The sequence below is a fragment of the Coenobita brevimanus genome, chromosome 110 (assembly GCF_032717465.1).
Source record: "Coenobita brevimanus isolate Jiangsu-jjx chromosome 110, ASM3271746v2, whole genome shotgun sequence".
Classification (NCBI taxonomy): Eukaryota; Metazoa; Arthropoda; class Malacostraca; order Decapoda; family Coenobitidae; genus Coenobita; species Coenobita brevimanus.
In genome coordinates this window covers 47,213,739-47,285,827 of record NC_137063.1, presented here as the reverse complement: position 1 = coordinate 47,285,827, position 72,089 = coordinate 47,213,739, and positions in this window count along the sequence as shown.

Below are 72,089 nucleotides of genomic sequence, written 5' to 3'. Positions count from 1 at the left end.
CTGCATTCATCATTGCTGTTGCTAGTAATGACGACGGCGTACGGTATGTATGTAAATACAGGTATGTAATATTAAGGTAACACTCATAAATGCCTAATCAGATCTATATCAGAAGTAACACACACACTGAGCCAGGGTCAGGGAGAAATTTATTTCATTTGGATTCAGATGCTGCTGCTGATGATGATAATGATAATTAGCAACACTGGGTACCACCTGTCAAGCGTGTCAGGTAGCGTGTCAGACCAGCATTGATTAGACAAGGCAGTGCCGTCCTGAATCCATTAGTGCCGCCCGCAAAGTTTACCACGGGCAGGCACAAGGAGAGATTGCCCTGACTGCTGCGTGGAGGTAGAGTGGGAGGGAGAATGAGGAGACCCAGACCGAGAAGGAAGGATATAGTAGCGGAGTACATGAGAGAGGATGGCTTGTAATGGCAATGAGCTATGACTGGGGAGATTTGGTGAAAGGTGTTTTTGTCAATCATCACGTTCTTAGTTAACTTTCTTTTTTCCTCTCCCAGGCACTCCAGCGCACACACTTTCTCTCACATTTTCTCCTCCATCGTTTTTAATCAACCTCTTCTAACCTCTCTCTCTCTCCCACACCGTCTCATCCAGCCCTCCTGTCTCGTTATTTATCTCCATCTTCTTCCATCACCCAATTCACTAACATCCTCCCTCAAATGCCACACCTCAACCCTGCGTCTCTATCATAAGTCTCCCTCTTCCTTTCTCCAAACCAAATTTTCCCCTCATTCATCGTCCCTCAAATACAACAAAATATTTTTCTCCATCTTCTTCTTTAGTCTCTCTTTTCCTCTTCAAAGTTCCCTTCTCTCCTGCATCCTCCCTCAGATATTCTCCCACATCGTTCTTGTTTTCCATCTCTTCCCACCCACCTCCCTCCCTACATCCTCCCAATCAATCGCCCACTCACTCCCTACCCCCCCAACCACCTAATTGTATTTATTTCTCTATATATTGCCTCCCAATGTAATTAACAGGGACCGTAAGCCTACAAGCCGATTAGTACAAACGCTTACTTTGTGTATTATTAATAACACATACAAATAACGACACTACGCACTTGTATCAACACACTACTAATATCACTTCATCATTCCCCCCCCCCTCCTTTTTCACTTTTTCACTTCATCATTCTCTCATTGATATGTCTCATAAATTTATTTTGTAACAAACCCCTCACTGTGAAGGGGTTAACAGAATCCAGACTGAACACATCCAGTTTGGAACGTCTCCCATATACAGAATACAATCATCTAGTGAGAGCAAGAATATAAGCAGTCATTATAAATACTATTATATAAACTGTAACTAAAAACCTATACGACCCCAATTTTCGTGACTATACGCAGACGCAATTAAGCTTCTTTCACCACAACACGACGGTACAAAAATTCTTCACTATCAATTCACAAAACTAATAAGCTTTCTTTTGCTACACCGACACGTGGCCCACATTTTTAACAACCATAATTACGCGAGAAATCAACTCCTCTGCCACGATATTTAAATTTTCTTTTTCTCTACATAGAAATATGATGAACTTTGTGTCGGGAGTACGAAATGGTACTTTTAATATTTACCGCTAGGACATTATTCAGATCAGTTTTCTTCGCTGCCAGGAGACGAAACCATTTATCTGCTTCTTTTCTTACAAAGATATTATTTAACTTTTGCCGTGACTGACATTTACTTATTCCAAACGGCTACTAAGACACTCGCTAACTCAACTTTTCTCGTTACTGAAAAAAAAAAAAAAAAAATCTATTCCAGTTCATGGCATCCCCATGTTTTTTCCCCAGTCAATCCCGTGTACTCGTACCCCATGACGTCCTTTTAAATACAGAGTCGACTTCTTCAGCTCAGGGGATATTTTTCATAATGAATACTACGTCTAACCACCCCAAAGTAAAATAAGACACAAAAAAAAGGACAATAAAAATCGTCTGAAGGTACCAAGACAATAAGGTAAACTAAGTCACCGAACTGAATACGTTACGACGCAAAATTAGGGTAGCTATTCAATTATTCCACTATCAATTAAAGGAACAATTCAACATTTCCCCCACTTATGACACGCAGCCATCACCATTTCCTCTTTTTGTACGGCCTGGAGGACATCAGGAACTGGGCTGATGATTGGAGGAAGTGAAAACCTTAATTGAGTTGTGAGGCGCAGCGGAGGAAGGACAGGTGGGAAGGAAGTAGGAGGGAATGGGATGGAGAGGGAAAGAGGATAGGGAGGGAGGGAAGAAGAGAGAGGGAGACGGAGGAAGAACTAGAGTGAGAAGAAATGGAGAGAGATGGGGGTGGGAGAGGGAGTTCGATGGAGAAAAAAAAAAAAAAAAAAAAAAAAGCAGGGTATGGAGAAGGAAAGAGGGTAGTGAGCGAGGGAGTGGGATGGTGAGGGATGTTGGATGGTGAGGGATGTTGTGAAAATGGGGAGATGGAGAGAGCAGAAGGATGAAGGAAAAAATGGCAGGAAGTGTGTGTGTGTGTGTGTGTGTGTGTGTGTGTGTGTGTGTGTGTGTGTGTGAGAGAGAGAGAGAGAGAGAGAGAGAGAGAGAGAGAGAGAGAGAGAGAGAGAGTTTTCAGAAAACATTTCATCTAACTCTGACAAAATCACAAAACAATAAAGAGCCGTCGTTCTCCCTCTCTCTCTCTCTCACACACACACACACACACACACACACACACACAAAACCTCCTCGTCCTTCTCTTCCTCTTTCCTCCCCCCTTCCCTCGCTTCCTCCCTCCTCCCCCCCTTCTCTCTCATAAAGCCAGGCCTCCATTGGCTTACGTCGTTATTCTGGGATTACTGAGGGTGGAGTGGGTGTGGAAGTCAGTGGGTGAGTGGGTGGAGCAGGTGGATGGAGTGGGTGGAAAACAATAGTGTAGTGCGTGGATTGAGTAGGTGAGTGGCTAGGCTAGGTGAGTGTGGGTAGCCTATGTGTGGGTTTAGTTATTGCAGCTGGTTACCGAAGAAGGTATATGACTGTAGGCAGGTGTAGATGGCAGCAGGAGGGTGTAGACGGGAGTATTCAGGTGTACATGGCAGCAGGAGGGTGTAGACGGGAGTATTCAGGTGTAGATGGCAGCAGGCGGGTGTAGACGGGAGTATTCAGGTGTAGATGGGAGTAGGCAGGTGTACATGGGAGTATTCAGGTGCAGATGAGAGTGCGCGGGTGTAGATGGAATAGCGAGGTGTGAAATGCTGACAACAATTTAGTTCGTTTCAGAAGGAAAGTCACAGAGGGCGATTTTACCCCATTTTCTAAAGCCGTTCGGAAACTATTATATTTCGCCTTTATTTTCGGACACTGATGGTGATAATCGTGGATGGTGTCAGAGGCGTGGTGGTGGTGGTGGTGGTGAGGATGATGGTGGCATGGTGCTGGTGGTGGTATGAAATTATAACACCAATAATACTAAGAATAATAATAATTTCTGAAGCCATGTTCTTCCTTTGTGTATTAGTATGTCCTGTTTGTTTTTTTTCCTCTGCTGTGTCCTGCCAACTAATCCCTTCTCTAAGTTTCATCCATCCTTCTTCCCTCCCCTCTTCTTTCCATCCATCCTTCTCCCTCCCCTCTTCTTTCCATCAACCCTTCTCCCCTCCCCTCTTCTTTCCATCCACCATTCTCCCCTCCCCTCTTCTATCCATCCACCCTTCTCCTTCTTTCCTCCCTTCTAAATTTCAGTTCTTCACTTTGCTATTGTCACTCCCACACGAACACATTTCATTCTCATTCTGACTTGCTCTCTCTCTCTCTCTCTCTCTCTCTCTCTCTCTCTCTCACACACACACACACACAAACAAACTCTCTCCCTCACCCCTCTCTCATTTCTGCAGCTTTTCTCTTCCCTTCTTTTAAAATTCATTCTTTTTACTCTTTCCCTGTCACATGCTTGTTTTCTACTTCACACACACACACACACACACACACACACACACACACACACACACAACACCTCTCTCTCTCTCAATCCGTGCCTGCCTGCCTTCCTGCCTAAGCCACTCTGTCCTGGCGGATGTGATCGAGAGTGAGTTGTGAGCTCCCAGATGCCCGCAGGGAGAGGCAGGCAGGCAGGGTGAGGCACAGGAAGAAAGGGAGAGGCGGACGAAGAAAGGAAGAAGAGAATGGGAGAGGAGGAGGAAGAAAGGAAGAGGAGAATGGAAGAGATGAGAAGAAAGGGAGAGAATGGGAGAGGAAGAGGAAGAAAGCGAGAGGAGAATGGGAGACAAGGAGGAAGAAAGGGTGAGGAAAATGGGAGAGGTAGAGGAAGAAAGGCAGAGGAGAATGGGAGATTCAGAGGAAGAAAGGGAGAGGCGGAGGAAAAAAGAGAGGGGCAGAGGACGAAGGGGAGAGAAGACTGGAAGAGGAAGAGGAAGGAAGGGAGAGGCTGACGAAGAAATGAATTGAAGAATGGAAGAGGAGAAGGGAGAAGGCGAGAGATGAATGGGAGAGGCAGAGGAAGAAGGCAGTGCGAAAAAGGGTTAAAAAAAAATAGGAAAGAGGGAGAGAATGGGTTGAGGTAGAGTGAAGCAAAAGATATACAGATATAGGCTATATAGATAGATCGATACAGAGAGAGAGAGAGAGAGAGAGAGAGAGAGAATACCTCCTATATCCACACACAGATGCAGTTGTCCAATCGTGACACGTTTGCCACTGCACCGCGCTGTTATGATTTACCGGTGGGGTGGGGGTGGGGGGGGGCAAGAACTCAGGTTAAGATGGCAAGGTCAGTCTACAGCAATTTTCATTTATAAATTCATTTAAGTACAGCCAGCGCCTTTACCCTCGCCACACAAAGATCCACAACTCCATTCAGCTCAGTTTATGGCCAAGTGCAGTCATATTTGAAGGACTCATTTAACTAGCAACCAAGGAGACTCATTCCTGTCTCATAACTACAGGTCATCGAATTTTACGTAAGCACGATTTGGTACTTTAGTTGTCCCACCAGGTGAAAAAAAAAAAAAAAAATTGACTTAAGAATCTCCCGTAACTCTTGTAATCCGAGGAATACTTTTTACAACCAATCTTATTCTTGCTGACAACACCTGGTTTAAATATTATTATTATTATTATTGGTTAGTGTGAGGTGACTGCCATTAAAGGTGGTTAATTAAAACTCACATAATCCCGAATGAAACTGTCTAGCCGTGCAAACAAAGCAATTAGGGAGACGTCATCGTACTGAAGGGGTTAACAATATCAGGTACTAATCAATACAGGATTCCAGACTGACTCCATGGGCTCAAATCACGACATTAAACAAATGTTTGAACGTTTCCAGTTACCAGCTCAGATGACAAAGACCCACCATTAGCCATCTCTCTCTCTCTCTTGCATGCTAAAATGAATCACAATTAGCCATGACTCCCCCTCCCTCTGTCTGTCTCTCTCCCTCTGAAACTTGTAGGTTAATCTGAAAATCAATATCGATACATAAATTCAACCTTCGTTCGTTAATTGCAAACAAATAAATGTATAATCGTTACATAACTCTATACAGATGTGCAATACTGACTCAGACTTAATCCGGACAATTCCATATTTTTCTAGCTGTAAAATAATACAAAAACAATTAATCTCACTTAAGTCACTATAATTTGCATAACTAAAAATTTAAGTATAGCATAAATCTCACATATAATGATTTCTATGCACAGTATATTACAAACAGACTAAGTACAATATGTAAGAAAGTTTTATATTTCAATATTGACCGATAAACACCTGGTCAACATAACCTACAATTTTTTCTCCTCTCACACAGTACCGTACATGACTGGACAAGAAATTAATATCATATGACTACGGAATTGCACAGTGGCGTATGGATATAATTTTACTTCCCTAATTGAGATCTTTAGACGACTTTACTGAATCTGGGTCTAAATCTCCAGAATTTCTCCTGTTTGTTCCCTTTTTGACAGTTTGGTTAAGGGGAACCAGATAGTGTTGGTGGGAAATGGCATATCCTAAATTTTCACACATCCCAACCCTCCACATCCTCCCCAACGTCCCCTCCATATCTCCCCTTCCCCTAACACCCTCACAACTTGGCCCCCCCTCCCCCATTTATACACAGAGCTTCCATATTCAACTTTTTTCAGAGACTTTGGTGGAGTTCCATTTCAATTTTTGCAGGATTAGTAGAGATTTGGCTCCTACCGTGATGGAGTCCATGGGGGGGGATAACAGGGGAGGGGAGAGACGATGATGGAAGGGGAAGTGAAAGCATAAAATGGGAACGGCGGGGAGTGCCAAGGCGAATAAATGATGGGAGAAGGGAAGGGGAAGGAGGGCAGCAAGAGAAAAGGAATGATGGAAGAGAAAAATGGGAGAGTAATGGATGGGAAGGGTGGGGATGAGAAGAGGAAAGAAAAGAGAGGATGGGATGGGATGGGGTGGAATGGAGATGGAAGGGGATGGGAGGAAGAGTAGGGAAAGGCAGGGAGAATGGAGTAAGAAAAAGACGAGAGAGGGGGCGAAGAGATAGAAGGAAAAGTGAAAGAGAGAGAGAGAGAGAGAGAGAGAGAGAGAGAGAGAGAGAGAGAGAGAGAGAGAGGAACGTTAGATAAAAAGTGAGATAATGAAGATAAGCCACCATGCAAAAGACACAAAAAGATAAAATGTGACTATAAAAATAAATACCGGTATAACTAAAGGAGGACAGAAAGAGGAGGAAGGTCATACGGGAGGTGAAAAAGGTAAAGACACAAAAGAAGGACGTACTACAAGTTGGTAAACCACCGCGGGAAGGTAACAAAGATCAAATAAATAAAGACAGCAACAGTACCATGAGAAACAGCCAGGGGAAGAGAGGAACTGGAAGAGGAATGTCAGATAAGGGTCGATAAATCACTTCCCCCATGACCCCATCCCATAAATCCAAACCACCACCACCACCACTACCACCACCTACTCCTCCACCCCCACCAGCCTGACAACAATAAAAATGGAGAGGGAGAGGTAAAATGGACCGAGACAGTGGGAAAAACAGAATGGGTGAAAGTGATTGTGTGTGTGTGTGTGTGTGTGTGTGTGTGTGTGTGTGTGTGTGTGTGTGTGTGTGTGTGAGAGAGAGAGAGAGAGAGAGAGAGAGAGAGAGAGAGAGAGAGAGAGAGGGATGAATCATAGCCACAATATACTCCAGATCTATTAATCCAGCCATCAAAAGAGAATATTGGACAAAAACCTGGGCTTTTACTGTGGCTTACAAGCATAGGAAAATAAATTGATGTGTTAAATAAATCCATCCTATCTTATTTTTACACACACACACACACACACACACACACACACAGTCACACACACACAAATGGATTAAATAGGAAAGTGATTCTCTCTCTCTCTCTCTCTCTCTCTCTAACAAAATGGAAAGCGTATGGCAACCCGTCTGGCTTCAATACAATAACACTAAACCCGAGCAAATATATTAACTAAATCACCCACTACTGTATCTGCAGCCCAGTGGATTTGGAAAGCTTTATTCTGAATTTATTAAAGTCTACAAATTGCACAGACTAAATGGTAGACAAACTGGCACGTTAACTTTAATAGAGAACAGAGTATGAACACAATATCTTAAATTTTACTTCTTTATACTCAAGACGCAACGTAAATGTGAGAGGAGGATGCACATTTTAATTTTCCTGATCTCCTTTGATGAGAGAATTTTGGTTTATACTTTCACCACGCCCATAACGGCTAACCTACAACGGCAAACTCAGCAGGATGTACCGCCTCCACCCTGCCCTCTGTGATGTATTGGTTGGAGGTAGGTAGGTACAGTAGGTAGGTACGAAACTCCAAGGCTGAGGGGGAGTGGATAATGGAAGGAATGCAAGATAGGCAAGCGTGAGGGCAGATGGTAAGCAGAAAGAGTGCTGGCAGGCAAACAGACAAGCAGGCAGGCAGGACACTAAGAGAACACGCAGGAAAGCAGGATGGAAGACAGACAGGCAGGTAGGAAAAGGGAATGGCAGGCAGGACAGCAGGAAAGCACGATGGCAGGCAGACAAAAAGACGGAGAGGCACGCAGGTAGGATGGCTAGTAAAAAAAAAAAAAAGGCATGAAACCAAGCAGACAGGAAGACAACAAACTTTTGACACGAAAACAAAACAAGAGACCAGCAGGCAGGCAGGAGCAGAGTATACCAAGAGTCAGGTAGGAATGATAAGCAGGTAAGCAGACAAGGATGCAGGTAGAGGCAAGTATGACGTAACCTGGTAGGCAGAGACATGCAGGCACTGAGAGAGACAGGTAGACAGGACGGCTGGAAGTATCAGAGCAATTAAGAAGTCAAACACCTAAACTCTCTCTCTGTAGCAAATTCCTACTCATTCTTTCCCAAATTAATGGATTCAATCTGACTTAAAACAGATGTACCTTAACTGACCTGATGGACTCCAGTCGACCTGAAATAAGCTAACTGAACCTTATCTGACCTAATTAGACCAGAAAACGCCTTAACTAACCTAATTAAGCCTGAGTCTCAATGAATGTCGTGCTATAAACCTGATGTGACCTAAGGCGTAGTGGAGGTCAATGTCCTCAACATTATACTTTAAACAGATCACGGAACATTTTACTGATAATTACGTCAGGCACAATGTTATAGGTCCATTTTGACTACTGTTCTTCGAGCAGTTCCATTTTACCCAAACAATTTAGGATATTGTTTCCAATTTGGACACCGTTAAAGAAAAAAAAAAATGAGGGGAGCCTGGAGAAACTGGAAAGACGCGGGAAACTAAAACAATACAGCATCTACTCTGCAAAACATAACCAAGAGAAACATTAAGTGAAAGTGAACCTGTTTAGCTTATGTGTCAATTACATAGGTAGATACAACATTCAAAGGACATAACAATATATCGATTGGTAACCTTTTTTGCATCAAACTGTGTTGTTTGTTCTTTGTACTTGTTCTCCTCTTCCTCTCTTCCCCCTCTTACTCACTCCCTTTCCCCTCTCCGTTCTGCCCCTTCTTCCTCCATCCCTCCGTATCTCTCTTTTCCTCTCCTCCTAGTATCTCCTCGACCCCTCCCTCCCTCGGCTACCGGTCCCCCCCCCCTTCCAATAACAAGGTGCAATAGACTGCCACCCACTAACTCAACTGCCTGACACTATACACAACTGCCCTGCTTCAGTGTGTGTGTGTGTGTGTGTGTGTGTGTGTGTGTGTCTCCTGTATATAGTCTCCTAGTGACCCCTTCAGACCAAGGACGTCTTTTACTCTACCATCGCTACCTGCAGACGAGATCCTTGGAGACATCGCTATATCACTCACCAGAAATATGCTACCTTGGTACGGGCTCAAACTGCCAACCCTACGGTCGTGAAGCACGAGCGCCACCACTGAGCTATTCTGGCCCCAGAGGAAGACCAAGAATGAGGTGGAATGACTGCATACATTTTCCATGTCACTTTTCAGTCTATCTACTGTCTGACTACCGATGACGTTTTTCTCAATCTCGCTAGCAGTACCGACAGACATGGAAGTGGGTAGGCAGGTACAAACCCTTCCCCTCCTCTCGCTCTCTCTCTCTCTCTCTTTCAATAGTCACAACACCTACACAACACCCCATGGCAGCAATCAGGTAGAGTGTTCTGGCAGTGGTCTGATGGGCTATGGCCTATAAACTCCTATGTACTAAGCCTGGTTCCCTGGTTTTGTTGACTGTCATGCCGCTGAATAATAATAATATTAATAATAACTGATAACTGCAGTAGTAGCAGTGGCTGTAGTAGTTAATTCTTTTTACATATTGTGAGATGCAGCAGGGAGAAATAGCCGGAAGCGGGTGCGGGAGAGGGAGAGAGGAAAAAGGGGGGGGGAGGCGGGTGGGGGGGGGCAGTGAAAAAGTTCCAATGGAAGAAGGATGGCTATTGAAGAAATAAATACACATAAATACAAGGGTACAAAATCATCCACTACATATAATACAGAAACTTCAATATAACAGCTCCCTTTCCTGCAAAACAGATTCAACTATGCTCTGATCACTAACTTGATTCCCTAAGTTCATACATTTGCAGCTTAGGTCCGTCAGGCGAGCAGGAAAAAAAAAAAAAACAATAATATACCTCGACACTCTTTCCACAGTACTTCTTCGTGACTAGCATCATATCCTTGTGATAATTTTTTGCAGCTCAGTAGTCAAGATGAAGAAAGAGTAATTTGAGGCTAAGTTAAAATGAGTCTTACCTTGACGCCATGACACCTTCCTTCTCACGCCCAGCCTCATCCCTCCGATTCTGAACTTCCACCACCGTCAGGTTTATCGCTGTTCCCCGTTTTTCCAGCGATTCTGAATATTCGAAGTCAAATGCACTCGTCCATGTATATTAAGGTTTGTTTTGGGGCGGAAAACATCAAGGTAACTTATTATTGCGTAATTAATCCCTGAAAACACTCGCACAACCACCCACTCCGAAGTCGTGTTGTGCACTGACCATGTTTTGAATGATGACGGTAGTATATTGTGGCTCATGATACGGCAACATTTTAAATTTCCGGATAAATATGTTCCTTACACGTTTATTTATTAGTTCTTGCTATTTGTTACATGGAGTACATAAATTCCTATGACACTCATTCATTCAAAGTAACAAAGACGATCGAAATGCCGCAAAATATAATAAATACTGACAAGATTAGGCACGCGACATTCATCCCTTTGTCAGCCTACGTTCCAATGTTTTCCCACGTGTTGAATGACACTTCCTTTTCAAGTCTTGGGAGTAGGTTAAAAGGTTCAAAGAAGAATATTGAGAGAGAGAGAGAGAGAGAGAGAGAGAGAGTTTGCCTTCCGTTTCAAACATCACCGGTCACACATTTTCAAACGTTCAAACTGTGGACGTCTTTTTTCACATCACTCTTTACCATATGATTTCGTTCAGGATAATAGAAGTAGTATCCTGGCAGTGAAGGAGTTAATGAAGCATCTGATAACGGAAATAAGTCATCGGAGTGAAGTAGTTAAGGGCTAAGGAGCATTTTCAAACAAGTAAACAATAAAACATTCTTTCTCTGGTACCGGTATTCCTGGGTGTACCGTCCGTAATAATAATAACGCTACATCGAAAATTACGCAAAATATATCCTTACGCAAAATATAACCTTGCGTAAGAGGTAAAATTAAGTAAATAATACACTTTACGCAAAATTCTCCCTGAAATTTTAGTAACCTCGTGGATAAAAATGTTGGATTATACTGTTACACCTCCGTTTTCGTTACTCTCTCTCTCTCTCTCTCTCTCTCTCTCTCTCTCTCTCTCCAGTAGCTTCATCCCCAGTAACGTTACGCAATAACTCCCACGAGAGAGAGAGGGGGGGGGGAGAAAAGTCAGTACTGCAGATTTTCTAATGTTAATGGTGAAGTGTGAGCACCTGGAGGGAAGGGAGGAGGGAAAATAAGAGAGGGATGGAGGAGAGTAGGAAAGGGAGAGCAGAGGGGACCGGAGGAAGAGGGGTGAATGAGAATACAGCTCTCTCTCTCTCTCTCTCTCTCTCTCTCTGACACACACACACACACACACACACACACACACCATATTCCTTTTTTAATACACAGGCTAAAACAGAACAAATCCTCCCTTCCATTAACCAACCTGTTATATGGCAAGGATTACCGGAGTCAATCTATCCATCTATCTATCGGTCTATCTTTTATCTATTTATCTTTTTAAAAATTATGAATCTGCATCTACTTGCCTGCGAGTTACATGGGGAGCTTAGCAGAGAAGTTTATCTATCTATCTACTTATCTACTTGTATGGCTGCCCTTTTATCTATCTATCTATCTATCTGCTGTCGATTACAATACACGATGTAACATGGAAAATATCTACTTTCACTAAACCAAGATACGCCTGGTGAATACGATATATCTATGGGAGTACCAGTTTATCTATCCATTTATCTATCTATCCATCTATCTATCTGTTAAAACACACACTACAAGGAACGTGTGCACTTCCATTCACCTACAATACACCTGGGGAATTAGTATGGAATCTATCTATCTATCTATCTATCTATCTATCAAAACACGGTAAATAAATATCACTTTAATTAACCCAAGACAGAATATAGCTTAGAAGTCTATGTATATGAATCTATGTATCTATCCATCTATCTATCCATCCATCTATCTATCAAACTTATCAGCCACTTCTCTAACCTACCAGAGTACTGCAGCGGGGAACTTTATCTATCAGCGTCTATCTATCGGCCTATCTATCAGCCTCGCCTCTTAAAACACGCACTAAAACCCCGCGTATATCTCCCCTTCCAATAACCTACAGGCAACGGAGTCTATCTGTGTGTCTATCGAGCCGTCTATCTATCTATCAGTCTGGTCTCTTACAACACACTATTATCCAGCCAATATTTCAAAAACCTACAAAGCACATGGGTAGTACAGTAACATATCAGTCTATCGATGTATCTATCCAACTATCTATCAATCTTTATGTAATTATCCCTCTATTTATCTATGTAATTATCCGCCTCTCTCTCTCTCTCTCTCTCAGCCCATCTAACACGGTGAATAACTATATTAAAGAGCAACAGAAAAGTCTATCTATCTATCTAACTATCTATCCATCCATCTATCTAACACGACGAATAATTAGACTAAAAAACATGATGACGATGATGATGATGATAATGATGATGGTTTATAGCGAATAATCCTTAGCGCCTTTTACCAGTTAAATAAAAGCGTAATTTCCCGTTTCCACAAAATAATTAATATATACACGTCCTTTTTTTTTTTCATATTTAAATAACTGCTTCTGTAAACGTGATATGGGTTTAGAAATAATCCTGGCTATATCCCTTCACGTCCACTTTACCACTACACCCTTTACATTTATACACTATTACTTCTGCAACTACACCTACACCCACACATATCTTTGACACTTACACCCATTTGTGTTACATTTACACTTACACCCATTTGTGTTACATTTACACTTACACCCATTTGTGTTACATTTACACTCACACCCATTACTCGCACTTACCTCTAATACACTTAAACCTACACCCAAAAACCAACTCCTACACCCAGACACCCACACCTACATCCAAAAACCTACTTCTACGCCCAAAAATTCACTCCTACACCCAGAGACCTACATCTAAACCCAGACACCCACACCTACACCCTCACACATACACCCAGACACCCACACACTCACACCTACACCCAGACACCCACACCTACACCGACACCCAAACCTACACCCAGACACCCACACATACACCCAGACACCCACACCTACACACTCCCACCTACACCCAGACACCCACACCTACACCCACACACCCACACCTACACTCAGACACCCACACCTATCATAACATCCATCCATCCAACATCATCCAATCCTACGTTGCTCCAGGAGGAGTAGGAGCCCGGGGCTAGGCAAGTTGGTCCTGACATTTAAGATGAGTGACCAGCCTCACTCATCCCTGAGTGGCATTACGTGAGCAATAACCCCAACCAGCCCTTGGATATAAACCTTCACCGGCTCAATCCGATTGGAGCGCCGCAATTATCCACTAAACCACCAGGCGCCATAATTTGGTTATATGGTTACCACCCAGCGTAGTAAATGGTTTCCTGGTGTACAGCAAACCATTTAGCTTGTCACTCAGTGTAGAGTCACCCACAGGCAGAAGGAACTGGAAAGAATGAAAGACAAAAGAGGGAATGTAAAGTTACCCGTAGGCAGAAGGACGAGGAAAGAATGAGGTAAAGAATGACAGAAGAGGAAGGAAGGAAAGGAGGGAGGAGAGGAAAGGGCAAACATCCGAGAGCAGCACTATATCGAGTGAGTGGATGGTAAGCGTCCCCACCTACCATATAACACTAACCTATTTTACACCTTCCTTCCATCCACATCCACACCCATTACAATACTAACCGCCTTTACACCTTCCCTCCACCCACACCTCCCTCCACCACTATATCACCTACCCAATGAACCACAGGCTATAACTACAATATTAATCCACATACATATCTATTAAACTGTTATCAACACTCAGTAACCACACACACACACACACACACACACACACACACACACACACACACACACACACACACACACACACACACACACACACACAGCCACCAGCATTCAGTAAGCACACACACTTGCTTACATTTATTTCCATCCCATCCACTTCAATGTCCGTAAAACACACACACACACACACACACACACACACACACACACACACACACACACACACACACACACACTTTTATATCCACCAAAACTCAGCTTCACACACACTGACACCCACTCTTACAACACACCCACATTTACACCCCCCACACACACATCACCAACACTCATCTTCATCTTCACCTTCACACCCACACCGAGAAGCGAGGTCATTACAGGTGAGATAACAAGAGGTGTAGTGAGGGTGTTGGTGTTGATGCTCTAGGAATGACGCTCCTTACGCCCGTAGTCTTGAAACTGAGGGCAGGGGTTACCCTTCCCGCACCCCGCTGGAAGTGGCAGCTCACACCTTCAACTTAAGTGGTAATCTTGACAGCGTGAGAGCGCACCCCTTCGTGTGGGTAGGCGCCGCAAACAGTTGGTAGTCCTGATTAATTTAAAAATTTAAAATCTAATAAAAAAAGACATGTATGACAGTTTCTAAAATTCACATACAGTATAATCTCGTATTGTTAGTAGTTCTTACCTCATTTATCATTAAAGACTATACCCTGTTTGACTGACCTGTGCAGCTGAGATGTATGGGGCGAGTAAGGCGTGTTTGTTTCGCGGCTGCTGATTGGCCGCCGATGATGTCAATCCACAGCTCTTCTTATTTTAACACATAGATATTTAAATTGCTTGCAATATAAACTGCCTCTTTAAATGTGGAATAATTCCCGAAGCTAAAAGGGTTAAAATTAGCTTGAAATTTTACCGTTATAAAAAAAAAATAAAGTTGATTATAAAGTTTTATAAAGCGTCGTTTGAGGTAAATTATCCACCCACGATGTACACCCACGTCCGCATGTTGCCACTACATCCACCCACGATGTACACCCACGTCCGCATATTGCACTACATCCACCCACGATGTACACCCACGTCCGCATGTTGCACTACATCCACCCACGATGTACACCCACGTCCGCATGTTGCACTACATCCACCCACGGTGTACACCCACGTCCGCATGTTGCACTACATCCACCCACGATGTACACCCACGTCCGCATATTGCACTGCATCCACCCACGGTGTACACCCACGTCCGCATGTTGCACTACATCCACCCACGATGTACACCCACGTCCGCATGTTGCACTACATCCTCTCAGTGTACACCTACGTCCGCATGTTGCACTACATCCATCCACGGTGTACACCTACGTCCGCATGTTGCACTATAATATCCACCCACGGTGTACACCCACGTCCGCATGTTGCACTACATCCACCCACGGTGTACACCCACGTCCGCATGTTGCACTACATCCTCTCAGTGTACACCCACGTCCGCATGTTGCACTACATCCACCCACGGTGTACACCTACGTCCGCATGTTGCACTATAATATCCACCCACGGTGTACACCTACGTCCGCATGTTGCACTACATCCACCCACGGTGTACACCCACGTCCGCATGTTGCACTACATCCACCCACGGTGTACACCTACGTCCGCATGTTGCACTACATCCACCCACGGTGTACACCCACGTCCGCATGTTGCACTATAATATCCACCCACGGTGTACACCCACGTCCGCATGTTGCAGTACAATACATGCCAGCATTTACTTCATTGACATCATCGGCGGCCAATCAGCAGCCACGAAACAAACACACCCTACTTGCCCCATACGTCTCAAGTGCACAGGTCAATCAAATAGACTTTATATCCACCCACGGTGTACACCCACGTCCGCATGTTGCACAACATCCACCCATGGTGTACACCTACGTCCGCATGTTGCACTACGTCCACCCATGGTGTACACCTACGTCCGCATGTTGCACTGCATCCTCTCACGGTGTACACCTACGTCCGCATGTTGCACTACATCCACCCATGGTGTACACCCACGTCCGCATGTTGCACTACATCCACTCACGGTGTACACCTACGTCCGCATGTTGCACTACATCCACCCACTGTGTACACCTACGTCCGCATGTTGCACTACATCCTCTCACGGTGTACACCCACGTCCGCATGTTGCACTACATTCATCCACGGTGTACACCCACGTCCGCATGTTGCACTACATCCTCTCACGGTGTACACCCACGTCCGCATGTTGCACTACATTCATCCACGGTGTACACCCACGTCCGCATGTTGCACTACATCCTCTCACGGTATACACCCACGTCCGCATGTTGCACTACATTCATCCACGGTGTACACCCACGTCCGCATGTTGCACTACATTCATCCACGGTGTACACCTACGTCCGCATGTTGCACTACATCCACCCATGGTGTACACCTACGTCCGCATGTTGCACTACATCCACCCATGGTGTACACCTACGTCCGCATGTTGCACTACATCCTCTCACGGTGTACACCTACGTCCGCATGTTGCACTACAAACATCCACGGTGTACATCTACGTCCGCATGTTGCACTACATCCACCCACGGTGTACACTTACGTCCGCATGTTGCACTACAAACATCCACGGTGTACACCTACGTCCGCATGTCGCCTGCATTTACTTTTCACCTTTGTTTTCGTCTCGGTGCAAATTAACCATCTCTGGAGAAGTCTTTTAAAACGATAAAAATAGTAAATGCATTTTTTTTTTTACACGATGTTTTTATGAAATTAAACTTCTCATCACACACACCATACGGTCCTACAAATTCTACATAGTTTTCTTTGCATAAGGCTACTATATTGTGACGAAGGGGCATGCGAAGGGGTGCTATGAGACTCCCCGTGGATTCCAGTACTTTGCTGTGGTAATCCTTTCCCGTTCGCAGGGGAACGCTCTCCCTTTCGTGCGTTAAGATTACCCAATGATACGGGCAGTGCAAGGTGAACGCCTGCCCACAGTTTAAGACTACGGCCCTTAGTCTCACTGCCTCACTTACCCTTACACTGCCCTAGCGCAGGCAAGGGGTAGGGAGACTGGGGGAAATGGGGGAGGGGGATTGCGGGAAGTGGGGGGAAAGGGACTGAGGGGAATAGGGGAGGAAATGGGGGAGAGGACAGACAGATAGACAGACATATACCGTAGAGAGAGAAGTTACCAGAGAGAGAGAGAGAGAGGAGGGTAATTGGATCAGTGCCGCTGACTGCTGCTGGTTATGGTCTCATCACTCTCATCTTTGATCCTTAACTACACTACTACTACAACTATTACTACAATTACAACTATTACTACTACATCTACAACCACTACAACTATTACTACTGCATCTAAAACCACTACAACTATTACTACTACATCTACAACCACTACAACTATTACTACTACATCTCCAACCACTACAACTATTACTACTACATCTACAACCACTACAACTATTACTACTACATCTACAACCACTACAACTATTACAACTACATCTACAACCACTACAACTATTACTACTACATCTACAACCACTACAACTATTACTACTACATCTACAACCACTACAACTATTACTACTACATCTACAACCACTACAACTATTACTACTACATCTATCACCACTACAACTATTACTACTACATCTACCACCACTACAACTATTACTACTACATCTACAACCACTACAACTATTACTACTACATCTACAACCACTACAACTATTACTACTACATCTACAACCACTACAACTATTACTACTACATCTACAACCACTACGTCTATTACTATTATATCTACAACCACTACAACTATTATTACTACATCTATCACCACTACAACTATTACAACTACAACCACTACAACTATTACAACTACATCTATCACCACTACAACTATTACTACTACATCTACAACCACTACAACTATTACTACTACATCTACAACCACTACAACTATTACAACTACATCTATCACCACTACAACTATTACTACTACATCTACAACCACTACAACTATTACTACTACATCTACAACCACTACAACTATTACTACTACATCTACAACCACTACAACTATTACTACTACATCTACAACCACTACAACTATTACTACTACATCTACAACCACTACAACTATTACTACTACATCTACAACCACTACAACTATTACTACTACATCTACAACCACTACAACTATTACTACTACATCTACAACCACTACAACTATTACTACTACATCTATCACCACTACAACTATTACTACTACATCTATCACCACTACAACTATTACTACTACATCTACAACCACTACAACTATTACTACTACATCTATCACCACTACAACTATTACTACTACATCTATCACCACTACAACTATTACTACTACATCTATCACCACTACAACTATTACTACTACATCTATCACTACTACAACTATTACTATTACATCTACCACCACTACAACTATTACTACTACATCTACAACCACTACAACTATTACTACTACATCTATCACCACTACAACTATTACTACTACATCTACAACCACTACAACTATTACTACTGCACCAACAACCACTACAACTATTACTACAACAACCACTACAACCATTACTTTCGCCTACCATAACTACAACCTGCTCTAACAACTCAGATATAACCATCATCATCACCATCCACCACCACCATCACTATCATCATCAATTTCACCACCATTACAAATAACTACCACCATCGCCAAAAGAATAGGTAATGAAATGCTCCAGCGTGGGACGTCCACCATGGCTACACTTATTACGCTGAGAGAGAGAGAGAGAGAGAGTCTAAAAACAGGCCGGCATCTTAAGCTTGGCCAACCATTATCACGTATACAACGAGACCCTTTCCCTAGCTCTTTTTTCTTTATTTACCTCTCTCTCTCTCTCTCTCTCTCACACACACACACACACACACACACACGCACACACACCTATATTCTTGTTCGTCTTTCCCCCCCTCTTTTCTCCCTCTCTTTCTGTCTCAATCTTTCCCCTCCTTCTCCTCTTTTTCTCCTCCATAATATCCCTCCCTCCTCCCTCTTCCTACATCGCCCTCCTTTCTTTCCCTCCACTCCCCCTTCACTTCTCTCTTTCTCTTTCCCTCTTCTTTCTTCAGTTCCTCTCTCCCTACTCTCCTCTTTCATCTTATATCCCCCCCCCTCTGTTTTCCTCCGGCTTATCTCTCCCTCCCCTTTGCCCCCACTTATCTCTCCAGCTTAACCTCCCCTCCCTCTCTTTTAATGTCACTCGTCGTTTCTTTCCCTCCCCTCCTTCCCCCTTTCCTTCCACTTCTCCCTTTTCCTTCTCCTCCCCTCCATCCCCTCGCCTTCCTTTCTCCTCCCTCCTCTCCCCTCCCCTCTCCTTTCCCTCCTTCCTCTCCCCCTTCCCCTTCTCCCTCTTCTCCCTCTCATCCCCTCCCTTCCCCTCTCCCCTCCCCTCCCCTTCCCCTCCCAATCTCCCCTTTCCCTCCTTCCTCTCCCCGCCCCTTACGCCTCCCCACTCTGCTTTCCTCCCCCCTTCCCTTCTTCCATCACCCACTCCCTTCTCTTTTCCTCCCCATCTTCATTTTTCCCTTCCTCACCTCCTCCTCTTCTCTCCATACTCTCTCTCCTCTCCTTCCCTCTCCCTCTTCTCCCTTCCCTTCCCTCTTCCCTTTTTCTCCTCTCCCTCTTCTCCCTTCCCTCTACTTCCCTCCCTCCTCAGCAGTGACTAAGAATTCTTCCTGACTCTTCCTCCCTTATCTCCATGGCTGCCCTCCCTTCCTCATTCCACTCTCTCTCTCTCTCTCCTTTATCAGCTCTTCCCCACCTCTGATAACTTTCTTTTAATTAATGTCTCGTTTCCTCTTTCTCTTTCCTACTCTCTCCTTCCGCATTTGCTCTCTCTCTCTCTCTCTCTCCTCTCATATTTATCATCCTCTCTATTCATTTCCTTTTTTCCGTCTTCACTGTATCACTTCCTTTATCATTCCTTCCCTTCTTGCATTCACTTCCTCTTTCCTTATTTCCTCCTTTCCTCTTGACTTCCTCCTCCTCCTCGCCTCTTTCCTCCACCAACTTTCTCTCCATCAAATCACATCTCTTCCTCCACATCCTTCTCTCTCACCAACCATGTCACTTTAAAATCAACCTCTTTACCTGCCAATTTGTCTACTTTTTTTCATTTTTCATGTCGGGTAACATGAATCAATTTTACAAACCTCATGTGGACTGTAGGACACACACACACACACACACACACACACACACACACACACACACACACATGCTTAAAACTCTCACTCTTAATAATTTGGCCATGAAATTAAAAAAAAAAAAATCGCCTCAGTTCCCCACCCAGACACTTATATTTAAACTCACTGCTTCTCCATATTTCTGTCTATCTGGTTATACTTTTGCCGTCGATCTATCCATTCTATCGACGTCTCTTCTCTCATTTATCTATCCTATGTATCTATCCACCTCCCCTCTACTCCCACTCCATTCCCTTTCCCTCCAACCCCTCGCATTACCCGCATCCCCACCTCCACCCCTACCTACGCATACCCCTATTTCCCCCTCCACCCCCCTTACCTCTCCCCCTCCCCCTCCACACGCATTCCCCCATTTCCCCTTCCATCCCCTCTCCCTCTGCTCCTCCCCCTTCCCCCTCCCCCTCCCCCTCACCCCCTGATAGCCCCACCACACCACCTCATCACAGCAACCTTTGAAGTGGCTCCACCTGAACACACCTCCAGACGTACACACACGAAGACGCACACAGACCAATACGTACAAAGAAACACACACCGCTCGCTGGTGCAGTGGTAACGCTCTCGCTTGCCAACTGGTGGACGGGAGTTCGCGCCTCGCTCAGGTTGCGAAAAGTTTCACTGACGAAGTGGGTGGTTACTGTCCCCCTTGAGCAAGGGGACGGGTGTGTGCGTGTGTGAAGGTCACAGCCTTGCCCTTAGATCGGACTATATGAGCACTCAGCTCCCTTCCGGGAGGGTAAAAGCTGACGATCACGACCATCAAGTGATCCTGACCGACCCGGTGAATTACATACAGCTAAATACGCACATAAGAAACACCTCCAGTCGTATACACGCCAACACGCACACAGACCAATACATACACAGAAATACATATACAACAAATTACGCATCTAAGTAATACCTCCAGACGTACACACACACCAACACGCACACAGACTAATGCATATACAGAAATACACATACAACTCAATACACACATAAATACATACACACAAACATCCGGTACTCAACGACGATACATACATAGACGCACACAAGCATATCAATACACAGGACTACACAGAAACACATACAAACGAAAAAATACACACACACACACACACACACACACAGTCAGTATGTACTAAAGGCAACACTTACACAGAAAACATGTACACTTATAAATATACACAGAATAATTTAGGACACAGAAATACCTAACCCATTTAATCCGATGACCTTCTTTCGCTACATTCATGCTAGTTCCAAGAGATTTTTCGCTATTTCAATGCGTTTTTCTGCTATTTCCAGGCGATTTTTTTTTTTTTCTATTTCCGAGCGATTTTTGTCATATCCATGCTATTTTTTCATATTTTCAAGCGATTTTTTGCCACTTCCATGTAATTTTTCTCATGCGTTTTTCTGCTATTTTCAAGCGATTTTTTGACATTTCCAAAGCGATTATTTCCTATTCCTAAGGATTTTTTTATTTTATTTCCAAGCGATTTCTTCCTATTTCCAAGCGATCCTTTAAATTTTCAAGCGATTCTTTATTTCCATGCAATTTTTTGTTACCTTCAAGCGATTTTCTGTTATTTCCAAGCGATTTCTTTCCATTCCCAAGCGACCTTCTAGTATGCCAAGCGATTTTTGCTACTTCCAAGCGACTGTTGCTACTTCCAGGCCAGTTTTTGCCATTTCCAAGTAGTTCCCCAGCGTTTTTCTGGTATATTCAAGTGATCTTTTGCACCTTTCAAGCGATTTCACTGCTCTTCGGCATGGTACCTGGCAGAGAAGGGGTTAATAAAGGCTAAAGACAACCCCTGCACGTCCTAAAACCGTCTTGAGGAAGAAATCGTCTTGGATGAACGGGAAGTGTACGTCATCGTACTGAAGGGATTGAGAAATACGTACACAGGGTAAAACATGTACACATCTATATACTTACATACATACATCCACAAATATATACAAATACATTCATACACACCTACATAAATACATACACAGAACGATATCCATACGTACACACAATACTTACATAAATACATACATGCATAGAACTATTCATACATACATACATCAAAACGTACACAAAAACAAGGTCAGAATAAACTAGTCTGGCCTAAAAATCAATGTTGTCCATAAAAGTCTACGAGTAACACAGGTATATCATAACATGTCAACATATCAATTCCACCTAATGCTTCCCTTCACTAACAAGCTCTCTCTCTCTCTCTCACACACTCACACATTCTCTTCTCCTCCGAATTCCCCTCCTCTCTCTCTTTCCCTCACAATTTCCCTCTCATCCCACACCTTCTCTCCCCTCATCTCTCTCTCTCTCTCTCTCTCTCTCTGATATCGTTTAACCCACTTCACTCCAATCCCGTATTTTTCATTCCCATCTTGCTACCTTAAGACGATTTCCTTAGTCTTAGGAGACGCTTATCAAAGTGGAGGGGTTGGATACAGCTTTCCTTAATCTGTTCAAGGCGAGACACTTTTCCTTAAGCTAAAGAAAATCGTCTGAAGAAGCAGGAATAAGAAACGTCATCTCCTTGAAAGGGTAAAAAGAATTCCTAGATTTTTTTCCTTACTCTTTTTCTTAAGACATCAAAGCTAACAGTATCATCAAAACAACTCTGAATGTGGATACCCCGTGGCCACAGTGCAGGCGGTGGGTATTGGCGCCCAAGTGGTGACAAGTGAGGGTACTTACGGAGCCTTCTGGTGGGGTGTGAGTGGAATTCGGAAACTTGAGAATGAGCTTTTTATCGTTCGTTTAATGTTGGATACACACACACACACACACACACACACACACACACACACACACGGCCTACCAACGTCTCACACACAAGCACAGAAAATACAAAGAAAAATCAAGACAAAGGAAAATAAAGAAAGTGAGAAAATAAAGTGAGTAGGAAGCAGAAGCCTAATCAACTTTTACTGCCTCAACAACACTGGCATGAGAGAGAGAGAGAGAGAGAGAGAGAGAGAGAGAGAGAGAGAGAGAGGTGAGGGTCAGGTATAATCATCCAGCTGGGCTCTCATTAAGGTGTTTACTTACCTGGCGGTGATTAAAGACAGGTGTGCTTTATCAATATTAACCCCACTTTATACCGTCCATTTATTTCGCTTACCGTCTTTAAGGAGTTATTAAATACACCTGAAGAAGAATTTAATTAAGATATTTAGCACAGTGATTAAGAGATTATTATATACACCTCAAGGACTAAATTACCTTCAGTTAATTAGCTTACTCTCATTAAGGAGTCATTAAATACACCTCTAACACTCAAATACACCTCTACTCACACCCTAAATGATTTCCAGTGTTTGTGTACGTATGTGTATGTATGTCTGTGAATATGTGTGTGATTATCTAAGAATGGATGTATGTGGTTTCATGCCAGTGTGGATATGCTTCTCTCTCTCTCTCTCTCTCTCTCTCTCTCTCACCTCATCAGGATCTTTATCACCTCACACTGATGAGGAGACAAATTCGCACCTTGACACACTGGATAATTCGGTTTAGAAGGACATGTCGGCTCTGACAAACTCGGCTCAAATATACTCCTGGGTAATTCGGCTAACTGGCAAACTCGACTCGGTGGATGAAAACAGTGAAGTTGGATCATTCGGCTCATTTTTATTTAATCTTTTTTTCGACTCATTTGCTTGTGAGAATAGGAGCTGAGAAATGGAGGGAGGGAGGGAGGGAGGGAAAAAAGCTATAAGAGGGAGGAAGGGAAGGAAAATGTAAGAGGGAGACAGAGACGAAAGACAGAATAGGCAGGAAAGAGGGAGGAAGAGAGAGAGAGAAAAAAAAACGAATGGAGGGGGAGGGGGAGTGGGAGGGAGGGAGGGAGGACGGAAGAAGTGAGTGTGGGGTATTTGAGTCGGAGGGTAAAGAGAAGGAGGGAGGAGGAGGGGGGAGATGAGGGGGAGGAGGGGGTAGGGGAAAAAAGGAAGGGAGAAAGAGACGGGTTACAAAAGGGTGATTGAAGAAAGTGTGAGGGAGAGAGGAGGGAGGAAGGGAGGAAATGTTATATATATATATATATATATATATATATATGAGTTGCGTATGAGAGAGAGAGAGAGAGAGAGAGAGAGAGAGAGGAAGTGTATTATCGCAATGGACTCATTTCTGCTCTTTTGTTGTGTCTGCTTTGTGGTGAGGGGAGGGGAGGGGAGGGGAGGGGAGGTGAGGGGAGGGGAGGGGAGGGGAGGGGAGGGGGAGGAGAATGGATGGAAATTCATAACTGCGATGAAAGGGGAAAAGAGGACGAGGAAAAATGAACAGAAAAACTGAAAATAGGAAGAAAAAAAGAAAGATCATGAAGGAGAGAAATAAAAGAGGAAGGAAGAGGAAAGGAGAAAGACAAGGGAGGGAAGAGGAAAGGAAAAAGACAAGGGAGGGAAGAGGAAAGGAGAAAGACAAGGGAGGGAAGAGGAAAGGAAAAAGACAAGGGAGGGAAGAGGAAAGGAGAAAGACAAGGGAGGGAAGAGGAAAGGAAAAAGACAAGGGAGGGAAGAGGAAAGGAGAAAGACAAGGGAGGGAAGAGGAAAGGAAAAAGACAAGGGAGGGAAGAGGAAAGGAGAAAGACAAGGGAGGGAAGAGGAAAGGAAAAAGACAAGGGAGGGAAGAGGAAAGGAGAAAGACAAGGGAGGGAAGAGGAAAGGAGAAAGACAAGGGAGGGAAGAGGAAAGGAAAAAGACAAGGGAGGGAAGAGGAAAGGAAAAAGACAAGGGAGGGAAGAGGAAAGGAGAAAGACAAGGGAGGGAAGAGGAAAGGAAAAAGACAAGGGAGGGAAGAGGAAAGGAGAAAGACAAGGGAGGGAAGAGGAAAGGAAAAAGACAAGGGAGGGAAGAGGAAAGGAGAAAGACAAGGGAGGGAAGAGGAAAGGAGAAAGACAAGGGAGGGAAGAGGAAAGGAAAAAGACAAGGGAGGGAAGAGGAAAGGAAAAAGACAAGGGAGGGAAGAGGAAAGGAAAAAGACAAGGGAGGGAAGAGGAAAGGAAAAAGACAAGGGAGGGAAGAGGAAAGGAGAAAGACAAGGGAGGGAAGAGGAAAGGAAAAAGACAAGGGAGGGAAGAGGAAAGGAAAAAGACAAGGGAGGGAAGAGGAAAGGAAAAAGACAAGGGAGGGAAGAGGAAAGGAGAAAGACAAGGGAGGGAAGAGGAAAGGAGAAAGACAAGGGAGGGAAGAGGAAAGGAGAAAGACAAGGGAGGGAAGAGGAAAGGAAAAAGACAAGGGAGGGAAGAGGAAAGGAAAAAGACAAGGGAGGGAAGAGGAAAGGAGAAAGACAAGGGAGGGAAGAGGAAAGGAAAAAGACAAGGGAGGGAAGAGGAAAGGAGAAAGACAAGGGAGGGAAGAGGAAAGGAAAAAGACAAGGGAGGGAAGAGGAAAGGAGAAAGACAAGGGAGGGAAGAGGAAAGGAAAAAGACAAGGGAGGGAAGAGGAAAGGAAAAAGACAAGGGAGGGAAGAGGAAAGGAGAAAGACAAGGGAGGGAAGAGGAAAGGAAAAAGACAAGGGAGGGAAGAGGAAAGGAAAAAGACAAGGGAGGGAAGAGGAAAGGAGAAAGACAAGGGAAGGAAGAGGAAAGGAAAAAGACAAGGGAGGGAAGAGGAAAGGAGAAAGACAAGGGAAGGAAGAGGAAAGGAAAAAGACAAGGGAGGGAAGAGGAAAGGAGAAAGACAAGGGAGGGAAGAGGAAAGGAAAAAGACAAGGGAGGGAAGAGGAAAGGAAAAAGACAAGAGAGGGAAGAGGAAAGGAGAAAGACAAGGGAGGGAAGAGGAAAGGAAAAAGACAAGGGAGGGAAGAGGAAAGGAAAAAGACAAGGGAGGGAAGAGGAAAGGAGAAAGACAAGGGAGGGAAGAGGAAAGGAAAAAGACAAGGGAGGGAAGAGGAAAGGAGAAAGACAAGGGAGGGAAGAGGAAAGGAAAAAGACAAGGGAGGGAAGAGGAAAGGAAAAAGACAAGGGAGGGAAGAGGAAAGGAGAAAGACAAGGGAGGGAAGAGGAAAGGAGAAAGACAAGAGAGGGAAGAGGAAAGGAGAAAGACAAGGGAGGGAAGAGGAAAGGAGAAAGAGAGAGAGGGGAGGGACGAGGAAAGGAGAAAGAAGAGGAAAGGTAGGAAGAGGGAAGGAGAGAGAGGGGGAGAGGAAGGAGGAGGAAAGCAGAATGAAGAGGAAGTGAAGGAAGAGGAAGGGTGAAAGAGGGAGAAGGAGAGGTAGAGGAGAGAAAAGGAAGAGGAAAGTGAAATGAAGGAAGGTAAAAGAAAGGACTAATGGAGAGGACAAAAGACAGAGATCATGAGTGAGAAAAATGAGAGAAAAAGTGAGAGTGAGAGAGCAAAGAGGTCTAATCTCACTGGACTCATTTCTCCTTGTTGTGTGTACTTTGTGGGGAGAGAGAGAGAGAGAGAGAGAGAGAGAGAGAGAGAGAGAGAGAGAGAGAGAGAGAGAGACTAGTTAATGAAAGTGTGTGTGTGTGTGTGTGTGTGTGTGTGTGTGTGTGTGTGTGTGTGTGTGTGTGTGCAGGTGAGGGCATTGACTAGGACGCCATGTTGTTTGTTTAGGTAAATATCGTGGTGTTTACAAAGGAAATGTTTATTTGTTTGTCATAGTCTCCAGAAGCATAGTAGATGTTTGGTGCTTTTATGTTGATGTTGATGTTCATTGATGTTTATATAGTGATGGTTGGTATGAGTGATGTTTAGTGCTTTTATGTTGATGTTCATTGATGTTTATATAGTGATGGTTGGTATGAGTGATGTTTGGTGCTTTTATGTTGATGTTGATGTTCATTGATGTTTATATAGTGATGGTTGGTATGAGTGATGTTTAGTGCTTTTATGTTGATGTTAATTGATGTTTATATAGTGATGGTTGGTATGAGTGATGTTTAGTGCTTTTATGTTGATGTTGATGTTAATTGATGTTTATATAGTGATGGTTGGTATGAGTGATGTTTAGTGCTTTTATGTTGATGTTCATTGATGTTTATATAGTGATGGTTGGTATGAGTGATGTTTAGTGCTTTTATGTTGATGTTCATTGATGTTTATATAGTGATGGTTGGTATGAGTGATGTTTAGTGCTTTTATGTTGATGTTCATTGATGTTTATATAGTGATGGTTGGTATGAGTGATGTTAGTTGGATTAATTTGTATTTGTTGGACTATATACATGAGTTTTATTTAAATATTTTGAATGTTGTCAAGTTAGCAGCTGTTTACCTCCTTTACCACGCTGACCACTCCTGACGGGACTGAGGCGACTGGCAAGAGATAGATGGATAGATAGATAGATAGATAGATAGATAGACAGAACACCCTGATCACCCCTGACGGGACTGAGGCGACTGGCAATAGATAGTGAGTTTTACGCCAGGTACCCCTTTTTTGGATAAGGGCTAAGGCGTTGCCCCTGGGTAGAGGACTTTGGTTTGGAGCGTGTAGCATTTTATGACCGGATGCCCTTCCTGATGTCTACCAATGACAATTGGGTGGATTCGATCCTCCGACCCTTCGGTCAGAGTGGAGCGCTCTAACCCACTGAGCCACGGCTGCTACAGATAGATAGATAGATAGATCGATAAAACATTGACCACCCCAGATAGGATTGAGGCGATTGGCAATAGACAGATAGATAGAACACCCTGACCACCCCTTGATGGGATTGAGGCGACTTGCAGTAGATAGATAGATAGATAGATATAGATAGAATACCTGACCACCCCTTGATGGGATTGGGGCGACTGGCAGTAGATAGATAGATATAGATAGAATACCTGACCACCCCTTATGGGATTGAGGCGACTGGCAGTAGATAGATAGATAGATAGATAGATATAGATAGAATACCTGACCACCCCTTATGGGATTGGGGCGACTGGCAGTAGATAGATAGATAGATAGATAGATATAGATAGAATACCTGACCACCCCTTATGGGATTGGGGGGACTGGCAATAGATAGGTAGATCAATGGATAGATAAATAGCTAGACAGATAGAACACCTTGACTACACCACTGATTTACACTATTATACCCACTACACCCCCGCTACACCACTACACCCCTCTTATACCCTGACTACACCACTGATTTACACTATTATACCCACTACACCCCCGCTACACCACTACACCCCTCTTATACCCTGACTACACCACTGATTTACACTATTATACCCACTACACTCCCGCTACACCTGGTACACCCCGTTGTCAGGCCGCTCACGCCCCTGTCTTCTCTCGCAAGATTCAGAGGCTGTGCATGTGGAGGGAATTTAGTTATTCTTCCTCTCTCTCTCAAGTTTCCTCCCTCCTCCCTCTTCCCTTTCTAATGCTTCTCCTCCCCCCTTCCCACCTCCCCTCCCTCCAGTTATTCTTCCTTCTCTCTCACCCCTTCCTACCCCCTCCCACTCCCTCCTCTTCTTTCGCTCTGCGTCTCTTCTCCCTTTCTTTTTCTGCTCTCACCCTCCCTTCCCTCCTGTTTTTGCTCTCCGTCCCCCCCCCCCCTCTTCTGCCTATATCTGCCTTCCTCCTCCTTTTCTTACTTCCCTTGGTTTCTCGTCTGCTTTTCTTTCCTTCCTCATTCCCCTCATATTTCTAATCGCTTTCTCCCTCCCCTCCCCTTCCAATTTCTTATTCCCCTCTCATTGTCTCTAATTTACGCCTAATTTCCTTTCCTCTCCCCTCCTATTGCCTTCTCTTCTTTCCTTCTTTACCATCCTATTTCCGTTTTTCCTCTCTTCGTAGTTCCTCCGCTCATACTCTTTCTCCTTCCCCTCCCCAACGCCTCATCTGGCTTCATCGTTTTGTTCCTGCGATTCCACCCCTCCTCTCCCCACCCTTCTTACCCTCCCCCTTCTCAATCCTCCCCTTCTCTTTCTCTCTCCCCCATCCAAAATTTCCTGCCTACTCTTGTCACTATCTCTCTCTACCAACTTTTCTCTGTCAGTCGTTTCTCTGTCTTTTCCTTCTTTCTCCGTCTCAGTTCCTCTTCCTTGTCTCCTGTAATTTCTTTTCCTCCACAGCTTCCTGTTCTTATCAATCTCTTCCTCCTCTCCCTTTCCAATGCCTCTTTTGCACTGGGATGGGGTGACGCTGGGGTAACCGGAAGCGTGGTTGCCTCGGAAGCGAAAGGTCACGGGTTCGATTCTTGGGTCAACCACGGGACCTTTTTAGATAGGGTCGCCTTTACCCGAGTCTGTTCGTACCTGGAACTGAAAGAGCGACCCGGATGTATATCAAGATGGCGGACAGACACTACAGACTCCTTCACATAAGTAAACACACCACACCAGCTGTCTCACACACCCCACCTCTACCCTAACACACCAGCTGTCTAACACACCCCACCTCTTCCCAAACACACCAGCTGTCTCACACACCCCACCTCTTCCCTAACACACCAGCTGTCTCACACACCCCACCTCTTCCCAAATACACCAGCTGTCTCACACACCCCACCTCTTCCCTAACAAACCAGCTGTCTCACACACCCTACCTCATCTCAGACACACCAGCTGTCTCACACACCCCACCTCTTCCCTAACACACCAGCTGTCTCACACACCCCACCTCTTCCCAAATACACCAGCTGTCTCACACACCCCACCTCTTCCCTAACACACCAGCTGTCTCACACACCTCTTCCCTAACACACCAGCTGTCTCACACACCCCACCTCTTCCCACACACACCCCTTCCCACCTGCACCTATGGGTTTCCTGGCTTACTAATCTTCGTACTGGAAAGGTATAGTTCTGCAGTGCACTTTACACGACTACACCTACGACACAGTCTTCTTATGTTCATATAACTCTCTGTCTGTCTCTTGCCAAGCGCCTAATCCATGAGTTCATTCATAGTAGCGGCAAGAAAAACACGAAGAACCAAACTGTATTCTGTGGCCCAGGAAACTATTTACTACGCTGGGTGGTAACCATATAGCCAAATGGCGCCTGATGGTCTAGTAACTAATGGGTCAAGCTCCCCCAACCAAATGGGACCCGTGAGGGTTTACATCCAAGGAACAATTGCTCCCATATTACCACTCAGGGGCGAACGTGGCTGGTCACTCTCGCCTTGAATATCGGAACTGAATACTGTAGCCTAGTCCAAAGTTCCTACGTTCCTGCTGGAGAGAGAGAGAGAGAGAGAGAGAGAGAGAGAGAGAGAGAGAGAGAGAGAGATTGGATGATGGATATTTATGTATATTCAAATGATGCGTTGTTTGAGGCGATATTTTGTACTCCTCCATTAGGCTATATATTATGTTTTTTTGTTTTTTAAATTGTAGCTTGTCCTATAAATTCCATTTTTAATATTTAGCTACAGCAATAGATCGACACGAGAAAATGATGCTAGTCACGAAAAAGTATTTTGAAAGGATGTATAGCGGTAGGAGTCTTATATTGTCAATGAGCTATTTGAACTAAAACTGCATAAAGACGAAAAGCTGGGCCAAGTTAAGGTGAAAGGAGTATAGTAGCGACGACCTCTTTTGTAGTATTTAATTTTTTTTTTCTTACAGGTACAGTACCGCCTTTCTTCTTTATAAGGGCAAAGGTTTGGTCTTTGTTCCACCGCCGCCTTGAGTACAGGTGAGACACACCGTTTGTATCCACACCTAAGTTACAGGTATAGTGAAGATATTACACTGGTTTATTAGGTGTTGTGATGATGCTTCTTCTTGGTGTAATTTTTCCTGTGCCTAGTTTTCTTTAATTTTTCAGAGTACACACACACACACACACACACACACACACACACACACAAGCGTACTTACACTAAACAATATCTGTGTCACTATTTCCAGTGTTATATTATTTTACAACAATGCCTACACACACACACACACACACACACACACACACACAAGCGTACTTACACTAAACAATATCTGTGTCACTATTTCCAGTGCTATATTATTTTACAACAATGGCTAACGTACAATAAAAGAAAGCATTATAAGGTCACACAAACAACACTTGCAGTTCTGTATATCTTAACATTTTGTCTCGAGTTTCACAATGGAAGTGACAGGAAGGGTATTGTTGTGAGGGACGGCGTTTTTATTATTATTCATTATTATTATTATTATTATTATTATTATTATTACTGATCTCGTGTTTCTTCTTTGGAGTTATGTAGTTAAAAATGTTACTCGTTGGAGAATTTTGACTTTTTTCTGTGTGACCTAAAGCTTGGTCCCCCTATCCCACAAAATCACGTGTGGTCTTTCCGTCCCCTTGTTTCTTGCCAGTTTTTACTTTCACCGATTTAGTTTTTAACACCTTCCGTAATCAACATCAGCATCATATATCTTCCTCCTCCTCCAGCAGACATCTGGGAATGAGTTCGATTATGAAGACGTTGTTGTTATTGCACCGCCCTTTGTATCTCAGGGATTTTACGCTTGATCTCTTCTTCCTCCTCCTCCTCCTCCTCCTCTTCCCTTCTGCGTCTTCCTTCCTACAGTATGTTGTTCGTGTTAATATTCCATCTTGTGTTTTCTTCCTCACCTTCATTTCAATTTGGTCATGTATACTACCGCTCATGGTGTGAATTGGAGGGAATCGAATCACATTTCAGCCTACCTACCTACAGTCCTTTCCTACCTACTTACACTACTTTCCTATCTACTTACATTACTGTCCTACCTACTTATGTCTACATTACTTTCCCGCCTACTTAGTCCATTCTTACCTACTTACAAATCTTTCCTACCCATTTACACTACTTTCCTACCTACTTACATTACTGTCCTACCTACTTACATTACTGTCCTACCTACTTACACAACTGTCCTACCTACTTACGTTTCTTTTGGCGTGCCTGTTTTTCTGTGTCCTGTTTTTCACGTATCATTCTTGTTACTGAATGGATGGCAATCCGTCACATTGTATCTACCTGCTTATCTATCGATCTGTCCATATTTTTATCTTTTATCCATCCATCCAACCAACCAACCATCCATCCATCCATCTATCCGTGCTAGCCATCCATCTATGTTCTCTTTGTTTATCTGCGAATCCACATCTGTCTGTCTATTTATGTCTATCTGTCTGTCTGTATGTACGTATGCATCTATCTACATTGGTTCATTGCTCGTGTCCGTCTATTTGCTCCTATTATTCCAATTACTCCTTCAGTTTGTTTCACACTTTTTATGTTTACCTGTCATTTTCCTTTATCACCTCAGCAAGGCAGGGAATTGGCCTGCTCTGCCATTTGCCTCCCGCATTGATGGAGTTGGTATTTTTTATTTTATTCATTTATCTTTTATCTATTATTCTTTTTATCTGTCTATCGATAGCCAGACGCCATAATCCTGTAAAAGGTGGCCGTTTGACTCCACCAACCCTCTTATTGACACGTAGGGAACACGTAGGGGGAGGCGGTGGCTGAATCGGTAGAGAGGCGGCCTGCAGTCCTAATGGACCCAGGATCGAATCCCGGCTGGGGCAGGGAACAGTTTAAGGATTTGAATTTCCTAAAAAGCACTTTCCTGATCTACCAGATGACCCGCCGACATGTTATAAAAGTACCCCCACTAATACCAATACACTAGTCCTGTATGAGACAGTCCTAGCATGTATTCAATATGGACGGTGGGTGTTAGCGCCGAAGTGGTGACATGTGAAGATGTAGGAGGACTACTGGGCCTTGGGGTAGGTGACTGCCCCCAAGAAATAGGCCCTGAGCCTTTGCCCAGAGTCGGACACGTAAAAAAAATAAAAAGTATATATGGGTTGGTTATATGGTTACTACCCATCGTTATAAATGGTCTTCTGGCTTACAGGAAACCATCAGGCTTGTTACTCAGTGTTAAGCCACCTGAATAGGAAAGAAGAATAACAGGTGACAGGAAAGATTGGAGAAATAGGAGGAGAAAGGTAGATTAAAAGAATGATGAAAAGTGAAGTATGCACCACTACATCAAGTGAGTGGATGATGGCACTAGACTTTAAGTTATCATGAACTGCGCCAAGTTCGCTAGTGACTGGCTGACTGACAGACCCAATCATCATACACAAACTTATTAATTTTAGTTGGGGCAAAAATTATCATCGAAAAATCCAATACCTTGATGGCCTGGACTGGACCGTGCCTCGCCAGGATTAGTAGGTCAGAAGTGGGATTAAGGTAATATTATAGGGATTACCTGGGATTACATGTGTTGTGTTCACGGCCTTTATTATTACTATCATCATTCGTTACTAGTATCAATCATTACTATTTATCATTACTGTCATTGCTATTACCGTTACTATCAGCATTACTATTTAATATTACCATTATCTTTACTACTGTCTTTACTATCATCATTACTATTACTATCATTACTATTATCAATCATTACTATTTATCATTACTGTCATTGCTATTACCGTTACTATCAGCATTACTATTTAATATTACCATTATCTTTACTACTGTCTTTACTATCATCATTACTATTACTATCATTACTATCACCTTTACCATCATTACTATTATCATAACTATTATCATTACCTTCATCATTACTATTATCATTATTACCATTACTATTGTCATAACTATAATCAAAATTATCATTACTATTATCAGGCATTTCTATCATCATTACCATCATTACCATTATCATTATTAATATCATAACTATTGTCATTACCCTCATCATTACTATTATCAGTATTACCATTACTATTGTCATTGCTAGCATCAAAATTATTATCAGTACTATTATCAATCATTACTATCATCTTTACCATCATTACTATTATCATTACTATAATCAAAATTATTATTATTACTATTATCAATCATTATTACCATCATCACTATTATCATAACAATTATCATTACTATTATCATTATTATTATTATTAACATTATTATTACTATTATCAATCATTATTACCATCATTACTATTATCAAAAGGTAATATAACTGCCAATGTATACCTGACAACCACACTACTACCACACACTACCTCACACACCACTACCAACACACTACCCTACCATACTAACTACTACTATTACTACCACCACCGACACCACCACCACTATTACTATTACCACCACCATCACCACCACTACTCCTACTACTACTACTACTACCATCACCACCACCTTCACTACCACCATCATCAACTACATACTGTCTTCACCACAAACACTACAACGGTTTTAACCACATTCCTTTACTACCACCACTAACACTACACATACCACCACTACCATCCTTTACTACCAGTCACTACAGGCATCTCCACTACTACCCTTCACTACTACTATCTTTACTGCCATTATCTCCAGCACTACACACTACCACTACCTCCACCACTGTCCATTACCAGTACCACTACCTACACCACTACCCACTACCACTACCTCCATCACTACGCACTACCACTACCTCCACCACTACCCACTACTACAACCTCCATCACTACTACTATCTCCACCACTACCCACTACCACTACCTCCATCACTACCACTACCACTATCTCCATCACTACCACTGTGTCTGCCACTACCACTACCAGTCTCCACAACTACACTCCCTCATCCCATCTCTTCATCCACATCTTAAAGTCATGTAGAATCACACTACACCTTTTTCACTCTCACACACTACTTATTTCACGTGTGTGTGTGTGTGTGTGTGTGTGTGTGTGTGTGTGTGTGTGTGTGTGTGTGTGTGTGTGTGTGTGTGTGTGTGTGTGTGTGTGCTAACCATATTTCCAGTGCTCATGTTATACGGTAAAATCCTAGGTTGTTCCAATTTACCTATAATACACCTGAGCGTCAAGGGGCTGGCTCACTGTGGGAAATATCACGCTTAGCGCGGTGCATATTCGCTTGACTCCTCGTATAAATAGTTTGTTTTTCATCAATACTTTGTTATACCAAAATAAGATAAAATGGCAAACATAAATCAAAACACAGACGACTATACAGCGTCGGGAAGCTTTGAAATGGAGGACACAGACAGCAACAGTGACGCTGACACAGGTTACGGCAATAATATTGCGATATATATAATTCCCCTTATTACTTTGATTTTGTTCATAGGTTTTAGTTGTTTGTACTTTGTCTATCCCGGAATGGCGGTATACTCGTGGTTGGGGCTGTATGTGCCGGTATGTCAAGGTGTGCTGCTGCTCTTGGTGTTCCTTAGCTTATTTACTGTGTCTTTCATGGATCCTGGTTTTATACCCAAAGCCTCTGCAGCTGAAGGCAATTCGCACACTGGCAAGATGGCGGGTGACCACAAACTGGTTGAAATAAATGGGGTGCCAGTGCCGCTTAACTGGTGTACTACGTGTCAAATTTACCGGCCTCCCAGGTGTTCACACTGCAGAGTCTGCGATCGATGCATTGACACTTTCGACCACCATTGCGTTTGGGTAAGGAACTGCATCGGACGACGGAATTACCGCTACTACTTCATATTACTGTGTTCCCTCAGTTCTTACTTGATCTCCCTCATCGTAGTCTGCATACTAACCTTGGCATAGTGCTAGGAGATAGAGATGGACGTGGGCAAGAGCGTTACGGTGGCAGTGGTCGTGATAGCAGGCGTTTTTCTGATCCCGATCTTGTGGTTGACCGGGCTGCACATCAACCTGGTGGGGAAGGGCATGACCAATTATGAGCGCCTCACCGGAAGGCTACGCGAGGCGAATCCATATACGAAAGGGTGCCCCCAAAACTGCTGGGGCACGCTTTGTGCGCCGCAATACCCCATCCTTAGACACGAGTCCGTCGACCAGGAGGACCTCACCGAAGTGGTGGTGGGTCAGCCTTGACCACATCAGCGCCGCATTCAGGGGTCAGAGGCCCACTTCTGGGTGTTAATTCTTCGTTAGTCGTTCTGTATGTCAGGAAGACAACAGTGCCATTTATCTCAACAGTTCTTGTACATCCACCATCCTAACTCATCGTCCTGAGCCTCACCTGTCCACGTCTCCGATATAAGTGATCCACCAAAGCTGTACACACTAAGCACCACAGATCCACCAAAACTGTAGAAACTGAACACCACAGATCCACCAAAACTATAGAAACTGAACACCACAGATCCACCAAAACTGTAGAAACTGAACACCACAGATCCATCAAAGCTAAAGAAATTGAGCACCACAGATCCACCAAAACTAAAGAAACTGAGCACCACAGATCCATCAAAGCTAAAGAAATTGAGCACCACAGATCCACCAAAACTGTAGAAACTGAACACCACAGATCCATCAAAGCTAAAGAAATTGAGCACCACAGATCCACCAAAACTGTAGAAACTGAACACCACAGATCCACCAAAACTGTAGAAACTGAACACCACAGATCCATCAAAGCTAAAGAAATTGAGCACCACCGATCCACCAAAACTGTAGAAACTGAGCACCACAGATCCATCAAAGCTAAAGAAACTGAGCACCACAGATCCACCAAAACTGTAGAAACTGAGCACCACAGATCCACCAAAACTGTAGAAACTGAGCACCACAGATCCACCAAAACTGTAGAAACTGAGCACCACAGATCCATCAAAGCTAAAGAAACTGAGCACCACAGATCCATCAAAGCTAAAGAAACTGAGCACCACAGATCCACCAAAACTGTAGAAACTAAGCACCACAGACCCACCAAAACTACATGAACTGAGCACCACAGATCTACGAATGCTACATGAACTGCGTACCACAGATCCACAAATGCTGGGGACACTGAGCACCACAGATCCACAAATGCTAGGGACACTGAGCACCACAGACCCACCAAAACTACAGGAACTGAGCACCACAGATCCACAAAGGCTTGAGGAACTGAGCACCACAGATCCACAAAGGCTTGAGGAACTGAGCACCACAGATCCACAAAGGCTTGAGGAACTGAGCACCTTACACGTATAAGCTAGTCGTTGGGAAGGCACCTTGATGGGGCTTTGGGGCTTAATCATTGACACCTGTTGCGTAGGTCACCTGGCTGCCTCATTAGGACTTGCCAGGTACGGAGGCTCCCTAGCACTTCTTCATTAGCTATTTAGTTTTGGTTATGGCTGGTTAATATATTTTTGTACTGTATTTATGCAATGTATGGTGAAATTGGAAGAATTTATGTAACACAGAATAGGACAGTATGATGTAATAAGCAAAATAAGTCGCATAGGAAAAGGTGTTAGGGACCTTCCTTAATTGACAAGAATTCCACCTCAGGTATACAGTTAACCAAGTGTCCCTCGGTCATCTTAACGTCTGTGTTGTCTGTGGCTTTGGGTGATTAACACGTTTTCCTTAGCGATTTGACTATTACACATCAGTATATTTTTATCTGTTCTTGATGCATCTATGTGTGATTCCGCTACATGTTTACCTTAGCGATTTATTCTTATTACACCTCAGTACTTTTTTGTCTGTTCCTGGTGCAAACTTTCCTGTATCAATCATTAAACTCTATAAATAACATCCCAAAGAATATCGTCGTCTGATACACAAAATAAATCGCTGAGGAACAAGGGCTAAGAAGCCTCCCTTGTTACTAGGAATATGGGCCTAAGGCAGGATGTTGTTGGCCCTCCACGATGATGTTTCTATCGTAACTAAAATGATTTTCCTGTCGTAACTAAGGAGATATTCCAGTCGTAACTAAGGAGATTTTGCTGTCGTTACTAAGATTACTTTCCTGTCGTAACTAAGGAGATATTCCAGTTGTAACTAAGGAGATTTTGCTGTCTTTACTAAGATTACTTTCCTGTCCTAATCGATTATTTTCCTGTCGTAACTAAGATGATTTTCCAGTCGTAACTAAGATGCTTTTCCTGTCCTTACTAAGATAATTTTAGTGTCGTAACTAAGATTATTTTCAAGGTATTACTGGGGACCTGAGAAAGTTGTTTTTCCCCCTTGCCTTGACCTTCAAAAAACAAAGGCAAAACAATACTCCGTTCCCTTTACCTTGGCGAACAATAGCCATTTTTCCGTCTTGAATAATTTAGTTGTAACAGTACTGTACTAGTCACGAAGAAGTGCTGTGGAATGGAAACTGGAACTAGTCATGAAATTGGCATCTCTCCATCTAGAATACTTAGTGTAACATGGGATTAACACTAGAATATGATGTTAGTCATGAAGAAGTGCGAGGAAACGGAATTGTATCTAGTAAAACAGCCATCTCTCTATCTAAAATACCGATGTGCAACAAAAGATTAACACTACAATATGATGCTAGTCACGAAGAAGTGTTATGGAAAGGAGGTTGGGCCGTAGTGTTGTCTTATTCTGCCACTGAGCTACGGGAGAGAAGCTGCCAAAGGACGACAATTTTCCCTTAATTATAATACATCATCATCATCCGGACCTCCTTTCCCATCTCAGGGCAGGGTGTGGAGTAGCACGTCCAGACAGCCTAAGTTTGCCCAATCCAATGGGACACACTTCCATTCACTCATCATTCAAGCCCCCGAAATCCTGGCTCTATCTGATACGCCAAAAACATTCACCACATTCTGTAGCTTCACATAAACGTATCCGATAGAGTCAACCCGGACGCTGTCACGTTAAAATGGGGTGCCAAATCCCTGATCATGCAATTCTTCTCACAACATTCATCCAGCCATCTCGATCTCTTGTCGGTCCCCTAGCCTCACCGACATCCAAACCTCTCTTCTTCACACACTTATCCGCCATATCTCTCCACCTTCTCCTTGACCTACCGTACCTCGCCTTTTCCCTCCTTCAAATTCGCTCAGATATACCTTTTTCACCACTCTGTCGTTATCCATTCTCTCCATATGACCATACCACCTCAGTACACTCTCTTCGAATCTGGTGTCCAAAGACTTCCTCACTCTACATCTTTCACGAATCACATTATTTTGTATCCTATCCACTCTCTGTACTCCACATACATTCCTCAGCAGTCCCATCTCCACTTCTCGCACTCTTATCATTGTCATACCACACCATAGTCTCACATCCATTTGGTAAAGTTGGCACTAACACTCCTTCATGTAAGCTCATGACGCTGCAACACTCAAGCCTGTTTCTTATCAGGGCCTTATAATACCAAAAGAAAAAAAAACAGTCACAGTAACGACACAGATTTGGTCGTAAGTGTGTTTATAAATATGGCTTAAGTGGTCTGCATACTCTCTCTCTCTCTCTCTCTCTCTCTCTCTCATTTTCTGTGCAATTTTGAGTCTTTGGTGTATGTTGTGACTATTGATGTGTGGTTCTAGTATTTTTTATCATCACCATCATCACTACCACCATCTTCATTACTACCACCACCATCATCACTACCACCATCTTCATTACTACCACCACCATCAGTCATCATCACCATCACCACCACCACCATCATCATCTTTACAATCATCATCATCATCACCACCACCGCCATCATCATCAATCATCACCATCATCACTATCACTATCATCATCATCATCATCCACTACTCCCCTTTGTACGACCAAATACTGACCAATCGCGCTATTTCCTGTTGTCTTAATAGGATTATAAAGGTAAGGCATAAAGGGAGGGGGAAAGTGGGCGAGGTAGGGAGGGAGGGGAATTAGAGAGAGAGGGGAGAGAATGAAAAATGAAGGAGAGATGGAGAGAGGAAAGGAGGGAAATTAGAGACAGGGGAGAGGAGGAAAAATGAAGGAGAGAGAGAGAGGTAGAAAAGGAGAAAATTAGAGAAAGAGAGGAAGAAAAATTAGGGAGGAAAGGAGGAACTAGGGAGAAGTAGGGAGAGGACTGACTATGTTTTTCTTTAACCTTGCACAGGCAGCACAGCTGATGAATTTGAACACGGTCTCTCTCTCTCTATCTCTCTCTCTCTCTCAAAATCTCGCAGCACTTCCAGAAAGGGTGGAAGCCATTTTTTTTTTCTTTGCCTAATCAACTCTCTTCTTACTCCCTTCAGTCTCTCCTCGCCGCAATGTTGCATCACTAGCTACCTTTATAACATCTGACACTAATATTAACTCACTACCTGAATTTCTCCCCATTTATGGCGGGCACTCAACACTCGTCCTTCCACACACTCTCACCCGTCTTCTGTCCAATCCCAATGCAAGAGTTGACCTGCATTCTTAGTCCTTCGTGCATTTAACAGGTCAACTCTGGAACTGTCCTCAAACCCCCTTTCCGTAAGATTTTAGCCTCCAGGCTTCTTCTCATATCTCGTGTGTGTGTGTGTGTGTGTGTGTGTGTGTGTGTGTGTGTGTGTGTGTGTGTGTGTGTGTGTGTGTGTGTGTGGAGGGGTAGTTTTGCATGAATAAAACAATTAACATTTTATTTTTCTTCATTTATCCAGCTCCTGTCCCACACAATACCTAGCCCAGTCTAAAGGTGTCCTGCTACAGTAAGGAAGGAACGAAGGAACAGGTGAATATGGAGGAAGAGGCAGAGGATGAGAAAAGGAAGGAAGGAAACATGGCAGAAAAAAAGACAGGAAATATGGCATAAAAAAAAAAAAAAGACAAGAAGGAAGGACGGGGAAAATACAGGAACGACAAAGGAGAAAGACAGATCTAAGGAAGAGGATAAGGACAATATGATGGATGGATGGATGGATGGATGGATGGATGGATGGGCGGACGGACGCAGCAATGTAAAGGGTCCTATCCATAAACTCGGTGAATATGCAACATTATTATTATTATTATTATTATTATTATTACTACAACTACTTTCATTTTCGACACTGATATACCGATACCAGTGTTAGTCAGTAATGATGCACTTCATTATAATTATGACAAACCAGAGAAGAGGCGAATGACAGGGAGACAATGTAAACACTATATATGTTTCAGTGGTTTTATGAAGGGTTCAAAGCTGTGTTCACTATTATATGTGTCCGTCATTAAACACAGTGTTCTCTTTGTGTTCAGGCCTCACCTCACATCACTAATACCGTTCCTGTGACCCTACAAACCTTTCTGAAACTGTACAGTATTATTATTATTATTATTATTATTATTATTATTATTATCATCATTATTGGTATTATTATTATTATTATTATAATTATTATTATTATTATTAGACACTGATATACAAAGTACCCAATAAATCTTCCTGAAAATATACATCAACATCATCATCATCATCATCATTATTATTATTATTATTATTATTATTAGACACTTATGTAAAATACCCAATAAAACTTTCTGAAAATATACACCATCATTTTATCATTATCTCCTCTCCCTGTCCGCTTCTCTCTCCCCCCCTTCCCTTATCTCGTAAGAAGTAAGGATGTTTCAAACACTATTCCCCCTCCTCTCTCTCTCTCTCTCTCTCTCTCCGGTACGCGAGTGGTAATTAGTGTCCCGGTAGCGGGGAATTTACCGGGGCCGTTTCCGGAGGGTTATCGTTAAGTTTAGGCTTCTTCCGGAGGAGGAAGAGGAGGAGGAGGAGGAGGGGGAGAACAGCTATGAAAATCTGGGGATCCTTTGAATTTTCTGGTAGTCCCCCCCCCCCTCTCTCAGGGTGTTCAGGGCAACTGTTAGTCTTCTCGTGTTGGTCTTTCTTTCGCAGTTCTTTCTAAAGCTTTCTCTCCAATTATGTGTCTCGCATCAACTTTTTCCTTCCTCTTTCTCCTCCAACTTTCCCCCCTCTCCTCCTCCTCCTCCTCCTTCTCCTTCTTCTTTTCCTCCTCCTTCTCCTTCTTCTTTTCCTCCTCCTCCTCCTCCTTCTTCTTTTCCTCCTCCTCCTCCTCCTTCTTCTTTTCCTCCTCCTCCTCCTGCTTCTTCTTTTCCTCCTCCTCCTTCTTCTTTTCCTCCTCCTCCTCCTTCTTCTTCTTCTTTTCCTCCTCCTTCTTCTTTTCCTCCTCCTCCTCCTTCTTCTTCTTTTCCTCCTCCCTTTTTTTTTTACTCATTTTTCTGCCTCGCTCGTGACCTTTTTTTTTCATAGTTCTCCTCGTCAACTTTTTCATTGTTAATTTCCGGAGCCCCAGAGGATGAGGCAGAAAAATGCTTCCCACGTATTCCCTTCACGGCGTAAAATGCGACAAAATAAAGAAAAAAAAAGGTAAAGAAAAAAGAAAGAAAGGGAAAACTGAGCAAGGATTTATTTTTTTTATCTACTTACCTACTTTCTTACTACACCTGAGTCTGGCCACACAACACAGCCTATTCTCAAGGGACAGAAAGTTTCCTCCGCGCAACAGATGGCGTCACACACCTTCACATCTCACCATTTGGCCACTAATACCCCCTCCTCACACATTACAACCCAGGCCAGAATGTAACTGTTTCTCTCTCTCTCTCTCTCTCTCCCCAGGCCAAAATTTTATAGTATGGTTACTCTCTCTCTCTGGCCGAAATTTTATAGTATGGCCAATCTCTCTCTCTCTCTCTCTCTCTCTCTCTCCGGCTACATTATCGGCCCGTATTTCCAAAGGCAGATAAAGGGGCTTAAGCCACACCTCCCAGTGGCTTTGGCTTTAATGTTAGTTAATATTACCAGCCCCAATGCATAATGGTGGGCCAGGAGGGAAGGAAGGAAGGAAGGATAGAAGGAGGGAGGGAGGGAGGAAGGGAGGAATGAATGAATGAAGGAAGGAGGGAAGGGGTGAGGGAGGAAGGAAGGAGAGAAACGGAAAGAAAAGTAAAGGAAAGGAAAGACTGAACGAATGAATGAAGGAAGGAAGGAAGGAATGGAAGATAAAACGGCGAAATATATACCACAGTTAAAAAGAGGAAGAAGAGAAAGAGGAAACAGACTAGGGGGGGGGGGAGGAAAGAGGGAAAGAAAGGAACAAATAAACCAGAGATGGAAGCCAAAAAAGGGGCAATAAAGAAAAACAGAACAAACAAAGAGTACAAGGAAGAACGAAACAAACAGGAAATAAAACGAAGACATTTGAAACACACACAATGAGAAAGAAATCAACGAAAGAAGAGAAAAGCAAAAACATGATTACAAAATGAAATAAGAGCAGCGTAAAGAGTAGCAAAAAACAAACAAACAAACAAAGGCGAGGAGAATAGAATATGATGGCTATAATAAAGGACAAAAATAAGGAGGAAAAAGTTACGTAGAATAAAGAGGAAGAATAAGTAAATAAATAAGGAAACAGGAAGAAGTTTGGCCTAAGAAGGAAGAGTATGAAGCAGGAAAGAAGAAGAGAACATGGGGAAAAAAGAAAAGAACGAGAAATAAAGAAAATGGGAGAGAGAGAGAGAGAGAGAGAGAGAGAGAGAGAGAGAGAGAGAGAGAGAGAGAGAATAAAGAAAAGCGAATGTTGGTGAGACAAGGAATTAATTAAACCCGAAAGAAAAAAATGAAAATAGAACACCCGCTGTATTGTGTGTGTGTGTGTGTGTGTGTGTGTGTGTGTGTGTGTGTGTGTGTGTGTGTGTGTTATCGTCGCTTAATATTACAGCTATTATATTATCACGGGGCCAGCGGTGTGCATGTACCATTTATTTTACTACCGCTTTATGGCTTTCAAGATAATATTAGTTCTATTCTCTTATTTAGTTTCCTTTACAAACACTTTATCTACCACACTTTATCTAACACACTTTACCTCGTACACTATCTCGCATACTTTATATCGCATACTTTATCTAGCACACTATCTAGCACACACTATCTCGCAAACTTTATCAACCACACTTTATCTACCACACATTATCTACCACACACACTCACAAAATTCCTATATTATCAGTCTTAATTCCATTCATTTTAAATACCTAATTAGCTTACATCCCATTAATTATACCTATCTAATTAGCATATATCTATACACCTAATTACCTTTGTATTATTAAGTGTTATGATTCCTAAATATCTTCCTCAACATGTACCTCGTGCAACTGTATTTCCCTTGATCAATGTTGCAACTTTCCAATATCCTGGCGACAGTGGTAATATTTATTGTAAGCCCAACTAATAACATTCCAACCGCTTCAATATCCACATGACTGCCAGGCCTCAGGGAACAGACCACCTAGGCTATACACAGGGTCGGATACATATATAACAGACCACCTAGGCTATACACAGGGTCGGATACATATATAACAGACCACCTAGGCTATACACAGGGTCGGATACATATATAACAGACCACCTAGGCTATACACAGGGTCGGATACATATATAACAGACCACCTAGGCTATACACAGGGTCGGATACATATATAACAGACCACCTAGGCTATACACAGGGTCGGATACATATATAACAGACCACCTAGGCTATACACAGGGTCGGATACATATATATAAACAGTAAAAATGGAAAAGAAATAAATGGAAGCCTAACCTCGATCAGGGATTTTCTTCGCATAATATTTTTGAGGAAGGTAGGTATTAGTTTTTTTTTATTTTTTTTTTATTTATTTATTTTTTTTTGGGGGGGATCACATGTTACTAAAATCATGTCTTTTTCATTCAAATTTCTCCAGTCACTCTCTCTCTCTCTCTCTCTCTCACACACACACACACACACACACACACACAGAAAAGAACAACAGACAGACTTACAGACATGACACAAAAAACTTCCACGTCAGGCAAATGGAAGATTCACCTTATCGCAATTATATCACACACACACACACACACACACACACACACACACACACACACAAAACAACAACACCAGACATGACACACAAAAAACGTCCACGTGAGGTCAATGGCAGCCTCACCTTATCACAATTATATCACACACACACACACACACACACACACACACACACACACACACACACACACAACAGACATGAGGCACAAAAAACGTCCACGTGAGGTCAATGGCAGCCTCACCTCATCACACTCCTACCACTCTTCTCACGTCCTTGGCCTGGCTGATACAACGGGAAATATAACGTAACATTTCCTGATACCACACAGCATAGAGTGTAATATTTCCTAACACTTCACTGTATCCTTTAACAAACCAGCGCAACGGGAGGAATGATATTGTTCCTGTACACTGCACATTACTACAAACATTACCTTGGGGAGAAATATTGTACATCTCTACATTACTTGTTCTCTTATACTTACAATGTACAGTTTCTGCAGTACAGGAAGAGAAGCACACGCCTTACCTGCAAAGATAGAACGTAATTAATAAAAGGAAAATAAATAAATAATAAACAGAAAGAGAGAGAGAGAGAGAATAGAACATTGCCTATACGCTATATGGGTGGTAAGTCAAATAACAAATAAACAATAATTACTCCCATTTTCTTCATCCAACGAACAATCAATCGATCTACACACACACACACACACACACATTATACCCATCTTCCCCTACACATCCAAAGGACGACGGGAATAACTCACTCTTTTTACTCAAGCTCTCGTGCAAAGACTTTATTATAATTATCACTAAACGAATTATTCAGGTGATAATTTCCCTCAGTGAGCTTCAAACACAGATAAAGAGTGATATCCCAACCCCCCACGTCAACCATATCTTACTCACGCTTTACGTATCAATAATTCCTATGGTGTTATCAGTCTTATCAATGCAAAGGTCATTATGTGGGTAAGTGTGTATTGGCAAGGTTTAATTTGGGGGAGTGAGTGGGTGGTGAGGCCTAATGTAATGAGGCCTTGTGTGTGTGTGTGTGTGTGTGTGTGTGTGTGTGTGTGTGTGTGTGTGTGTGTGTGTGTGTGTGTGTGTGTGTGTGTGGAGAAAAGGGATAAGGAATTGCTCTCTCTCTCCCTCTCTCTCTCTCAAACACACTCACCACCAAAGTGGATTGACAGACGCACGAGGGAAAAGAGTGGAGTGGGTGTGGAGTGACAGGATGGAGTGGGGAGTTGGGGTGGAGTAATTAAAAGTCCACCCACTTCCCACCCTCAACAGGAGACGGGTGGGGTAGATCAAAGAAGTGGGGAAGGAGGGAGAGGGGAGGGAGGGGAAGGAAGTGAGGGAGAGGAAGGGGAAGGGGAATGGGTGGAAAACTGGAAAAAAATAAAAGAGGGATGGAGGGGGAGGGGGTGGAGGAGGGAGAGGGGGAGAGATAAAGAGGTGGGTGGTGAATGGAAAGAGTAGAGGTGGAAGTGTGTACCGAGGAGAGGCTGGGAGGGGGGGGGGGAGGATGGAAAGGAGAAGGGAAGATTGTATGTTTAGGTAGGAAAGCATATGGAGGGGCTGAAAGGGGGAGGACGTAGGGGTGAAGAAGGACTGGTGAATAGGTTAAAGGTACGTTACATGGGTGAAAAGGTGTGATGTGAGAGAGGAGGGGTGAGGCAGGTGGATGACAGGGGTGGGGGGGAAAGGTCATGCGTGGAGGTGAAGGGGGAAGGCGGGATAGGGGAAGAAGTAGTGGGACGGCTAGGGGATGGAAGGGAGGGACTGGGGAAAGGAAGAGAAATAGGATAAAACTGAATAACTGTATGGGTGGGAGGGAAGGCGGGTAGGAGCAGAGGAAGGGAAGGGAATGAAGACAGTAAAGTATGGGTTGAAAATACGTGGAATTGCATGTAAATATAGAGGATAAGGTAGGGCTATAAGATAGGTATATAGGCTTGGATGGGGAGGGAGGGAAGGTTGTAATTGTGGTGGTGGTGGTGGTGTGGTGATCCCAGGCTCATCTGAACGTGAACCCAGTGGACTGCAGGAAGACGGCCACTTCAACCGGGCGCTCCCAGGGATTTTTTGTTCAGCTCGTGGTGAAGGACTGTCTGTGTTGTGATAGTGAAGTGCGTGAAGTGAGTGTTTTGGGAAGTGAGTAGGGAGGTGACAAGGAAGTAAAGTGGGGTGAAAGGACAGGATAATGAAGTGTAAGGAGGAGATGGGGTAGTGAAGGAAGAGTGGAGGGGAATGTGGGGTGGGGAAGGGACACAACCTAAATAAAAATAATCAAGAGCTACACAACAATGACCATCCTAATCAAATAAAAAATAAATACAATAAAAAGGGCAGTAAACCACAAAACAATGCCATCTAAAAATTCAACAAAGACTAAAAAACACAGCCTAAGCGAAAATAAACACCAATAAAACATTAAAAACACACACATGCGTCAAATCCAATCAGACAACACTTGCAACACTCACCATCGTCCCGGCACAGGCACAACAAAGAGGCTTAACATCCACCATCCAACAGCCACAGTTTTCATTTTCTTTCCTTCTTTTTTTATCAATATCGATTCTCTTTCCACCTTTCCCTTGTGGCTTTATTGCTTTATTGATTTATTCTTTTGGGTCATTATTTTTTTTTCTTGGCATACTTTCGACATGCGGTGCTGTTCTGTTTGTGATTTTGTTTTACTTCTTTGTTTCTTCTCAGTTTTCTGTTGCATTTTCTTCTGTTTTCTTCCTGTCTCTTTTCTTATTTTTATATGCAGTTTTGTATATATACAGAGAGAGAGAGAGAGAGAGAGAGAGAGAGAGAGAGAGAGAGACGCTGACGTAAGTACCGAGGTGGGAGGAGGGGGGAGGGGGGTCGTATACCTCGACATTCCTCTTGGCTCAACCCCTCTTCTCCTCTCATATTCCCCTCCCTTGTTCTTCCCCTCTTCCCTTCCCCATTACCCCCCCCTCCCCGCTGACGTGGGTGAGGGGAGGGGGTGACGTTTTGATGTATGGCCCCTCATGGCTTGACGTGAGAGTGGCTTAATGAAGAGGGGAAGACGGGAGGAAGACGGAGTGAGGGGACGGAAGGGAAGGGGAAAATGGACGAAGGTGAGGGGACGGAAGGGACGGGGAAAATGGACGGAGGTGAGGGGAAAGGAATGGAGGTTAGGGGGAAATGGGATGGAAGTGGATAAAGACGTAATGGAAAACAAGAATCATTAAAGAGAAGGAACTGGAGGAAACTGATGGAGGAGGGAAGGAGAGAAGGAGAAAGAGGAGAGGAGATGGAAGAAAGAAGAGAGGAGAAGGAAGAAACAGGAGAGGAGATGGAAGAAAGAAGAGAGAAGAAGGAAGAGAAAAGGGATTGGAGGAAGCGGAGGAAGGGAACAGGAAGGGATAAGTTACTACGTGAAAAAATGGAGGAGGAATAGGGGAGAAAAGTAAACAGGAAGGAGACGGGAAGAAAAGAGAGATGGAGAAAAGTGAGAGGAAAGGGATAGAGGAGGAGGAGGAGGAGGAGGAGGAGGAGGAGGAGGAAGGAGGACAGAGAAGTAGACTGAGCGCACGGCAAAGGAAACATAAGAAGAGGGAAGAAGAAAAGATGATAAGGAAGAGGAGGAAGGAAGGAAGGAAGGAAGGAAGGAAGGACGAAGATGGAAAAGTTAGGAGAGGAGAGGAGAAATAAAGATGTGAAAATGGAATGAAAAATGGTGGAGGGAGAGAGAGAGAGAGAGAGAGAGAGTAAAGAAAGGGGTAGGGGGAAGAGGAGGAGGTGAAGGACAGAGTAAGGGGAAAAAAAGGAGGTAAGGAAGAGGGGAAGGACGGACAGTGATGAAGTGAGGGGAGTGGCGGATGAGGTAAAGAGATGGGGAGGGGAGCGGGGGAGGGGTGGAGAAGGGGAGAGGGGAAGGGATAGCAATATGAGGGTGTGGGAGTGGAGTGAGGTGAGAGGGAGGGGAGGGGAGGGGAGGGTGACAAGTGATGAATGGCGAGGTGGAGAGGGGAGATAAAAATCTGGTGAGGGGATGATAAGAAATGTGCGAGGGTAAGGGGATCGTGGTGATGAGAGGGGGAAGAATGTGAGGGGAAAGGATGGGGAAGGGGGAATGGGGGGAAGGGGGAAATGGGGGAAAGGGGAAATGGAGGAATAGGGGGAAAGGGGGGAATAGGAGGAAAGGGGGGGAAGGGAGAAATAGGGGGATGGGGAAATGGAGGGAAGGGGGAAATGGAGGGAAGGGGGAAATGGAGAGAAGGGGGAAATGGGGGGAAGGGGGAAATGGGGGGAAGGGGGAAATGGGGGGAAGGGGGAAATGGGGGGATGGGGAAATGGGGGGAAGGGGGAAATGGGGGGAAGGTGATGAACGGGGACAGGAGGGAGAGAGAAAATGGTGAGGGGAAAATATAAGGGATGAGTGAGGGTTAAGAGACTGTAATGATGAGGGGAGGGGAGGGGAGTGGGGGAGTTAAAACTGTGGTAAGGGAATGATAAGGGGTGAGTTAAGATGAGGGGAAAGAGAGTGAGGGGTTGAGGGGTGGGAGGGAGGTGATGGATGGGGTGGGGTGGGGAGTTAATATCGTGGTGAGGGGATGACAAGGGATGAGTGAGGGTGAGGGGATGGTGATGAGTGGGGGAGAGAGGGAAGAGAGGAAGGGGTGGGTGAGGAGGAGAACAATATGATGGGAAGCGAGGGGAATGAGAGGAAAGGGGAAGGGATGGGATTGGGAGGGGGGGGGGAGGAGACTGAGATGGTGAGTGAATGAGGAAGTGGGGATAGAATAACGTAAGGACGTGAGAAAGAATGTGAAAAGGAGGTGGAGAAGGAAGGAAGGAAGGGAGGGAGGGAGGAAGGGAGGGAGGAAGAAAAGAAAGGAAAGAAGGAAGAAAGGGGAAGTGGTAAGGAAAAGTGGACTGATGTGGGGATGGGGGTAGGGTGGTGTGGGAAGAAGTGGGGAATGAAGGCTATTGGACAGGAAGATGGGGTAGAAGGGAAGAATGTTATTGGGTTGGGAGCGAGTAGTGGATGTAGAGGGAATGGAGAGGACAAGGAGGAAAGACAGAGAGGAAGGTGGGGAGGAGGAGGAGAGGTAGAGGGGAAGGTGGAGAGGAGGAAAGGTGGAGGGTAAAGAAGGGAGGAGACAGGCAATACAGATAACAAGAGGTCTGGAAGTAAAATTGAACTGCACTAAAGATCTAAGCAAGGCGTTAGAAATGGACTGAAAAGAGGGTGGATCTCCCTTGAATGGCTGAGAGAGAGAGAGAGAGAGAGAGAGAGAGAGAGAGAGAGTCGGGAGGTGGGTTTAGTCACCTGTGCCCCTAAATAATAAAAAAATCCGAAGAAAAATAATTTAAAAATCCTTTAACAAATCCTGAGCACTTCCTTTTCATTACTTTTTTTTCCTATTTATTTTTTAAATATTACTAATTGTCTTTATTTTGAAAAGTTTGTATTAACCAGATTAAAATTTCTGTTGGAAGCCAATATGAAACAAAGCAGCCTAAGTAATGGAAATGAAGAGGTAAACCTGACAGGCCTGGGAGTGACAGTGATTCTATCTCTCTCTCTTCCTCTCTCTCTCTCTCTCTCTCTCCCAACAGCTTTTCAACCCCCATCTCTACATATTCTCTCTGTTTCTGTCTGTGTCTGTCTGTCCGTCTGTCTGTCTGTCTGTCTCTCTCTCTCTCTCTCTCTCTCGCCACACGATTTACATTTATCTCTGGGGAAATCTCTACCAACAAATGAATCGTCCACAACTTCCTCTAACATCTTCAAATTAATGTCTTCAAAAAAAAAATAAATAAATAAATAAAATAAAAATAACAATCCTACAAACGATAATCCCTTTAATTACCCCCTATTAGTTGCGAAACAGGCGTCAGTTTGTGCTTCACTTCTCCATTAAAGAGAGAGAGAGAGAGAGAGAGAGAGAGAGAGAATCACAGTGCCAGAATAGGAGAGAAGGTGGAGTGTGGTGTTGTGTTGCGTAGGACATGGGGAGGGGAAAGAGGGGGAGGGGAGGGGAGTTAGAGGGAAGGGAGAGGGAGAGGGAGCAGGAGAGGGAGAGCGAAAGGGAAAGGGTGAGGGAGAGAGAAAGGGGAGGGGAGGGGGAGAGGGAGAGAATGCGAGAGTAGAAGAGGAACTTGAGTGTGGTGTTGTGTTGCGTAGGTCAAGGAGAGAAGAGGGGGAGAGTGAGAAAGAGAGAGATGTGAATGAGACTGACACAGGAAGGGCGTGGAGGAGGGAGAGGGAAAGGAGGAGGCAGAGACGGAGAAAGGGTGAGGAAAGGGAGACACCGTAAGTAAGTGGAAGCAAGTGGGAGAAAAATAAGGACTGGGGAAAAGAAAAGGTGTTATAAAGAGATGATGAATAAGAGAGGAAGAAGGACAGTGTGTGTGTGTGTGTGTGTGTGTGTGTGTGTGTGTGTGTGTGTGTGTGTGTGTGTGTGTGTGTGTGTGTGTGTGTGTGTGTGTGTGTTGGGATATCATGACCACTACTTCCTGAACAACAGCTCCAGGACAATGTACAGGAAAGACAATCAATCTCACAAGACATTCGCCTCAACAAACAACTTCCTTAAGACATCACTGGCGTGGTTTTATATTAATTTCTTTACAACACTTTAAAATGACACACAAAAATCAAATTATAAAGTCTATATGTTAGTGCACTGCTAAACAAATTTCACCCCTAAGAACAGAACTAAAAACAGTACTGCATATGAGGGTGAGGTGGTGTGGGGCGGGGTGAGGTGAGGTGAGGTGGGGTGGGGTGGGGTGGGGTGGGGTGAGGGGGGATGGGGTGGGGTGGAGTAGAGTGGGGGTGGGAAGTACTTGGCCAAATGTCCGAGAAAGCAATTATTCAGTGAGCAGTTGTATCGAACCGGGAGTTGGGATGGGCGAGGAGAGGCGAAGAGAGGAGTGGGAAAGAAGAAGGGAGGAGAGGAAAATGGATGGCAGGGGAGAGAAGGGGGAAAATGACGAAAGAGGAGGAGGAGGAGGAGGAAGGAGAGATATCCAGGGTAAAGTTAGGGATTGGATAAGAGGACTTAGAGGAGGGCAATAAAATGAGGACATAAGAGTGCATTTTTACACAACCTTTTCTTTCTCACTTTCATTTTCTCTGCGCTTCTCTTTTTATGTATGATATTCTCTCTCTCTCTCTCTCTCTCTCTGACCTACACAGCTTCTCCCACGCGTCAACAACAGAGTGACTGACGTAGTGAGCGAAAGAAGAAAAGGAGAGACAAGGAAAGAAGGCAAAAAGAAAGAAAAAAGCGAATGGAGAAAATGGGCATAAAGAAAGACATAATTAAAGAAAGTGAAAGAAAGAAGAAAAACAGAAGAGACTAACAGAAGGGAAGGAAGGAATGAAGGAAAGACTGGGGAAGGAAAAGGTGGGATGGAAGGAAAAAAGAGACATCATTGACAGGAAAGAGGAAGAAAAATGGGGAAAAAGAGAGGCCAAAAGAAGGAAGAGAGAAAATAAAGAGTAAAAAGCTTCTCTCTCTCTCGCACAACTATCCCACTCAGTGTCAAGGGATAATTTATGAGAGAGAGAGAGAGAGAATATATATATATATATATATATATATATATATATATATATATATATCACACATAACTGCCATTCATCAAGTAAGAGAGGGGACAGGTAGGTGTGCCAGACTGTAAGCAGGCCGGCATGTAGGTAATGAGCTATGTAAGTAGGTACGCTGGTAGGTAATTACACTGACAGGTAGGAAATGGAGGTAGGCAGGTAGGTAGATGGGTAGTCATACAAGAATAAAGATAAGCAAGCAGGTAGGTAGGGAAGCAGGTAGGCAGATAGATAATTAAGTAGACAGAGAGGCAGGTGGATAGTAGTTCATCTTGCTGTCTACTCTCATCTCACTCTGTCTCTTATCTCCTTTCTCTACTTTTCCCTCTGTTGTTCCCTTTCATTCAAGCTTTCTGTCTCCCTCCCTTTTTATCTAAACCTTTTCCTTACCTCTCTCTCTCACTCTCTCTCTACCCACTACCTTTCACCCTCCGTACCTCTCTCCCTCCCCCATTCCCCCACCTCTCTTCAAACCTCCCTACCCACCTCTCTCTCCTTATCTACCCCTTCCCCCTCACTCACTCCCCCCCCACCCCCTCTCTATCAGCCATCACCACCTTAGCACCGTAAATCCCACTCGTACCGGACGTAACACATAAATCCTCCCCCTTCCCCTCCCTCCCTCCCCTTTCCTCCCTTTCTCATGACCCCTTGCTCGCTATTCCCTCTTTTCTCCCCTCTCCTTCTCTCTCTTTCCCTACCCCCCCTCCTCTCATGCCATCCCTTGCCCACTATTCCCTCCTCTCCCCCTCCCCCACCACATTACACATCCTCCTACAGTACCATAACACAACTTCCCCACTAATTCTCCCCCCCCCCCGCCTTTCCCCTCTCTCACCCTCCATTTGGCATGTGTTTTGCCTACGTCTCGATCTCTCTCATTCTATTCAACCTGTCTATCTCATTTGCCATCTTTCTTCTCTCTCTTTAAATCTTTGCTTCACGGTCTACTCACCTCTCTCTCTCTCTCTCTCTCCCCCCCTCCCTTTCTCTCTCTCTCTCTCTCTCTCTTCTAAACATAGCCAACGTGATTTACCTTCCCCGCACCTGGCTCCACTATTTTTCACCTCCCCCTACCCACTCCCTCTCCTCTTTCCCTCCTCCCCCTCTCCTCTCACCAGTCTCTCTCCTTTCTCCTCCCTCTCTCTCTCCCCCTCCCTCTCTTTTCCTACCCTCTCCTTTCAAGTCGCTCCCGTCCTATTAAAAAGGGTTTGTATCTGTATCTCACTGCCAGGTGTATTAAGCAGGTGTACACAGGTAATCAATCTAATCAACAGGTACTCAGGTGGGCAGGAATATTTAACCCAGGCTCCTATGACTCACTCAGAATAAAATCGTCGGGCGTTGGGTGGAAGAGAATTATAAGTTACTAGAGTTGATCTTACCATGACGAGGGATTCTGGGCTTTCGTTTCCAAATGCTGATATAGGAGAGGGTGATTAATACACATGCAATAGTGAGGAAAGAAGTGTTAGGAAGACCTATTACATTTAAAGGGTGTTTCTATAATTATGAAGTAGTGCAATTATCAGCATTAGAAAAATCTATCCTGTGTCGTATACAAATTCGGGAAAAGAGGGTGACTGATAAATACAAAATTAAATAAACAAAATAAATAAATAAATAACAAGGTATGCTAGGGAGGTATATGCCAGTGGGTTTTAATGATATATGTTGTACTGATTAAACATACATGGATTTAGGTCTTCCGTAACTGACATGAATAAAATACACGGCTGCAATTTAAAGACGCAACACAGAAATATATCAAGGAAACCAGATACATCAAAGAACGTTAGTATGTAAAAGAAGAAAAAATGAATAATCTAGCCTTTGGTTCCTTCTTTTAAAAAATCTATATTGTTCGTACCGTAGGTACTATGAAAGAAAGCAAAATTATTAATATATGCATAATATTACAGATAATAATAGGCAAATATACATCTCTCTCTAGGTATTAATATGTATAGGAAATTAAATCTGAATACAGAGATCTGGCTAAGTTGTTTGTAAATACTGATAAAGAGAAAACGTTCCAATTTATATGACCAAAAATATTAAAGAAGTGTGCAAGGAAAACAGATCACTGGATGTATGTAAGTAAACAGAACTAATTACTGAATATACCTGGATCTGGCTGCGTTGTTTGTAAATAGTGCTAAACAGAAGGCGGTGATTTATAGAAGCAACAGCACTGGCAGGACAGGATTATTTACCTGTGAGATTATTTGTGTACACTGAGACCAGATGGATAGGTTTGGGGAACTGGGTAAGGTGTAGCGTAAATCTCTCTCTCTCTCTCTCTTACACACACACACACACACAATCTTCAGTATCACTATAATCATTAATAAGAAAGCTACGACAAATGGATACACGACACTAATTTGTTGTGAACCACCATCTAATACATTCCAGCAATTTAAGGAAACTCACAGTTAAAAAATATACCTCTTTACGCAATGGACAAGCACGAGAAAATTTACCACATGTGTCTTTTCGGTGCCTCTCTTGTGGACAACTTTAATTATTATCCTATACGAGTAAATTCCCCACTAAATGCCCCCAGTCCTAATCAAACCCTTAATCAACGCCAGAATAACGCGCTAAACTACCACCCATCCACACCATCCCACGGAACGATGACAATGAAACACTAATTCGCTACGACGGGGGTTAGGGTGGGTGTAGGGTGGGGGTGAGTGTGGAGAGTAAGAGGTGGGAGTATGAGGTGGAGGTGGGGATGAGGTGGGTATAGGGATGGGGTGGGGGGTGAGGGTGGGGATGACTGTGAGTGTGGGTGTTGATGATGGGGTGGGAGTGGGGATGGGTAGGCTACGTGTGTGGGTGTTGATGATGGGGTGGGAGTGGGGATGGGTAGGCTACGTGTGTGGGTGTTGATGATGGGGTGGGAGTGGGGATGGGTACGTGTGTGGGTGTTGATGATGGGGTGGGAGTGGGGATGGGTACGTGTGTGTGTTGATGATGGGGTGGGAGTGGGGATGGGTACGTGTGTGGGTGTTCATGTTGGGGTGGGAGTTGGGATGTTTGGGTGTTGGGGTATCATTGGGTGTTGGTGTGTGGTGGGGGTGGGGTTGTGGTCATCAGTGCTGTGTGACTGTCTTTCGTTAGGCAAGTTAACGACCCCCAACAAGGTGATTAGCGTCCGTGATCCTCGTTTGTATCTGTATTTTGCTGGCAGTTCTAAAGTTTCATTAACTGACGCTGTGTGTGTGTGTGTGTGTGTGTGTGTGTGTGTGTGTGTGTGTGTGTGTGTGTGTGTGCGCGTGTTCGTGCCCAAGTCAGCCTGTGTGTGTCTGTGTGCTTGAGGGAGTGTTTGATTTTGTGTGAAGTGTTTGCACAAACATTATCCCAGACTGTGTGTGTGTGTGTGTGTGTGTGTGTGTGTGTGTGTGTGTGTGTGTGTGTGTGTGCTGTCGTATGTTTAAGTGATTGTGTGGCGCGATGTTACGACCCGCTATTAAGGCCCACCACCAGGTTGCTGAATCTATGTTTACACACACACACACACACACAAACCAGCTAATGAAAACACATTCTGAATGTCTTAAAAAAAAAAAAAAAAAAAAAAAAAAAAAAAAACCCTACGCGCCCTGCCACCCACATTTCACGAAAGAAGCCGTCCCAATCACCTAACCTCCCCCTCCCCCCCCAAAAAAAAAAAAACACACCCACACATGTAGATAGCAAAAAGCCTGGTAGATAACGTTTGGTGTATTTTCCCACAACCGGAAACCTGCCCATTAAGATTCCCTGCCACCCATCCACGTGGACACATTAAACGCTGCGCACATGAAATGGAAAATGGACCGAAAGTAGAAATGTCAGAAATCTTTTTTTTTTTTTTGCTGCTAGTCAATCAGCACCGAGACATGATGACATATGCCACAGGAGCCACCTGGAAGACAGTAAATTAAAAGGAGTGTAATGGCTTTTTTTCCACTTCCTGCAAGCCACTGCACCGAACATCCTGTTAGGTATAGGTATGTCAGAAGAAGATAAGTGCAAGTCAGTTCACTTATAACACTTTTCCTTTCTTGCTGACTACTTTCTGACACAGTACAGGTGCCTCAACTCGGAGCAGATCCCTTCACTACGAGGCTTCCCTTAACCTTTTATAAGGACGGGGCTTTTCCTCAGCTGAATGATATCAAGATGGGCTTCAACCTTTACGGGGAAGGGGGGGCGGGGTTTGCTGTGAGTGAAATCGTCAGATGAAAACCAAAATAAATACACAAGTGGGAATCTGTATTTTAATGGGTTCAGGTGAATAAAGGCGTCTGGCAGTAAAACGAATAAAAACAAAAACAAAGTAGATACGGAAATAGATTGTGTGGCGGTAAAATGAATGAGATCTGATAACACACTACAATAAAGAATCAACAATAATGAAGGAGAATCGACAACAAGGAAAGAGAATCAACGATAAGGAAAGAGAATCAACAATAAGGAAAGAGAATCAAGAATAAGGAAAGAGAATCAACAATAAGGAAAGAGAATCAACAATAAGGAAAGAGAATCAAGAATAAGGAAAGAAAATCAAGAATAAGGAAAGAAAATCAACAATAAGGAAAGAGAATCAACAATAAGGAAAGAGCACCAAGACTTTAGCCACAAATTCCGGTCAAAATAAGCCAATGGGTACCGAGGCAGTGAGGGTGTTAAGGGATGAAGGAAGATGAAGTGTAATGAGTGAGAGAGGGGGGAGGTGAAGTGGGTAATACGTGGTAATGACGGGTAATCCCAACCCTCATTTCACGTCATCACACGGCTATAAATCTCCTTTGTTCAACACTGCCAGCGCTACTGTTCAATGTCTTTACCTTGTTACATCAATCTTGCTCATGAGAGAGATATTTCTTTGCCTTGTTAAGTATACTGTACTACGTCTTACTCACTGTTTATGTACGAATTTGTCTGTTCGTCTGTCTTCTCACATACTCGTTCATTACCTTAGATGAGCAATTTTACTCTCTCTCTCTCTCTCTCTCTCTCTCTCTCTCTCTCTCTCTCAATAATAGCCCATTCTCTTTATCTTGTTTGAGCTACCTTACCTACAGCGTCTGTGTGTGTGTGTGTGTGTGTGTGTGTGTGTGTGTGTGTGTGTGTGTGTGTTTACAGTCTTGGTGTTTTTATAACACTCGGCTCTTCCTTTTTCACACAGCCCCCTTCATCGCTGTGACAAATTATCTTCACCGTCTCTCTCTCTCTCTCTCTCACTTCATTTTTTTCCTGTCTCACTTTAAGCCCTCTCATTTCTCCCTCTCTGTTTCCTTTAGCCTTTTTCCCCCTCACTCTCTTCTAACTCTCTCTTTTCCCCCTCTTTAATTTTAAACCTTTCTTTCCCTTTCTTGCTGTGTACCTCTTTTTCTCTCTTTCTCCCTCTCGCTTTATGCCTAGCTTTGTTTTCATTCACGTTAGCCCTCTTTTTCTCTCTCTAAATTTCAGGTCTTCCCCCCCCCCTCTCTCTCTCTCCCTCTCCCTCTCCCTCTCTCACCTTTAGCCTTTTTCCCTCTCTCACTTTTAGGCCTTCCCCTGCCGCTCTCCCCTCCAATCATTTCCTTCACAAACAAATTATCATCAGACTCTTCCGTTTACCACCCCTCCCCCCTCCCCTAACACAACACTCTCCCCATCCCCTGTCACGTAATTCATATCTCCCCTCTTCCTCCCCTGCACCATTTTCTTCCTTACCTCTGTTTTCCCTCTGCCTCTTCACCTATGCTCCTTTTCCATTGACAGCTACACCTCCCTTCCCATCTCTCTCCTTTCACCTACCCCACTCTTCCTTCTGAACAATACACTCCTTCCTACACCCTATAAATACTCCTCTCCCATCGATATCTACACCTTCCTCCCCTACACTACACACCTACACCCTCCCTACACCCCTCTTCCACCAATGGCCAAACCTCCATTTCTCTCCTTCCTTGATTCCAACTATACCAACACAGGTCATGTCACATCCGGCTCAGGTCAGAGGTCAGGGGTCACATGTGTATTAACAACTTCACTCCCTGTTCTTCCTTATGTTTTTGCTCCCTCTCCCCTCACCTACCCTTCCGTTCCCTCCCTTCACCCTTACTACTCCCTTCATCCCACCCTCCCATGCCACTCTCTTCCTCCCTAAAACCCCTCCCTTCGTCCAGACTCTCTCCCTCTCTCTCTCTTCCTCAAACCTGTCCCCACACTCCTTTCTACCTAACTATCCCTCCGTCCCCCTAAACCCCACCCATCCCCCCATCCACCTCTCGCAACCTCCCCTACCCATACACCTTTATATCCTAATTCTCCACACTCTGTCCCCTTCTCACCTATCCCTCCCCTCCCCTCCCTGTCTACCCCTCTGTCCCCTTCTCACCTATCCCTCCCCTCCCCTCCCTATCTACCCCTCTTAGCATATTTGTTCCATCAGCCTCTCTACCCCATACCATCGCTCCCCACACCCCTTACTATCCCCTTATACATTCCCCACTCTTGAAGGGTACAGTCACAGGTGGGAATCGGGTGGGGTGTAGGATAGTTACAGGACAGACAGTGAAACAGAGAACAGACATAACCTATCCTCAAACACCTCCCCCATCACCATAACTAACCCCTAACCCTTCCAATACCACACCATCGTAAAACAGACACGTGAAACAGAAGACAGTGATACCCAACACTGGTGTGGAGTTGGTCTGGTTATAGGATTCAGCTCCAACTTATCCCATTTTCCCTATTCCCAGCCATTCCCTATCCCCCTAACTATCTATCCAGTAAAGGGTAGTTACACAGGGGTTAGTGGGGTAGGACAGACACACGGGAAAGACGATGATGCGAAAGGCAGTGATCTTGGACGGTTCTGTTGCTTCACACCCATCCTTAACCTATCCCCTCCTCCCTCCCCCACCTATCTCCCCCACCCCACCCCCTAACGAATGGTGTAATCAGCGTGGGCATTAGCGTGACGGTGGCCTGGCATCGGTCCACCGGGTTATCGCTGGCGGGTTTAGGCACAACACCGCACCATACCTTGACACCAGGGCCAGAAAAAATGACGTACACCTTAATGATATCACACACACACACACACACACACACACACACACACACACACACACACACACACACACACACACACAACACCGCACCATACCTTGACACCAGGGCCAGAAAAAATGACGTACACCTTAATGATATCACACACACACACACACACACACACACACACACACACACACACACACACACAACACCGCACCATACCTTGACACCAGGGCCAGAAAAAATGACGTACACCTTAATGATATCACACACACACACACACACACACACAACACCGCACCATACCTTGACACCTGGGCCAGAAAAAATGACGTACACCTTAATATCACACACACAACACCGCACCATACCTTGACACCAGGGCCAGAAAAAATGACGTACACCTTAATGATATCACACACACACACACACACACACACACACACACAACACCGCACCATACCTTGACACCAGGGCCAGAAAAAATGACGTACACCTTAATATCACACACACACACACACACACACACACACACACACACACACACACACACACACACACAGGTAGAAGTAAATGGAATGATTGACAAGACGGGAAACACACACACACACACACACACACACACACACACACACACACACACACACACACACACACACACACACACACACACACACACATACATACAGAGAGAGACAGAAAGACAGAGAGAGAGAGAGAGAGAAAGAAAGAGAGACGTGAAACAAAAAAGTAGGAGTCGCATTCTAAGTAGTCTTGTAAGCGTCGATGCATATTTGTCTTTGCGGTTTATTATGCTTATTATACCCTGATACCAACTTGAATGTTATATATACATATTTTTCTGACATCAACACATTCTGCTTCACTAACGAACAATAGGACAAAAATGAGTAACAATAAAATAAGTTACTGAAGATGATGTGCTACGGTCTCCTATGACGGACAGAATACAGGCCGAGACACCACGAAGAATGGTGAGGAGAATATAAGAATATACGGTATATATGAAGGGGAGACTATATTTTGACACAGGGACGAACTTTAGATTTTTTACTGTAACTTGCGCCAGACGGTGTTGTTCAGGACAAGACAAAACCTCAAGTTGAAGGGCTAAAATAGTGATGATGATGATGATGATGATGATTAATAATAATAATAATAATAATAATAATAATAATAATAATAACAATAATAATAATAATACAGTAATAACAATAACAATAATAATGATGATAATAATAGTAATAGTAATAATAATAGTAATAATAATAATTATAACAACAATAATAATAATGATAATAATAGTAACAATAATACAGTGATAACAATAATACTAATCATCATCATTATCTCCAATAACCCCTTCAATTCGAGGACGTACTTTGTGTCTGATTCTGGGTGGTTCCTGATGATTTTTCTCAGCAAAAGAGAGACAGAAATGGACGAAAGAAAAAGGATGAGGGAAGGAGGAAAAACAGATGGAAGAACAATACGAGGAAATGAGATGGAGAAAAGAAAGATGACAAGGAGGTAAATGAAATAATAATAATAATAATAATAATAATAATATGATGATGATGATGATGATGATGATGATGATAAGGTGGAAGATATATGGCAAACGAAAAAAAAAGATGATAACGATAATAAAAATAATAATAATAATAATAATAATAATGGCTCACTATCTTGCTTCAGTGGGTTATCACGGACCTCCTTACTGGCTCACCCGCACCACACACTGACAGGGAGATGAAAAAACATGACAAATGCCGTAATGATGGCGTGAAGAGAGGGGAAAAAATGAGGTGAAATGAATGGAGGATGTGAAGGTAATGAAGATGGGATGACGAATATGAGTAATGACGAAGAGGAGCAGAGATGAAGATGACAAATGCCGTACTGATGGCGTTAAGAGAGAGGGAAATGATGAGGTAAAATGAATCGAGGGAAAGGAGACGAGATGAAAAAAAAAAAAATTAAGAGTAATGATGAAGAGGAGCAAAGATCAAGATGAAAATAAAAGGAAGGAAAGAGGATGACAGAAAGGGAAAAAGGTGGGAATGAGGAAATGGAAAGGAAGGGAAGGAAGGAAGAAAGGATGAAAGAAAAGACAGCGGGTCGGAATGAGAAAAGAGGAAATAATCTGAATCGAAGTAAAGGACGGGAGAAGGAATGAAAAAAGTTAAAACGAAGAAGAAAGGTAATAAAGAAAAGATGAACAGAGATAAATGAGTGGATAAAAGATGGAAGAATGGGAAGAAGACAGGGTAAAAAAAACATTGAAAAAAGTCTGTATAAGAGATGAAGAAAAGGAAAAACAACACGATGGATGGAAGAAGAAAAAATAAAGTAACAGCAGGACATCGTAAGAAAACTAAGACTGGAGACAGGACAGGTAAAAGACAGACGGAATAAATATAAACAACAGAATAAGACGTAAAAAAATAAGTAAATAAATTAAGAAAGAAGACACTTACGGTCTATCCACTATCCCTTTACCTATCCCCCGCCACTTTAATATCCCCCACCCTGTCCCTTCACCCCCTAACCACCTATCCCCTCTCTACCCCACTCCCCTTCATCCTCTCCTCTTTCTCGCTGTTCCTATGCCACCTCCACTTTCTCTTTCCCTCCCTATCCCAATCCTCCTGACTCTCTCTCCCTACCATAATAACCTCCAAAACACATCAAGCCTTGCCCCCTACCCCTCCCCTATCTCCCCTCCTTACCACCTTCCCCTACCCCTTTCATTCCCCTCACGCTTAATCTCCTATCCCCCTTCCCCTCCTCCTATATGTTATTCCACTCTGTTTAACCCCCATTAATGACTGCCAAAAATAACCATATTTTTTTTCTGTGTTAATACAACGTCATTTCCCATTTATCTATCTTATTCGTGTTGGATTTTCTTTAGTTATAATCTTTTATTTTTATTACTTGATTTATTTACCAACTTATTTGCTCATTTCGATTATTTATTTACCGTACTTAACAGCGGTACATATTCTGCTCTATTACACTTTAAATTCTTCTTTTTACTTTACTCACCTTTATTTTTTCAGTTTTTAAATTGCCATTTTTTAAAACTTGTTTTTCTCCTTATTTTTATTACTGGTTTACCTGTTCACAGGTGTTAATGATGTGGTGTTAGCACTGCCTGTGTTGTGGGATGAATGGTTCACAGGTGTTAATTATGTAGTGTTAGCACTGCCTGTGTTGTGGGATGAATGGTTCACAGGTGTTAATTATGTAGTGTTAGCACTGCCTGTGTTGTGGGATGAATGGTTCACAGGTGTTAATGATGTGGTGTTAGCACTGCCTGTGTTGTGGGATGAATGGTTCACAGGTGTTAATGATGTGGTGTTAGCACTGCCTGTGTTGTGGGATGAATGGTTCACAGGTGTTAATTATGTAGTGTTAGCACTGCCTGTGTTGTGGGATGAATGGTTCACAGGTGTTAATGATGTGGTGTTAGCACTGCCTGTGTTGTGGGATGAATGGTTCACAGGTGTTAATGATGTGGTGTTAGCACTGCCTGTGTTGTGGGATGAATGGTTCACAGGTGTTAATGATGTAGTGTTAGCACTGCCTGTGTTGTGGGATGAATGGTTCACAGGTGTTAATGATGTGGTGTTAGCACTGCCTGTGTTGTGGGATGAATGGTTCACAGGTGTTAATGATGTGGTGTTAGCACTGCCTGTGTTGTGGGATGAATGGTTCACAGGTGTTAATGATGTGGTGTTAGCACTGCCTGTGTTGTGGGATGAATGGTTCACAGGTGTTAATGATGTGGTGTTAGCACTGCCTGTGTTGTGGGATGAATGGTTCACAGGTGTTAATGATGTGGTGTTAGCACTGCCTGTGTTGTGGGATGAATGGTTCACAGGTGTTAATGATGTAGTGTTAGCACTGCCTGTGTTGTGGGATGAATGGTTCACAGGTGTTAATGATGTGGTGTTAGCACTGCCTGTGTTGTGGGATGAATGGTTCACAGGTGTTAATGATGTGGTGTTAGCACTGCCTGTGTTGTGGGATGAATGGTTCACAGGTGTTAATGATGTGGTGTTAGCACTGCCTGTGTTGTGGGATGAATGGTTCACAGGTGTTAATGATGTGGTGTTAGCATTGCCTGTGTTGTGGGATGAATGGTTCACAGGTGTTAATGATGTGGTGTTAGCACTGCCTGTGTTGTGGGATGAATGGTTCACAGGTGTTAATTATGTAGTGTTAGCACTGCCTGTGTTGTGGGATGAATGGTTCACAGGTGTTAATGATGTGGTGTTAGCACTGCCTGTGTTGTGAGATGAATGGTTCACAGGTGTTAATGATGTGGTGTTAGCACTGCATGTGTTGTGGGATGAATGGTTCACAGGTGTTAATGATGTGGTGTTAGCACTGCCTGTGTTGTGGGATGAATGGTTCACAGGTGTTAATGATGTGGTGTTAGCACTGCCTGTGTTGTGGGATAAATGGTTCACAGGTGTTAATGATGTGGTGTTAGCACTGCCTGTGTTGTGGGATGAATGGTTCACAGGTGTTAATGATGTGGTGTTAGCACTGCCTGTGTTGTGGGATGAATGGTTCACAGGTGTTAATGATGTGGTGTTAGCACTGCCTGTGTTGTGGGATGAATGGTTCACAGGTGTTAATGATGTGGTGTTAGCACTGCCTGTGTTGTGGGATGAATGGTTCACAGGTGTTAATGATGTGGTGTTAGCACTGCCTGTGTTGTGGGATGAATGGTTCACAGGTGTTAATGATGTGGTGTTAGCACTGCCTGTGTTGTGGGATGAATGGTTCACAGGTGTTAATGATGTGGTGTTAGCACTGCCTGTGTTGTGGGATGAATGGTTCACAGGTGTTAATGATGTGGTGTTAGCACTGCCTGTGTTGTGGGATGAATGGTTCACAGGTGTTAATGATGTGGTGTTAGCACTGCCTATGTTGTGGGATGAATGGTTCACAGGTGTTAATTATGTAGTGTTAGCACTGCCTGTGTTGTGGGATGAATGGTTCACAGGTGTTAATGATGTGGTGTTAGCACTGCCTGTGTTGTGGGATGAATGGTTCACAGGTGTTAATGATGTGGTGTTAGCACTGCCTGTGTTGTGGGATGAATGGTTCACAGGTGTTAAGGATGTGGTGTTAGCACTGCCTGTGTTGTGGGATGAATGGTTCACAGGTGTTAATGATGTGGTGTTAGCACTGCCTGTGTTGTGGGATGAATGGTTCACAGGTGTTAAGGATGTGGTGTTAGCACTGCCTGTGTTGTGGGATGAATGGTTCACAGGTGTTAATGATGTGGTGTTAGCACTGCCTGTGTTGTGGGATGAATGGTTCACAGGTGTTAATGATGTGGTGTTAGCACTGCCTGTGTTGTGGGATGAATGGTTCACAGGTGTTAATGATGTGGTGTTAGCACTGCCTGTGTTGTGGGATGAATGGTTCACAGGTGTTAATGATGTGGTGTTAGCACTGCCTGTGTTGTGGGATGAATGGTTCACAGGTGTTAATGATGTGGTGTTAGCACTGCCTGTGTTGTGGGATGAATGGTTCACAGGTGTTAATGATGTGGTGTTAGCACTGCCTGTGTTGTGGGATGAATGGTTCACAGGTGTTAATGATGTGGTGTTAGCACTGCCTGTGTTGTGGGATGAATGGTTCACAGGTGTTAATGATGTGGTGTTAGCACTGCCTGTGTTGTGGGATGAATGGTTCACAGGTGTTAATGATGTGGTGTTAGCACTGCCTGTGTTGTGGGATGAATGGTTCACAGGTGTTAATGATGTGGTGTTAGCACTGCCTGTGTTGTGGGATGAATGGTTCACAGGTGTTAATGATGTAGTGTTAGCACTGCCTGTGTTGTGGGATGAATGGTTCACAGGTGTTAATGATGTGGTGTTAGCACTGCCTGTGTTGTGGGATGAATGGTTCACAGGTGTTAATGATGTGGTGTTAGCACTGCCTGTGTTGTGGGATGAATGGTTCACAGGTGTTAAGGATGTGGTGTTAGCACTGCCTGTGTTGTGGGATGAATGGTTCACAGGTGTTAATGATGTGGTGTTAGCACTGCCTGTGTTGTGGGATGAATGGTTCACAGGTGTTAATGATGTGGTGTTAGCACTGCCTGTGTTGTGGGATGAATGGTTCACAGGTGTTAATGATGTGGTGTTAGCACTGCCTGTGTTGTGGGATGAATGGTTCACAGGTGTTAATGATGTGGTGTTAGCACTGCCTGTGTTGTGGGATGAATGGTTCACAGGTGTTAATGATGTGGTGTTAGCACTGCCTGTGTTGTGGGATGAATGGTTCACAGGTGTTAATGATGTGGTGTTAGCACTGCCTGTGTTGTGGGATGAATGGTTCACAGGTGTTAATGATGTGGTGTTAGCACTGTCTGTGTTGTGGGATGAATGGTTCACAGGTGTTAATGATGTGGTGTTAGCACTGCCTGTGTTGTGTGATGAATGGTTCACAGGTGTTAATGATGTGGTGTTAGCACTGCCTGTGTTGTGGGATGAATGGTTCACAGGTGTTAATGATGTGGTGTTAGCACTGCCTGTGTTGTGGGATCAATGCAACAGGTGGCTGATGTGGAGGGCAGGCTGTTCCTCTCCCTCCCTCCCTATCAACCATTCCTTCCTCGCTTCCCTTCACCCTCCCTTCCCCTCCTCTCTCTCCATTCTCCTTTTCTCTATCTTTCACTCCTCCCTCCCTCTCCCTCCCCAGTCCTTCCCTTTCTCTCTTACTCATCCCTAACCCCATCCTCCCTCCTTAATTGCCTCTGTCCTCTTCCTTCTTTATTCATCATCATCATCACCTCCTCATTCTCTTTATAACTCTTCTTGTCACTCTGTCTTCCATCTGTCATCATCATCATCGTCATCATCATGATCCCTCCCCATTCTCTTTATAACTGGTCCACCCCATCTTTTGTCTGTCATCATCATCATCATCAGTATTATCCCCACCCATTTCTCTTTCCCCTCGCCCTCTCACTCCATCCCATCATCGCCACAAAACTACTAAAGACTACAATCCTCTCCACATGGTCTTTACACACGATGCTGTCACTCCATCCCAAGTAATATGACAAGGATACAGGTGGTTTGCCAACATATAATTGTATTGGCCAACATCCCAACCCTGCTCGTACATCCAACGCTGCCCACTGCCCTACTTCCCACACCTGCCTACTGCCCTACTTCACACACCTGGCCTATTCCCCTATTTCCTCTTATAGACGTACTTAGGTGTCCAGTTTCGACTCACATTACACGATTTTATGCAACAAAGACATAACCTAGCAATCATAAAACTGAATATATCAAAAGTGAAAAACCCATATTACATAAACAATAAAAATAATATATATTCTATAGATTCCTGTAGAAAAAAATTTATATCACCAGTTTAATGTCTTATATTTTGTGTGTCATCCATTACCGTGCATAAAAGTGCAAATGACTCCAGTCGGGGTAATTTATACTCTCGTTGTGACTGCACCGCTTCCTCTCATTCCATCTCACAGCACATCATCATCATCATCACGTCTAATATAAATTCTCTCTCCTGCATTTTCACTGTGCCTCTTCCTTGCACTATACAGCAAATCATCATCATCATCATCATCATCATCAGCATCATCGTCATCATCATCACCACCACGATTAAATTCTCTCTCCCGCATTTTCACTGCGCCTTGTCCTTGCACTATCACCATCTTCATTAATATCATCATCATCATCACTACCACATCACTATTTCGCACCAACGACACCCAATGCATAGCTACTGTGAACGAGTCGGTTTCTATGTATGTATGTATGTATATGTCTGTAAGTACGTATGTTACCCAAATATCTTATCAATGCCTGACCCGATCTGCATCAAAGTTGACATATACATTGTGTGTGGATTTGGCAACAAGTGATTCGATTTGTGTGCAGGCTGATTAAAGGTCAAAGTCTGGCCGCGTCGTCACTGTCCTCTCTGATAACTCTTAATCCAGCTTTAATTACGCTACTTCCTCACACTGTTTTAAGGTTCAACATCATCATCATCATATCTAAATTATCCCTTCCCTCTTCCCACTCTGCCTTGTCCTCTCAGTCTATAATTGTGACATCATCATCATTATGTGTATTATCATGAATATCATCCTCCCCGACCTCATCATCATCTTCATCATACCTATCAATATAATTATCGTTATTCTCCTCCTCTTCCTGCACATCATCATCATCATCATCCTCTCACCGTCCGTGGATTATCACATCTGTTCATTCTCAGTGATCTTCAGTCTTTCATTCCACCTCAACACATTCATTATCATCATCATCATCATGTCATCAATGTAATCCCCATCACTGTGATTACGCCTCATCCTCTCACTCCATCTCTAAGCACATGACAGGGGACGGAGTGGTGGTGTGGTGGTGATGGTGAAGGGAAGTGGCAGGAAGTGACACATCTGATATTGCTCAGATCAGGAGAGGAAACGAGAAGAGAGATGGAAAGGCCAGATGGGAATAAGGGAGAGAGGAGTGATTAGGAGAGGAAGGAGGTGAAGATGAAGAGAAGGAGAGGGGAGAATTGAGGGAAAGGATATGAATGGGAGAAAGGAAATTAATGCTGAAGAGAATAGGGGAGAGACGAGAATGGAGGGAAGGGAAGGAGAGAAAGGAGATGAAGATATAACAGAAGGAGAGGAGAGGAGAGGGAGGGCAGAGAAGGAGAGGAGACGAGAGGGATGGCAGATAAAGAGGAGGGGAGAGGAGAGGGAAGGTAGATAAAGATGAGGGAGAGGAGAGGAGGGGAGAGAGTAGGGGAGAGTCGGTGGGTGTAAAGGACGTATGTGACAGCTTAATTTAAACTAAGGAACCATCAGTTACTCTTAACAACCCACCAAAGAAAATGGGAAGAAAGACGCGGAGGAAAGAGGCCCTCAAGATATGATGTCAGATATGCAGAGGGAATAAGAAGATGAGAATAAAGATGAAGATGGGAGAAATATACGCAGGGGAAAAATGAAATATGTGAAATGAATAAGATGGAGGCAGAGATGAAGATGGGGGAAATACACAGCAGAAAAATGAAATATGGAAAAGATGAAGGTAAAGATGACGATGGAAAAATATAAGACGGGGGAAAATGAAAGATAGGAAAAAGAGTAAAAGAGTTGGTGGATACGAAAAATAAATGTCTAAAGAAAAAAAAAACTGTGGCAAAAAATTAACACAGAAAACATAAGAACCAAAGGAAGAAGGAATAACTAAAAGAATGCAATGAGGAAGGTGATGATAACTGCAGGAAGAAGAAGAAATAAAGGGGAGTAAAGGACAAAGGAAAATAAACGAAATGAACAGGAAAACGTAGCAAAATGAACTAAAAAAAAAAAAAAGATAATGAACGAACAAAAGTGAAAGAGAGGGAGAGATTGGAACAAAATAAAAGAAGAGGGAAGAACCGGTAATAAAGGCGGGGAATAAGTAAAACAAGAAATAATGACAGGAAAAGGTAAAGAAAGAATATGGGAAAAGAGACGAACACTAACATTATGTGGAGAAAGTGTGCGAAAATACAGGAAAGAGGAATGAAATACACTAGAGAAAGGAAATGAGAGTAATGGAGGGAAAATTAGCTTGAGAATGAGTAAGATGAGGAGGCACAGGGAGAATAATGACGATGATGATGAAGGAGAGGCATTTACTCTACTGATGATGAGATGGAGACGGCAGCACCAGATGAGGAGGAGGAGGATGGAGTAGTGTGATGATGATGATGGCGGTGGTGGCGATGGTGATGATGATGATGATTAATAAGTGGCCTGAGACAGAGTAAATAAAGTGAATAAAACGAAAAAAAACTAAAACTAAAAAAACACCAAAACAAAGAAATATAAAAACAGGAAGGAAAAATATGGAAAGAAAAACATATGCAATAAAATCCATGACAACAGAGAGAGAGAGAGAGAGAGAGAGTTAAGGAAGGAGGAGGACTGTGGAATGGGATCTAAGAAGCCAGGATGACAGAGGTGCTAAATACCAGCTGATTACCAGTGCAAGAGAGGGAGACAGATGGACACAGGTAAGGGGAAGACAGATGGTCACCGATAAGGGTGAGACAGATGGACACAGGTAACGGGAAGACAGATGGATACAGGTAAGGGGAAGACAGATGGACACATAAGGGGGAGACAGACGGATACAGGTAAGGGGGAGACAGATGGACACAGATAAGGGAGACAGATGGACACTGATAAGGGTGAGACAGATGGATACAGGTAAGGGGGACAGATGGACAGAGATAAGGGGGAGACAGATGGACAGAGATAAGGGGGAGACAGATGGACAGAGATAAGGGGGAGACAGATGGACAGAGATAAGGGGGAGACAGATGGACAGAGATAAGGGGGAGACAGATGGACAGAGATAAGGGGGAGACAGATGGACGCAGACAAAAGGGAGACAGATGGACATAGATAAGGGGGAGACAGATGGACGCAGATAAGGGGGAGACAGATGGACAGAGATAAGGGCGATACAGATGGACGCAGATAAGGGGGAGACAGATGGACATAGATAAGGGGGAGACAGATGGACACAGATAAGGGGGAGACAGATGGACAGAGATAAGGGGGAGACAGATGGACACAGAGAAGGGGGAGACAGATGGACACAGACAAAGAGGAGAAAGATGGACACAGGTAAGAGGGAGACAGATGGACACCGATAAGGTGGGTCCGGCTGGTGATAAGGAGGAGACAGACACATCAAAACACCTCACCTCACCGACTCCAATACCTTACTGTGAGGAAAGGAAAGATACAAAATTAGGAAAGACGGTGAGAAATGATGTGGATTATTTATACAGATGGCGTGAATTAAGAAGTCAGAGTCGGCGGCGAAGTCGGAGATATAACAAGATAATTCTGAGATGTAAAAGTGTTTTTTTTTTTTTTTTTTTTTAAGCGCTAGCATCCAAAGGTGAAAAGTGTAGTTCTCTCTCTCTCTCTCTCTTTTTTCAGTTACATGTACGTCATCATTTTCTGAGGTACGAATGCGGACTTTTTTCGAGCTGAAATGCATATCTGATAAAGTTACACGTGGGCCAATATCTTGCATGAGGTGCAACTGCAGAATACTTTTCTTGCGTTGCAGGTATTACTCGTCTTCTAAGTTTCAAGTCTTTTTTTTCTCCAAGTGTGTCATCATTTTATGTCTGAAGTGCATCATTAAACTTTTTTCTGCGATACAAATGCGCCATTATTGTGAGTTGTAGCCTAAGCAGACCATCATTCTCAGTTGCAAGTGTGCCATCAATGTGACTCACGAGAGGACCACTATTCTGCGTTGTAAGTTTACCACCACATCGCTCCCAGCAAATGTACCAAAGAAGCGGGCTGGTATTTAGACATGCATGGGTCTACTCAATATCCCGGAACACTGGCACACTCCCAAACCTGACGATCCAACTGATGGGGAAAGGAAAACACACTAATCTTGAGCTGAGAAGTTTACCAAAAGTTCCCTCAGTCCAAGTTTACTCCGCAACGCAAACCAACATCTACAGAGACAGCCATCGACCCTACATAAACAGTATGGTTGGTAGTGATTCGGAGGAGGCAATAGATAGTGTCTTTGTCTACACAGTTATAACTCCCTTCGACTCAAGGTGGTGAGGATGGGCATATCTTTCCCTCACAACTGGCGGACGGAGGGGGATGGAATAAATAATAAAGAGGGTACGGACTATGAGAATGGAAGAGGGCATGGAGCATCTGATAAAGAGGGGGTGAACAAAGAGTATGGATGATGGATTTGAATAAATAATGAAGAGGACGTGGACTAAGAGTATGGAAGAAATGGTCTTTCTTTCGTTGCCAGTGGACGGAGAGAGATGGGGTGACTAACAAACACAACGTGGACTAAGTGTGTGTGTGTGTGTGTGTGTGTGTGTGTGTGTGTGTGTGTGTGTGTGTAGGGTAGTGCTGGTGGGCAGTAACATCAACACCTCGCCATATTATACACTGACGCAGCCAACTCTATACCACAATCGTGTTCATCCTCAGCCATGCACGCCACCTAATTTCCCTCCCACCAAGGTCATTATATCTATTTCTACACGTGTGTATATATATATATATATTATATATATATATATATCGTGTGTGTGTGTGTAAAAAAGGGCAAGAGTGACTTCCATAATACCCCTTCCGGATCGCAGGGGGGCCTCCTGTAGTCCAGATCACTAAAGGAAGGAAAACCGACCTTGGAAACATTAAATACAAAAAGAAAAAAGAAGATGTCACCCTCTTAAAGTCTGCAGAGAGAGAGAGAGAGAGAGAGAGAGAGAGAGAGAGAGAGAGAGAGAGGTACCATCACTTA